Source organism: Uloborus diversus, chromosome 4 (assembly GCF_026930045.1).
Source record: "Uloborus diversus isolate 005 chromosome 4, Udiv.v.3.1, whole genome shotgun sequence".
Taxonomy (NCBI): domain Eukaryota; kingdom Metazoa; phylum Arthropoda; class Arachnida; order Araneae; family Uloboridae; genus Uloborus; species Uloborus diversus.
This window is the reverse complement of record NC_072734.1, coordinates 194,702,230-194,774,318: the sequence shown is the minus strand read 5'-3', so window position 1 is coordinate 194,774,318 and position 72,089 is coordinate 194,702,230. Positions and strand designations below refer to the sequence as shown.

The 72,089-nt window shown below is 34.1% G+C and overlaps 2 protein-coding genes across 2 annotated transcripts; both read left to right on the top strand.

Moving 5' to 3' along the window:
• Positions 1-18,372: 18,372 nt before the first annotated feature.
• LOC129220478 (zinc finger protein 723-like) lies at positions 18,373-19,161 on the top strand (the record flags this gene model as incomplete). The annotated part of the gene is made up of 1 exon (XM_054854899.1): positions 18,373-19,161. A coding segment is annotated over one exon (789 nt), but the record flags the coding sequence as incomplete, so codon positions are not given.
• A 36,384-nt stretch (positions 19,162-55,545) lies between these two features.
• On the top strand, positions 55,546-60,169 carry LOC129221087 (zinc finger protein 709-like; the record flags this gene model as incomplete). Its single annotated transcript, XM_054855527.1, has 3 exons — positions 55,546-55,584; positions 58,631-59,290; positions 59,420-60,169. Coding segments are annotated over exons 1-3 (1,449 nt in total), but the record flags the coding sequence as incomplete, so codon positions are not given.
• Positions 60,170-72,089: the final 11,920 nt, after the last annotated feature.

The following is a 72,089-nucleotide window of genomic DNA, read 5'->3' as shown; positions in this document are numbered from 1 at the left end:
TCATTCAGTTTAAAGAACTGATTAAATGTGATAATAATGGCTGGTTTTAAATTTTTTGTTTAGTTTTAAGTGTCTTTTGAAAAAATATCTTAAATTTCTTCCTTGATACTTTAAAAAGCATCTTATCTAGTTACAGTAAAACCTGTAAAGTTGACCACCTGTCTATATTGACCGCTTTTGTAAGGAACGGAATTAGTCCTATCTTCTATAATGAAGGAAAACCTTTGTAACTTGACCACCTCTCTATCTTGCCCACCTGTCTATCTTGACCACTAATGAACACCAAATTTGGATTGGAGTATTGTAAAAAACCCTTTGTAAGTTGACCACTTGGTTTATTTTTTAAAATTTTATTTAGCAAATTATTTTATTACTATTATTATTATTATTTTAAGCTTTCCAAGAATATTTCTGATGCCAGACCAGCATTTTACCAACTAAATGAAACAGCAGCATAACTAAATCTCCTTTTCAGTTTAACCACATGGGAAAACTACTAAGAACCCTTTTATTCTCCAAACTTGTTTTTCTTTTGTTGTTAAGCAAAGAATTTGTAATTTTTGATTAGCTATAAATTTTTAGGAACTATTAATATAAAATGAGTAACTTTTCATAAACAATAAGACTTTTTTTTTTTTGATCAATTTACTGAAATTTTAAATTTGCATGACACATTATACGTCATTCTGGAAAAATAATCTCTAAAAATATTTGAATAATATCTTGAATTACTGTTTCAAAGTAATGCTAAACAATGAAAGTGTGTTGAACAGAAAGAGTAGGTGTCAATTAGTCAAGAAATGAATACATGGTGCAAGAATTACAAAAAAAAAAATCATTACCCCCTTTATGAGTTGACCACCTGTCTAAGTTGACCACCAAAGTACTGCACCGCAAGTGGTCAACTTACACAGGTTTCACGTACGTAGTTTTAAGCCAATTATATAGAAATGACAGTTTAGTAACAAAAAAAAAAAGTATTTTACATTTTAGTCATTTCAAGTTCGTTCTGTCTCATGGAGAGAGAAAGGAGGATAAAACCCCCTAACATTTACTGAATGTCATAGATTTTTTGATACAAAAGGTTCGAATTTGAAAAGTGCATGTCCAAAATAATTTCGAACCCTTAAGGCATATTTGAGGACTTTTGCATCATGCACTTATAGTGCCTAAATAGCAAACTACGAGTGATTCCTCATTCAAAATCAAACAATAGGGAATTGAAACCGTTAAAAATGCAAGAATTTTTTCAAATCAAATCAAAACATCATTGCTCTTGTTCACTAGCGCAGCCAGAAATAACTTCTGGAGGGTTTTTTTTTTTTTACCAAAAATTTCTTCTGAATGTTTTTTTATAAATCAAAATAGCTCTTTCATATGCATAAACTACTATATTAGAATGCATTCCCCAGGGTTGGCAAAAACCTGTTTTTTTTTTAACAAGCCCGTGGATACAAGGTTTTTTGGGTTTTTTTAAATAAAACCAAAAAAAAAAAAAAAAAAACTCAACTAAAATTGGGTTTTTTAACAGAAATGTGGTTTTTTTTTTGTCTTTTTTTTAGGGAAAATGTGGGGGGTACTTGTAGCATATTGTAGCGTAAGTATATGGACAAAGCGCGAAAATTGTCTTTGGGTTAAAAACAGCAGAAAACTAGTTAAAATTCAGTATTTTCTGAAAAAAAGTATAAAAGACGATAAAACCCAAGAATGGTGAAGTTTCAGATTTTTTAGTTTTCATTATTACCAACAGTTAAGGCAAAGTTACTTCTCAAGTGATAAAATTTTATTTGATAATATGAATATAATACTTGATAAAATGAAATACTTGATTGCATTTCTTTTTGTTTTGAAAAACTACTGTAGAACCTAAAGTAGTTTAAATCTCCTTTTACTGAATTCCAGCTTAATTAAGACATTTCTTTGAATTTTATGTTGCCTGTTTTTCTATTTCTGTGTACACAAAGTAAGGAATATTAAACTTTTTCGTAAGATAATGAAAATGCTGTACACCCTGTTCTGTTTTCTGTCAACAGTTTGAAAAACCTGCTAATTTCTAAAAAACATACCTTGTTTATTCCAGATTTGTGATGGTTTGCAGAAAATAATTCACATGAAAGCCTTTTAGCTAGAGTAGTTTCCTCTGTACAATCTACAAATATCGAGAAAATCAGACGTGACAGGACTTAGTCAAGATAATTTAAATAATTTATTGACCAGTTAAGGAAAAAAGTTAAATACATTTATTTAAAATCTTTGAAGTTTTTTTTAATGAGAGTTTAGAAATACTATTAAAGTTCAAAAATCATTTTTTTATGTCCATTGTCTGTGGTAAAGAACAAGTAAAAAATAAGTTTAAATTGTGAAAGTTTTTAAATCAATTAATTTTTTAAAAAATTTCTCTGAAAATTTAAAAAACCCAAAAATGGGCTAAATGATGGTTTTTTTTAAATGGTTTTTTTCGAAAAAACCCATTGGGTCCAACCCAATTGGGGGTTCAATTCGGCCAACCCTGGCATCCCCCCCCCCCCCATTGCTGCGCCACTGCTCTTATAAATGCCGTTTCCATGGACACTTTCGACCCCAGAAAAAACCTGCTTCCCACCACATTCCGGTTATTTGCAGGGTATATGTGGAATCTTTCTCGTCCTGCTCGCTTCTGGTGTGAAAGCGGTGTTTTTATGCAGAATGCATTAGGCGAAAGAAATTCGCCTACTAGCCACTAAGGATGCTGGGTAAAAACCGCTTTCTCTGGTACAATGGGAAACCTCTTTTTACATGGAAACGGGGAATTTTTCAATCGTTTTTTTTTGAGGAGCCAGAGCGGGGATTTGCCGGATCGAAAAGTGAGTTATGAACGCGGCTGTTATTAGATTAGTTTTTCAACTCTGCTCATCTACAATCCCTTTACAGGCTAAATTACTTTCTCCAATTTACTGATTCATATTTGATTTTTGTGAGCTCTTAAAAAGCATTGTGTTGTTTATTTTGTATTTGATGCAAAATAACTCATTTGTTCAATATTTTATCAATAAAGAACATAACTCAATGAAAAACTCGAAGGATTTTAGAAACGTTCAACTTTAAATAATCTGAATTTTGTGGTTGTATGTGGTAAACGATCCTGCAAGCTCATAAATATCATGTAAATATAGACCAGTGAGGAACTCAGACTGGAATATTTCATCTGTTAAATGTACTTAATGTTTGATTTTATTCAAAGTTTATTACACATGAAATTAATGGTATTTCTCTTTTCTTTTCGCAGATGTTTCTTAGAACAAGAGTCCATTACAAAGCTATACGCATTTCCACCTCATAGCTGAAGCTACTTCACCATAATTTCTCGGGGAATGTGCAAGTTCATTTCATTCACCTGTATATACATGTAGAAAGGTAAGGTGTGCGTAGTACAAAAAAAAAAAAAAAAAAAAAAAAACAGGATTTTTAGCAACAGCAAAAAAAAATGAAATAACAAAATTTTTTGCTAAAGCTGGGTTTGAGATCACATGAGTGGTAATTGATGCAAATATAACAGCTTAACTGACATTTTTCTTAAGTATGTGATGAATTTTGTACACAATAACTTTCCCCCAAGAAACACTTCTGATTTAAATTAGACTTACTTTATTTATCCCTAAGTATTTTGAGATGTCAAAAAAAAAAAAAAAACACTTGGTAATCATTTCATTAGCAAGTATGGCTTGCTTAAGTAAAACAGTTGATTTACTAACATCTGAACAATGAATACATGAACTAAATGTTACTGCCAGTGCTAAATAATGTTTCGTAAACAGATAAACAAAGTAAAGCAAATAATTATGTTCTAAAAAATGTGACACTTCTGCTTTTTTTTTTAAATTAATTTTCTGTTTTGGTTCCTAAATTGGAAAATAATAGCTAAATGAACTATATAAAGTGTGTGGGGCTCGAAATGCTCTCTTTCACTTTTGTAAATACACTTTTTGTAATCTAAAAACCTTGTCATAGAAATGCAATAAATTAGCTTGATACAGAAATGAATATATTAATAAATAAATAAAAAATATCTGTTTATCCCATAGTAGCAATTAGGTGATCTTATAACTGAATTTTTATGCATTGAATTCTTATTGTTTTTTTTTTATACTAGTGTGATACACAATTTAAAAATGTGGGTTTATTATTCAGTTTACACGATTTAGTGTTGAATGTAAGTTAACAATCTGGAAAATTCAATAAAGGGCTATTCCATTGCGACGGGTGTGACAAGGAGACACTTTTTTTACCGGTTAAACAAAAATTTTGAGCACTAAATCAGTTAACAAATACTAACAAAGAAATTTAATCATGTTTATGCATTTGCTTGAATAATTAAATTGAAGCAAAACTGTGGGACTTTTAAATTTTTTTAAAGAAATTTTTAAAATCTTGTGACGTTTGCAAGACATGAGTTTTCACCTGCACTCATATTTCTAAAAATTCCTGTGAATATTTTAATGTTTCATGACTAAAGCTTTTTTTTCTATTAAAAGACATTCAAATAAAACTTAATACATGATATTTATATTGAATTTAAATTTTTTTACTTAACAGGAAATTTTTTTTGAACAATCACGATTGCTTATTGCTTTCATTTGTCTGTTTTTGGCGTCCTATCATTTTATTTTCCCACCAGCACCCTCTGCAGCATCACCGTCGACTGGCTCCTCACGATGCTGCTCCTCTAGCAAAAGCCGTCTCCAGGTTGCATCCATGTCCTACACACACGCATATACATACACAACTACACACACATACATACGTACAGACACCTACACACACGCACACACACACACACACACACACATATATATATATATATATATATATATATATATAGCAAACAGAATTTCAAATATTAAACAAATTATAAATAATTAATGATGATAAAAAGGAAAAATGCAAACAGCTATTTAAGTAGGAAAAGATAAAGAGTGAATCCAAAGCTCATCAGCCGTGGAGGATTCATTAATTATGGTCAAAAGACCAAAATTTTAACTATGAACTTAAAGAGAATGTTTAATCTCCAGTACAATACAGCAATATAGAGTAACAATGGGCAAAAGCACCACTTGCTAAACTAAAAACAATAAACTAGAGCTCAAACCTAAAACTAAAAGCAGGGGGTTTCGCCTCGACTAATCAGGAAAACAAGTTCCGATAATTAGCCATCCACGTGACAGTACCTGCCTATAACAAAATTGTCTTACCTTGAAATCCATGTAAACAAAGCTGATTCCATTGTTCAACTTGATAAAATTCCATTCCAGTTGTCAACATAACAATAAAATAAAGATAAAAACATATCCAGAGGACCAATCCATAGCTCTGGATTCACTCTTTATCTTTTCCTACTTAATAGCTGTTTGCATTTTTCCTTTTTATCATCATTAATTATTTATAATTTGTTTAATATTTGAAATTCTGTTTGCTTAATTTTTTATATTTACTTCGCTTTTTAGTTTTGCTGCGTTGCGCATCTATGGGCTTTTGGTGTGGTCTTTTCAATATTTTTCCCTTTTATTATATATATATATATATATATTTACAATATATATATATATTTTTTACAAAAAAAGTGCCATTGCATTATTTGCTATAACTGCTGATCCCATTATGTCCCCACTCTGAAATTTTTAGGATGTATTTATTAAAACATATTTAAAAACATATATTTTTTTCAAAATTTTTAAAGGACACTAACTTTAAAAAAATTTAAATTTAAAATTTAAAAAAATAATAAAAATTCAAAAGAAATATGCATGTTCCATGTCAAATTAAAGCTCATGCAATTCTCTTTAAAATGAGCCATTAACCAACTGTATTGACCCCATAGACCTAAAATTGTAGCATTTTTAAGCACAACAGATGAGTAAAAAAACGTGTTTTTTTACAGATTAAAAAATTTAATAACTCATTAACCAAAAGAGATAGATTTTTTTAACAAGTAGATCTGAATTTAGAATGTCAAACAGTAATCCCTGAAAGTTTCATGAAAATCTGAGATGGTCATTTTGAGTGATTGGTTGATATGACATGAAATGACCCTCATATGCTGGGACTGTTTCTGATTCAGTCCTAGCTACGAACCCCTTACTCAGTAGCATTTTGTAATTAAGGTCTGTTTCATCTCAATTAAATGTTTGATCTCACATTAAGCTCCCTCTGCTTAAATTGCTTCATTTCTTCTTGGTCTGGTGTTTTCACCACAAATGTTCAACTGACGTATTTCATATTGCCTTTTCCATTTGCCTTGTTAGCTTATGCTAGCTGTAACTTCTGAAGAGCATTCTTAAAAATTTTAAGAACTGTAATTGGAAACTTACATAAACAATTATAAAAAATTCAAATGTCTTCAAATATTGTAAATCAACAGAAAAAAAAAAAGCAATATTTAAGCAGTAATAGCGAGCTCCCTACCAGCATGGAGTGATATCTGAGTGGTCTCATTCTGCGCTAGATGTCACTCCAGATAGTTTTCTGATTCCGTGGGAGAGAGTTAGTTTTTCGCTAAACTCATAAACCTTGTTTAAACAGAGCCAGCATTAACAATTTAATTTTTACATCTCTACATAGTATAAAATGAAGTCCCCAAAAAGCGTCTTTGTGTTTGAACTCACAAAACTCGAGAACTACCCGGCCGGTTGCGCTGAAATTTTCACACTTTGTTCCTTTAAGCCCTGAGAAGGTTTGCAGACCAGTTCGAATAAAATTCGATGAATAGTTCTTTTTTTATTCTAATTTACGTCCAATTTTCACATACATTCTCAAATATGGGGGTGAAAAATTACTTGCACATATTAATATTACATATCGTTAGAAAGGGTAGAATTTTCCGCGTTCTACGCAATTTGTTTCAATGCTCTAACTTTATTACGGCAGGAGTTATTTGCGTTTTTAGCTCGAATTTTTTTAGGCTTAACTGAAATTTAGGCACTAATTCCATCATTAATTAAATCAATAAAAAGTGAAGGAATTGTCCCACGGCTTTCTTTTTGACGCCATTGGAAAAAGCGACCTTTTTTACTCCCAGATCTACCTCGACCTATGGTCGAAAAAATAAGCTTTTATCTCGAAAGGAAAAAAAGTTACAAGCCTTTTTAAATCAAGTTTAAGAGATCTCGATTCCATTCAAATTGTAAACTATTTTCTTTTGCATTTTAGTTCCTTAAACTTATTTTCTTTTGTGTTTCCATGGTTATGCATTTTAAATCCATCTTTCTGGATTTAATTTCTTAAAAGTATTTTAATATATGTCGTCATCGGTTGGAAGAGAAATCATGATGTTTATTTTTTATTTAGTTTTTACGCCTGATTGTTGAATATACGTCACTTGACACAATTTTTATTTTCAAAGTAGACCGGGCAAAGCCGGGCAACGCAGCTAGTTAACAATAAAATTAAAAAATATTTAGCAAAGTTTTGTATTCCAAAACAAATGAAAACATTCATTATGAAAAAAAAATCTTGTATTTTTTGGCGGGCCCCTAAGCTAGGGGTCCCCAAAAGAAGCCCTTGCTTCTCAGACTTACACTTAAATTATGCTCTGCCAAAAGCTATATCAGCAGAGTAGTTTTCAAGGCTTTTTGGTGCATAAATTGATTTAATACAATGTAAATGCCGCTGGTATGGCAAATAATAAGGAATGGTAGACCACCATTACTTTACTGTGTCAAGATCAAAAGAGTTATTTAAAGGTAAAATTAAGGATAACAACAACGTTTTATTGCACAAAACTTGCAGATTACTGGACACATGTGTTTCAATTTTGCAAAGAACACTTTTTTCCAGTGCAAACGAAGTGTAGGAATGAAAAGACATCGGACAAAAGCTGAAAGTAACTTGAAAGGTTTTTTTCTTGATGTGACTGTATCTTAACTGACTGAATTCAAGTTAATTATTCTCGTATTTTTCAAAGCAGCATTTAAAACAATTGAAAGTGATCTATAGGACAGGGACAAATACAAACTGCCATACTCAATGTGGACAGAGAATTGTCGACTGTTTAGGGGAGTAGACTCCCCTTGTATCTGTCCCCCCCCCCCTTCGGACACATCAACCTATGCTACATTTGCAAGTTTAATCCTCATTTGTGATGTTGTAGAAAAAAATCTTCACCTCTCAATGTGTTTTTTTCTTTCCTTTCAAGTTATTTATATGTAAAAACAGCATCTTCATTTACATTTGAAGTAGCGTAACTTCGGGTAGATAAGCCGCGGCTTATACGTGTTTTAAAGTTGAAATTTAACATCTGCGGCGTATCTGCCAGGGCGGCGTATCTGAAGAAATTTTCCCCTCACCCTTCTTTTTTAGTGCTTTTCATGTTCGCCCTATCGAACGGCAATGTTAAAATTCATTAAAAAACCCTAGTAGAGCTCTCAAATTGCACCATGAAACAGGTTTTCATTAAATTTAATATCTCACACCCTTAAACCTGAGTTCGTTTGCGCCGATTTTACCGCTGTTCGATGTTATAGTGCCTAGAAAGAGTAGTGTGCCGATCGACGGGGAAAAAGTGAGGTCAGATCTGAGGAAAAACCAGATGGCGCTGCGCTCGAGGTGTACGTTATGCTCCTCAATCAGACTCGTTTTAAATCAGCGATTGCATGCTCATTTCGCAGTTTAAAAGCCCCGTTTTTCGGATTGAACTTATTTCTGCGCAAAAGACAAATTCTGTAATAAGTGCTATTTGTTACATGGGTGTTCATTTATTTTTTGAAGAATATAAAATTACCTTATGCTAATTTATCTTCAATGAAAATAGTAGACTATAAGGGGCCATTCATTAAATATGTAAGGGTACCGAGGGGGAGGGGGGTTGGAAAAGCCTCTAGGTACCTTTGGGGGGGGGGGTCAAACTCATTCTTACGTAATATTTTCCAAGTCGGTATTTCACATTAGAAATTGCGCGATCAACAAGTGATTTGGCAGAGATTATGTTCCATTTGCGTATGGAAGTTAAAAAACGTGTTAGGATAAGATGTTTTTTTATTTGTTTTACAAAGAATGAATAGTGTAAAATATAATAAAAGAGTCGCATTATGTATGGCATGTTTTATTTTTAATTAATATTACATTTTAAAAAAATCGAAAAAACATTCAATTTAGATTCCAACTTTTCAGTAACTATTTATTTACGCAAAAAGTTAAATTTAATATTGTGAATTTAATAACGATTCCAGTGATGTAACGATTCCAAGATTTGTTATTTTCTCATTTTGAAAAACGAAATGGAATCTTACGTAAGAATGGGGGGGGGGGGGTGAAAACTCTTACGTACCCTTACATGGGGGGAGGGGGATCAAAAATTGCCGAAATCATACTTACGTAATTAAAGAATGGCTCCTAAGTATTCAATAACTGCGCGTCTCTTATTTCTCTACTAATAATAAAGCTGGTATCCCTCGCCAAGTGTTTAAATTTGCCACTTTTCTTATGCCGGCTCTACACTCTCCAACGAGAGCACAAGACAAGACAAGGGGTAGAGTGTGGATGGGGAACTCGGCGCCTCTTGGTATCTCTCGCGAATGTCTCGCGTTGCCTCCAGTAAATGTCGGTAAACTGTTCCCGAGTCAAAGGAACGCGAGAGGCTACTGCAGCGCCATCTGTCCGTCGCGCGGAATTTGCTTTGTTTTGGTTTTCAGAAAGCAAATCGCAGTTCGCCATGTCTAATAATTAGGTTTGGAACAACTCTTTGGAGTTGAAATTTTTGGAAATTTTTCAAACAGAGCCTATAATTTGGAACGCAAAGCACACGGATCATAAAAATAAGCAAAAGGTTTGATGCATGGAATCGCATTTCTTCTGGCTGCTTCTTATGTAAAATGACTCCTTGTTTCCAAATACGACCACCTTTCCCCCATCTCGCCCCCCTTTTAGATTTTCCCCCACCCCTTCTTTAAATCAGAGCCATTTTTTTAAAACTTGGAGTGGGAAAAGAGCATTACAATAACCGTTAACATTACCCTGAATGACTAGAGATGTGCAAAGCTCAAAATTTTGTGCATATGTAGCAACAAATAAAACTTGCCCCCCCCCCCAAATTCAAAAAGGGGGGATTTTCTACAAAAATCTGTACGTGTAGGAGGAAAACGGAGATCATATTTGGATTCAGGGGGTCAATTAGCAGAAGAATCAGGCGGAATAGCCTCAGAATCATTTGAAAAATTTTTTTTGCTGCGCAGTGTGTTTTGGGGGGGGAGGAGTGCCCCTATGTTTTCCTTTTTGCCACATATGCACAAGATTTTGAGCTTTGGACATCTCTTACGGTTAATGTTTATAGTTAATATAATGCTCTTTTCCCCTTCCAAATTAAAAAAAAAATGGCTCTGAATTAGAGGAGGGGTATGGGAAGTTCTAAAAAGGGGGGCGAGATGGGGGGAAAGTGGTCGTATTTGGAAACAAGGGGTCATTTTACCTTAGAATCAGCCAGAAGAATGTCTTTTCGAAAGAAAACCTGCGATTCAATCATATGCAACGTGCCACATGCACAAGACACTTTTTTTTTTAAATTTCTTTTACATCGCGAAAATTTTTTTGGATATAGGAGTCATTCATAGAAGAGTCTTATAACTCTCATTCTGCACCGAAATTTTTTTTACAAACATCTTTTTTAAAAAAGCAGAATAAAAAGATCGTTTTTCGTTATTTTTCTAATATTGGGGGGGGGGGGGGTATACACCCCAAGTCCCCCTTTTTGCGATCGGTGTCCATAATCTTAAACTGTGAACTTCCCTTGCCCATCAAAACTATTATTAGCAGTTAATATAAAGCTCCTTTCACTTCCAAAAAAAAAAAAAAAAATACTTGCTCTAAAACTAAGGAAATTTTTAAAAAACTTGGGGGGGGGGACTTTAATAAAATTGGGACGTATAGGAGGAAAACGGAGGTCATATTCGGATTCAGGGAGTCATTTTACATAAGAATCAGCCGACAAAATGTCAGAAGCATTTCGAAGGTTTTTTTTTTTTTTTTTGCCGCACAGTGTAATTCAATGCTATGAAAATCATGAGTACAGATCTTTATATTTTATTTTTATAACTAAATTGTATAATATTGTGGCCATTTTTGGTTGTAATCTTAATTTTTAAATTCACATTTGTTGTCATAAAACAGTTTCATAAAAATAGCGGATAAACATATTTGTCAACCACCATCTCTTCTTCCTCGACTTCTTTTTTGCCTTCTTGGTGTTGTAAATGTGTAGGTAGTTGTATGTAAAAAGAATACAGGCACATCGCAAAATCTGCATCTACTTCGTGGTTCATTTTGTAAACAAACAAGCGGATTGACAGTAGGGAAGTTGCAACCTATTAAATGTTCATATTTTGGCTATTGCATATTGTTAATTGACCCTCAAAACTAAAAAATTCACCATCGCCGAATTTTAAAACACCGTGGTTGATTTTTAATGAATTTTTAAAAATCCACGCGCAAAAGTGCGCTCTTCTGAAACGTCACGAACCTACGTCACAGGGCGCGAATGGGCAGCCTTCCGCGGAAGATCCCTTGTTTTCGCTAGGGACATTTTTAGCGCGCTGATATTTTTATTTTTTAGAAATTCAATAATCCTTTAGAACACACTATGGAGGCCGGATTCGTTAAAGCACAATCTAAATAATCTTCCTCAAATAATATCAATGGTGATATTCGAATATTTCCGAGAGGATGAGAGGTTTAATGTTCCAGAAACGCGAGGAGATAAGCCTTTTACGTTTCATCTTCGAAGTCGAATGCACGTTCTTCGATTTCTCCCATGACATGGGAACCGGTTCGCTAGCGTTTCTCTCCTATCGGACGTCACTTCCTATGCCATCTGACGTCACAGGCGCTTGAACTTTAAAAATTAATTTTAAAAAAAACTACTTATCGTATCGCAAAAATTTTTTCACCTATGATGTTCATACATGTTACTCTATCATATAAAAATAAAATTGAAAAATCGAAAACTTCCCTGTTGAAACGCGCGCGAATGCTCGTGACATCACCGGCTTCTGCGTGCGCAAACACCTCGCCCGAGAGTGTGAACGGCTCTCTCGTTCAACGCTTCCCTCGCCATGACGTCACAGATCTCTCGGCAAAAAAAACCTCTCGTGCTTTTCAGGGAGAGTGTGGAGCAGGCATTAAAATTTCGGGAGACTTAAATACCTTTTATCTCGATAACGGAGGACGATAACAAAAATAATTATCAATTTCGTACAGGACTTTAAAAGGCTAAAATTAAAAAAAAAAATTTTTTTTAATATAATTTACGTGCTTATTGATTCCGTTTGTCCGAAAGTTGAATGGTCGGTCGCTAACAGTTACCAGGCGTAGCGTTGCTGGAGATTTCCAACCTATTCTCCAGATCTATAAACTGTAGAGGTGATGCTACCATATACCGTGCCCAAGTCGGACTCTTTCTCATTTAGGGGCCTCATTGACTTAGGAGTCGCTCCATTCTGCTTTAAACTCATGCTGGCTACATGAATGGGGCTTGAGTCTCCCAAGTGGCATTAAATACAACAACAAACTCCGCCCTAAGCCATCTCGATTGATAATACATTTGTCTTAAAATATAAGTATCAAATTTTCAGTCAATTGTGTAAAATTTTGTTTTGAAAACATCCTTGTCTTTGTGTCTACTTCAATAATGATCTTTTTATCGTCAATATTATTTTCCACATAATTTTCATTACATACAAAAACTACAATATTTGGAGATTTTTTAAATTTCATACAAACCCAATATTCGTTAGGCAAATTAATATGAACAATTTCATTTATAATAGATTTATACGTGGTTATTTCAGTTTCATCTGCGGAAAGATCAAGTTTTATTTTTTTCAAACAGGGAACATTTTTCTTAACTGCATAATTCCTGATGGACCTTTTCTTTGGTAATTTTTTAGTAAAGTATGTTGGCAGACTTGGGAAAATTGTCGGAATTGCCTCATCTTTAAAAAAAGTTTTTCCGCGAGGAATCAAAACTTCCTCACCATTTATAATATGCTTGAAATGCGCTTCAATAAAATGTTTTTCGAAATGCAGAGCACAAATTGAGCAATATTTATCAAAAACTTTATCTAACCTGGGAATTAACGAGTTCCACTTTAGTTTTTCTTCATCTGCTGGAGCTTTAAAAAGCGCAACTTTTTCCTTGCATGTTTTGTACCCACTTTTGCACCCTGGTACGAAACAAGATAAAGCTTTATTTCTTCCAATGTTCAACTTTGATGTCTCCATTAAAAGCCTTAAATGCTGTTTCATGAAATATTCACGAAATAAAGGTAAAAAAGAGAAACGCGGAACTAAATTGTAACAAAATCCTGCGTCTACTAATGTAAACATCGCGAAATTGAACGTACATCTCGACCGCACTGCCATCTAGCGGTTTTCATACAATTTGTCTTCAAGAATCGTGGGGAAAAAAGCGCCGGTCGGCACACTACTCTTTCTAGGCACTATATCGATGTTGTTGCTGTTCTTTCCAGTGTTGCCAGATTCGTGATGGTAACATACGTTTCAATGGAGGAATAGCTAGCTTGTCCGAATTAGAGTCCCTATAGTTTGAGTAATGTTTTAAAATGTCTCAATGATGATAAATTAAAAAAAAAAAAAGAATCAATTGATAAAGAGTAGACAATTTTTTGATGAATTGCTAAGTATAACATAATGATTTGAAAACTTCTCATCCAACCAAATGTAGATGTCATCTGGCAACACTAGTTTTTTGTGTAACCGTAGCATTTTCTGACCTTTTTTTACACGAAGTTTATTCCATTTCTATCTGTCAACAAGTGCAATTGCTTGTTATAGTTTTGTTCTAACTATAATAAATGATCGCATCCGTACATATCTTAATATATAAAAATCTTCTGTGCGGACGTTTGTCACCATAAGGCTTTTAAACGGCTGGACCGATTTTGATCAAATTTTTTGTGTGTAACTAAGCTGTGGCAAGCATGGTTTCGAAGCACGATGGGTCGAATCAGAAACGTTTTTGTTAATGAATTAATTAATTAAAACATTGGATGGCTATATCTCCCAAATGATTAATATTTATTTTAATCTATTGTTGAGCGAGAACTGAAATAAATATTTAACTCGTTGCCAAAGGACAATAAGAAAGCCAGTTCTGCTTTTTGTAATGAAATTTCCTACTGTGATATGTCAATTGAGAATAGATAAAACGTGGAGAGAGAGAGAGTGAAGCCTTCATTTCTTGATTTAGGTCCTGAGATATATTTTAAAGTAAAGTACTGGAAGGTTCACGCAAAACGTGTGTTCTGTCGTCGTAGCTGAACCATGTGACCGGATCGGTGCTTTAGGTTTTCCTAACCAAGTGATCAGAAAGTACCGTACCTAGCAACATTTGTTTCTCGGTTCAAATCCATCTGCGTTTTGGCACCAATGGCAAGAATACTTTAAGGATTATCAAACTAATCAGAACATTATTAAAGGAAAAGATGATGGAATTTAAAGACAAAACAAATTTTGTATTCGTCTAGATAAATTACAACAAGGTAGTTCTGTACACAAAAGACCAGTGCAGTGGAAGATCTTAATCTTTGGTGGAAAGAACTAATTAGGCAATATATGAAGTTTTAAAAGTTTTCGTTCAAACGATCGGGCCGCGAATCGGTCGAAGTTAGCTTCGCTCACTGTTCGACCGGATTACAGTAACGTAGTGGCTTGGCGACTTTGGCTATAAACAATAGAGTCGCGTGATAATTTGTTTACATTTTAAAGCTACTGTTAATGTAATTTATTGTGTTTTTTGTTTATTTGGCGTTTTTTGTTTTTAACGAGTGTTTAGTTGAAGAATGTTTATTTACATCGGGAGGAGGGGGGATGAGTGATTTTCGCTTATTCAGAAAACTGTTTTTACCTTTATCATTTTTTTAAACGATATCCTTTCGATTGTTTTATTCTTTTTCAAATGGGGGTTGTTGCAGCGGGATTTCCTGATTGTTCTAGTTTTTTACACTTAATATCTGAGGACGCTTTTTATCCTTTGAGTATAGCTGAAGGAATAAACCATCAAGTACGGGAGAAAAAAAAAGTTAATAAAACAACTGCTCAGTGGGCATAAGATAAATATAAGTTGTTATAAATATATGCATTTTGGCACCAAGCAGCTTAAAACATTTTTGTTTTACTTATTTTTTTTCAACAAAGCGGTTGAAACACTTGATAGTTTATTGAATTTTTTTAACTTTTCAATTTACAAAGTTGAAACAGAACAACGTCTGTCGGGCCCTCTAGTGTATATATATATAGAGAGAGAGATATAGAGCGGGTGGGGCACTGTGTTTTGATACGCTCTTCTGAGGCGTATACGATGGGGCGGCTTATCCGATGAACTTTTGTTTTTAGTTAGTAAATTATTGCATGTGCGGCGTATACGATAGGGCGGCTTATCTACCCGAAATTACGGTAATAACTCAACAGTTTGAAACTATTGTAACTAAATAGACTACTTTAGAAGAGAAAAACTGCGCACTAGGACAAAGAACGCAGTTGACAGCAGTGAACAACATAAAGAAAGGGCAAGCTAGGGGCGGCAGAGCATGTGTGATGTGCACGCTGCATAAACATTTGAAGGCCATTTTGCAATTGCCTAGGTCATTCAACTAACTGTACATTACGTATTTATTTCTCTAGAGTCTCATTGCAACCATTCGTAGTTTCAAATGAGAGACAATTATAAATTGTCATTCCGTTTTCGTCAGTTGAGTGAAAAATCTGGCTGAATATTTAGAATTTAAAGTCAAATGGGCAGCTTAAGATATTATTCGAATTTTGCTGAAATTTTCCAGATATAGGCTTTATATATTTATCAATTTCATTATTTTTTACTCCTGATGTCCAGTGTGATAAGCAGGGGTCGTACAAGTCATGGAAATCCTGGAAAGTCATGGAAAAAAAAATAAACAAATTTCAGACCTGGAAAAGTCATGGAAAATAAATATTTTCATGAAAAGTCATGGAAATTTATTTAAAATCATGGAAAAATGTCTTGGCCAGTAAGAAAGTAACAATAACTAAAAGAGTGCTAGAAATATTGAGTGATTTAGTAGTTTTGGGGCTTATAAATTGAACGATCTCAAAAAAAAATCCGAGTTTTAGAATTCAATTTCATCTGCTTCTGTAACAGCTGCTCGCCTTTTTTTTGTGATTTTACTACTGGGGCATAATTAATTTTAAATTAACCATTATTTTCAGCACTTCTTATATTTTATATTCTGTTGTAGTGGACATGTACGTTATTGATTTTGCTATGCCCCCTCAAAAAGTGTAATTCAATTGCATCCGAGTTTGTTTCAACTCCCTGTAAAAAATTCATTACTAATTTATCAGAGTTTATTTCAATATTTTGAAGGCTTTAGAAAATGAAGACTTTAGTCAGGCAGTAGAACATAGAAATAGGGGAATTCTAATGCTCTGAAACTGAGGTGCCCAACATACAGCTCGCAAAACTGATCTTTGTGGCCAGCTGAAATGTAGCTGATTTTGAAAAATGAATTTACTGAAAAAACGTGGCTTTACTTTAATGAACAAATATACTGTCAAGTTACATGGGTGATTAGATGCACTATTGACACCAAAAGACTGATTTTATGGAGTGAATTTATCATTGGAAACTTAGTAATGACTCATTAAATTTTTGTCCCATTCATTTCTTTTCTGCCCTATTTATTAAATAAGAGATCATTAGACATTTAAACATCAGTGTATTGCATTCATTATACTTTTTTCTCTGCTTGAATTTATATGATAAAGACAAATAAGAATAATTTGTTAGTTTCTGCAGTGTCCACTGATATTTTTTCCGTCACAAGTAAGTGCTCCAATGAGGTAGTGACATTCACGTAAAAGTTTTTCTAAAGCCCATTTCCGAAAATTGGCAAGTTTGACATTAAATAGTACTACATTCTTCATGTAACAAGGTCATGAAAATTTTATGAAGTCATGAAAAAGTCTTGGAAAAGTTATGGAAATTTTTTATCCAAATTGAGTATGAACCCTGGATAAGTAATCGACCGATTAATGTGAGAAAAAGCGTAGTGCGCTTCATATCAGTTGTTTTAAATAGCTTCCATTTTTTGTCCTTGCAAAAATGTAAATGGTAGGCACCCCATGGTTTTTTTTACATTAAAGTTGATTGTTTGATCAATTTGTCGTACTGAATGTACAATGTAACATATTTTTTCCGTTTTAGTTTAGATAATTTTGCATTGAATTTAAATTCAAGGTTGATAGCCAAATTACCTCTTCAGATGGAGTAAGTTTTAACTTTATACTTCAACTTTAGTATAAGGCTTCAAAAGCGAACTGTTCCAAAAAGAGGTACTACTTATCCCAACACACTATTTAAAGATTTTATTGTAGTGATACTAGCTCTTTCTTCTCTTTTGTTTTACAGACATGCAGCTTGTTGAATGCAAGTTATGTTTGTAAGTGTTTTATGTATATCATTTAAAAAAATATAACCCAAGTAAAAAGGTTTTCTTACTGTATAAACTCAGAATTTATAAAACTTGTGTAATTTTGTTGCCTGTATTAATTTTAAACAGGTCTTGGACAGAAGTTTGGTTTTTTGACAGTTACATAAAAACCCATGTCAAAGGTGGAATTTTGACTTGACAATAAAACCCATTCATTAGAACCAGACACTGTCAAAGACTTTCCAAGCTTGGTTCCAATTGTATTGGATAATCATTAAGCATTTTGTCTTCAACAATGATGACACTAGTAATGTTGCTTTCAGGAGTTCTGGTTTTAACACGCTGCAGAAAAGCCATTCTTGTGTTTGCCTTGGACCTGCAACTGATTTGGAGTGAAAGTTTAAAAAAAAAAAAGTCTATTTCACCACAGTTTGGAAACAGTATTTTTTTGTCTATTGCAACTTCTCCTTTGCTATGTTTAAAAAAATGAGTATGTGCATCAAAATGAAATCGTATTTGTGATAAAAAACAAAAGAAAAAAAGAAGGTTTAGCAACTCTTCAGAACTAAATAGACATTTAAGGTTTCATGCTAAAGAGGAATCCTATTCTTGTGAATATAGTCTAAAGGCGTTTTCTCAAAGTTAATATTTGAAGAAAGATTTGAGGATATACACTATGGAAAAACTATATTCTTGTGACTATTGTAAAAAGACATTTTCTGATTGTTCAAATTTGAAAACACATTTGAGGATACACACAAATGAAAAACCATATTTTTGTGAGTATTGTGACAGAACATTTTGTGATATTTCAGGTTTGAAAACACATTTGAGGATACACACAAATGAAAAACCATATTCTTGTGAGTATTGTGAAAAGACATTTTCTGTTATTTCAAATTTGAAAAGACATTTGAGGATACACACAAATGAAAAACCATATTCTTGTGAGTATTGTAAAAAGGCATTTTCTGTTAGTTCAAGTTTGAAAACACATTTGAGGATACACACAAAGGAAAAACCATATTTTTGTGAGTATTGTGACAGAACATTTTGTGATATTTCAGGTTTGAAAACACATTTGAGGATACACACAAATGAAAAACCATATTCTTGTGAGTATTGTAAAAAGGCATTTTCTGTTAGTTCAAGTTTGAAAACACATTTGAGGATACACACAAAGGAAAAACCATATTCTTGTGAGTTTTGTAAAAAGACATTTTCTCAAAGTTCAAATTTGAAAACACATTTGAGGATACACATGAATGAAAAACCATATTCTTGTGAGTATTGTAAAAAGACATTTTCTCAAAGTTCAAGTTTTAAAACACATTTGAGGATACACACAAATGAAAAACCATATTCTTGTGAGTATTGTAAAAAGACATTTTCTGATAGTTCAAATTTGAAAACACATTTGAGGATACACATGATTGAAAAACCATATTCTTGTGAGCATTGTAAAAAGACATTTTCTCAGAGTTCACATTTTAAAACACATTTGAGAATACACACAAATGAAAAACCATATTCTTGTGAGTTTTGTAAAAAGACATTTTCTGCAAGTTCAAATTTGAAAACACATTTGAGGATACACACGAATGAAAAACCATATTCTTGTGAGTATTGTAAAAAGAAATTTTCTCAAAGTTCAAGTTTGAAAAAACATTTGAGGATACACACAAATGAAAAACCATATTCTTGTGAATATTGTAAAAAGACATTTTCTGTTAGTTCAAGTTTGAAAAAACATTTGAGGATACACACAAATGAAAAACCATATTCTTGTGAGTATTGTGAAAAGACATTTTCTGATAGTTCAGGTTTGAGGACACATTTGAGGAAACACACCAATGAAAAAACCTAATATTGTGAGTAGAAAAGATTTTTCTATGACCTCACATTTCAGGCAGTGAGAAGCAAAGGGATGTAAGTAGACTATTTAATGTTTTCGAATAGATCACGTTTAAATTTCAGATCCTAGGTAGGCATTCTTAAAAAAAATAATAATAATAATCAAGAGAATGCTGTATAGCAGAACCTACTAGAGCTCTTGCCCCAAAACAGAAGAGAAGTCCCCCTACTATTTGTGCTGGTTTGTTTAATTTTGTCATTTACATCCTTTTGCTTCTTATTGCCTCATTTGAGGATACACACTAATGATAAACCATATTCATATGAATATTGTAAAAAGATATTTTCTGTTATTTTAAGTTTGGAATGGCACTAATGAAGAACCATGTTCGTGCTAGTGCTGTAAAAAGATATTTTCTGTTACTTTAAGTTTGAAACGGCACTAATGAAGAACCATGTTTGTGCGAGTGTTGTAAAAAGACATTTCCTCATTGTTCAAATTATGAAATTCATTTAAGGATCCACATTAACGAAAAAACTTATTATTGTAAATATTGTAAAATGTTATTTTCTCATCGGCCGAGTAAGAAAAGTTATTTTATGATATGTACTGAAGAAAAACATAGTCTTGTGAAATTTGTAAAAAAGAACTTTTTTGCAGCTTAATTTTAGAAAGACATTTAGGGGCGAAGCAAGTATCAAGGAGTGCTATATTCTTATAAGTTTTTTAAGATCATTTCTTTTAACTCAAGTTTCTATAAAACTTTGTGAATGCATACTTTGGGATAACCATATTGTTAATTTAGATTGTGGATCGTTGTCTATAAATAAATGAATATCCACGCGTAAAAACCTGGAACATGTCTGAAGTTTTCAAAAAAAAGTTTTAGTGCTTGTTTGTTCTCTAATATTCGGCAACCGAATAATAAACAATGTTTAATGCGCTACTATTGGTAATGTAACTCGTATTTTTATACAATGAGTGGAAGGTATTATATAGCATTAATAGGAAGTTATTCGATTTTGTTACTCAATTTGAAAAAAATTTTCACGTAAGAGAATGAAATACAAACTCAGATTATCACGGCTTATATTTTTTGGTCATTTTAACTTTTCTTAAATATGACAAATTACATTTACCTTACTATTATTCACTCATTTCAATATAGAAACACTAGAACAGCCAGAAATAACTTCTAGAGGTGGGTGTTTTGATCAAAACTACCTTCTGGAGGGATTTTTTGATCAAAAATACCTTCTGGGGGATTTTTTTTTATCAAGAATACCTTCTTGATGTTTTTTTTTTTTTGATCAAGAGTACCTTTTGGGGGGGGGAGATGATCAAAAATACCTTCGTGAAGGTTTTGTTTTTGATCAAGAATACCTTCTGAAGGGTTTTTTTGATCAAAAATACCTTCGGAAAGGTTTTGTTTTTGATCAAGAATTCCTTCTGAAGGGGTTTTTTTGATCAAAAATACCTTTGGAAGGGTTTTTTTAAATCAAGAATACCTTCTGAAAGGGTTTTTTTGATCAAAAAATGCCTTTGGGAGGGTTTTTCTTTTGATCAAGAATACCTTCTGAAGGGGTTTTTTAATCAAAAATTTCTTCTGAATGGGTTTTTTTTTATCAAAAATACCTTCTGGATGGGGTTTTTTTTTAAATCAAAAATACCTTCTGAAGGGGATATTTTGATCAGAAAAAAAAAACCTTCTGAAAGGGGTTTTTGATCGAAAGAGTCCTTTCATTTGCATAAACTACTGTATTAGAATTTGCATCTATGTTAAAACCAATGTCTTTGAGGTGTGCTTAACCCCCCCCCTCCCCCATAACGCTGCGCCACTGCCAGGGAAAACAAGCGTAAATTTGTTTAGTCAACCATTTGCTAATTTTTCAATGTGCAGCTAAGAATTCCTTCCAATTTTTCAAAAATATTGAACCTAGTGTAGATTAATTAAGATGTTACATGGTTGTGCATTTACACAGGGGTTGCTATACACCTGGAAAAGAGGGAAAGCATGGAATTGTCAATAATAGTCTCAAATCACCCAAATTTCTGGATAGGTGAGGGAATTTCTTTTCTTTCCTTTCATATGAGGGATGCAGCTGCTGTGTACCAGTTGTGCTGTGAAGCGAGTTTCCTCAAACTTGTCTGAAAATTTTCGATTCGTTCTAATGTTAAGAATAATGTTCACGAAAATTGGAAATTGTGCTGCATAGCATTTTTATTGTATTTTTGAAATTTAACTCAGATTTAAGTAAATTTTCTACCATATTGGAAACATGCCAACGTTAAACCCGTTTAGGAAACTTCTTTTGCTTTGCTTCAGATTTCAACCCTTCTACTTACTGCAAATATTTAAATCATTTTGATGTTTGTAATTTATTTTTATAATATTCTATTCTGGAATGGCTTTTTTTTATTTAATACTTTATTTATTGATTAATTAATATTAGTTACAACAGAAGCAGGACAACACTGCAACGGTCATCAGATTCCTGAAAAATTCTGTACACTATTTCTTAACTGGGAAATTTTTTTTGTAAGAAGCGTAAAGTTTTTGAGAATTAAAAAAGCATTACAATGGCAAAAGCAGATTTGTACTGTATTTTTCCAAGTAATAATCCATCATAGCATCCTTTGCAATTGAAAAAAATCAACTTTTAAAACACTGTGGCATATGTATATAGTCCCAGGGTAGCCTCTCAAATGGGTAAGTTAAATGTATCACCTTTATATTTTAAATTACAGTAAAACCTTGTTACGTCGGCCCTCAAGCGACCTAAACTTCTTGACCACTTACGCGGAGTGACTACTCATGTGGAGTGGGAAATTAAGGAAGAAAAAGAATAGCCTTAGAAGTATTTTCATAAACAGCAGTAGAAATCTGTGAGAAAAACTGTAGCTTATGTAATCAATGTCTATAAAGATATATAAGATACTAGTGGTACCCGCACGGCTTTGCCCGTAATAGAAAGATTAAAAGTTCTTTTGGTTCGCCTGTATATTTACAAATAATGTATGGTGAATTTTTTCGCCAATTTGCTTGTACCCATGTTACGGTTCCACGTTATTAGAATTTCGTATCTCGCCAATTGGCTTGTGCCCATGTTACGGTTCCACACTATGATAATTTCGTAATTTACTCGTCCATCTTATGATAGTTTTGTTCTAAAATTGGAATAGAAAAAGAACCACATCGAATTTTCGAAAAATCGCTTCGAGGTGCACACCCCCATGCTACAAACTAACTTTGTGCCAAATTTCATGAAAATCGGTCAAACGGTCTAGGCGCTATGTGCGTCACAGAGATCCAGACATCCTCCGGGCAGAGAGACTTTCAGCTTTATTATTAGTAAAGATGTAAGAATGTATATAATTAGTGGAAATTGTAAAAAAGGGGAAATATACTAATCATAGTTACTTTGTTTTATTTTCTCTAACTTAAACATTACTTAATAATAATAATTTATTTTATTGTGCTTATGGTACATTAAAAGAATCTGTCAATGTTGACTGATGAAGTTGTTGCTTACAGGAAATAACTCTCTTCTAACATACATCAAGCTTTAAATTCTGTTTGTTCTACCTCTTGTGGACGGATGTTAAATAATAACTTTCTCCAGGTGTTAGGTTTGGTCTGTCTTGATGGATGAAATTTGATTCATATTCTCGGCACTCGGCACAATCACAGCAAGAAGTATGCTTTGAATGACCAGAACCGAGGATCGAGATTTCAAGTCAAAGTTTCTATCAAACAGCCTTTCAACTAAGTCTGACTCTGTTTTCTAAGATCCGATGAGGAAAAGGAGTTTTAGAAAACAATTTTTGGGTGACTAGTTAACCGGTGTAGAATTAAATTTGTTGACCAGTAAAGGAGGATCATGTTACATTACTGTGAACAAAGGCGCCCATATAGGGGGCAAGGGGGTTCGAGCCCGCCCCCCCCCCTTGAAAATTAGAACTTCCTAGCTTTTAGTACTTTTTTCTCTGCAAAAATATAAAAATATTTCTTCTCCAGCCATTAATGAATTAATAATTAAAAATTTGAAATTTTAATGACTCTGATCTGTCCTGAAATCTGCCCCCATGGGGAAAATATCCTGCTAAATCATGGTTAAAATTTCTGAGCACCCCCCCCCCCCTTACAATTTTGCATATGGGCGCCCATGATTGTGAATAAGACCTTGTCGGGACTGAAGACAAAGGACGACTTAAACGGAGTGGCCACTTAACCAGTGAACTCTTTATTTAGGTTTTACTGTATATTCATATTCTTACTCAATTTGCTTCGCATTATGTACATACAATACTTTTAAAATACAGCTAAAAATTATTTCAGTATGTGGAAAAAGATATGGTAAAAGCTGATAAAGGATCCTCATTTTAGCATCCAATCACATACACGTCATTTGATCGGAAAATCAGATACAAATGTGGCGACCAGCAACAGGCTCCGGGTCCAGCTATGCTGATCCTAGGCAGTTTATCAGTCCCCCATGAAGATCAATGAACCTCTTAAAGCTATCCTTACTCATTACCACCTCTTCCGGTAAGCAGTTCCAATATCCCACTATCCTACTAAAGTAGTAATTTTAACTCATTTTCAGGTTAGCCTAAAATTTGAATAGCTTAAAACAATGACCCCTCGTCCAGCTTTCTGCCCAAAAATTCAATCCATTTTCGTCTTTCATTTTGATAAATTAAAACAACTGAATCATGTCCCCTCTGACTCTCCTTTGCACCAGGCTATACATATTAAGCCTTTTAGTCTGGTATCGTAATCTAAATATGTAAGTCCCCTTTTACTAGTCTAGTCACCCTTCTTTAAACCCTTTCCAATACAGAAATATCTTTTCTCAGATAAGGCCACCAAAACTGAACAGCAAAATCCAAAATTGTAGTAAACCTCGAGCCAAAGCTGTGACCCTTTTTAAGCTCTCTACAGGCCATGATAATGATTGCCTGGCTGAGCACTTCCACGAGACAGGTATCTTAACATCTAGTAATTGTCTAATTTGTGGTTCTGGCAACACGAATGCTGCTCATCTCCTCTCCTGCTCAAAACTTGACCCAACCGATCAAAAACTAAAATGACTCGGAAAGCTTTATTGGTCTGCGCGATCTGTCATGGACTCCCTGAAATGACTTTCTCTTTATTTCTGCTGCAACTGTGAAATCCTCTAATTTACAGATTTATTTTTGTTGCTACTTTTGTTGCATGTTCAATTGTTTATTGTAATTACTTTTCCTTTTCTTGGCTGCCTTTTAAATGGATTAATATCTTTCTGAATAAAGCCAGATGTAACAACAACCCCGAAAATGCGGTCTTACTAAACTCCTATATGAACACAGAAGAACCTTCTTAGATTTGTTTGAAATAGATCTGTCGATAAACCCATGCATTCTGTTGGCTTTGTTACTTGCAATGCTGCACTGTTGACTAAATTTGAAATCCTGATGTATTAAGACAACCCGATCATTAACATACAAATTTTCCTCTAATTAGCAAAATTCCGTTTGCAGAATTCTGCAAAACAACTGTCTGCATTTTTTTCTTTTTGCTTCTGAGCAGGCGTATAAATGAGTAAATCAAATTTTGTTTTCTTGTGATAAAATTCTATTGGTTTTTATCGTTCTGCTTCAAATCGTGAGTCTGTGGGGAAATCATTCGGAATTGTAATGCTTATAATGAAGAATTTTGTATTTATTTTTATAAGATTTTTGCCATTGAAAAAAAATTGTGCCTACCATATTCACTAATTTTAACGATTCTGTAACAGTCGGCGGTTTTGGTTTCTGAACTAAGAGTTTATTCCAGACTTTACTTCTGTACTTATTGATTAATAAATATGTCTCTCAAAATGCTGATTGTGTATTTATTAGTTCTGATGTGTGCATGTCATATATAGAGGAAGCGGTCTAAACATGGCCTACCGGCTGAAAATGGGTTAAAGGGGTTGTGCACGTAGGGTGCGTCTTATTTTTAAAGGTGTTATTTTTTTCATGAGGCACCCTCTCATTTTGTTCCTTTGGATGAAAAAAAAATCACATATCTTAAAAATAAAAATTGAATAATATTTAGAGGTTGCTACCATTGCTGTAAAATTTGTGAAATCTTACTTTTTTTTGCATTGATTATTATAATATTTATTTATGTAACCTTTTTGTCATTCATTTTAATTAGCGATAAATTAGATTGTTATTGACTTTGTAATTATTTTATACTTTATTAAATCATGTTAATTAATAGCTACAATCAACTCTCAACCTCTTAACTAACTGTTAGTTAACAATTCAAAGAAACACAAGTTGTTAGCTAACAACTCAGAAAGTAAAGTAAAAGCATCCTATTTCGTCAATCAAAAACAAAATTATTGGAATGTATCATTAGATTATTTGCTTGACATTGCTCTTACTGATGATACTTTACGCAAGATTTCACTTCCAGGCGAGAAATTATTTCTGACTGAATGAAAACTAAGATGACAAGGCAAAATTGGTAACTAATAAATATCTATTTAAAAAGGCAAGAGAACTTGTGCAAAATGGAGAAACTTTGTAAGAAAGAAAATCATGAAGAATCTATATAAACTTTCGTGAAAGTAGTTGTTTTAGCCTCTGTTGCAATTGAATGTACTTCGACTGATCCTGAAGAACAAGAATTTGCATTAAAGTTATAAAGATTTAGTCTTATGTTGTTGACAAGCATTTTCACTATCAAGAAGGAAAATGCCAAAATTTCAATTGTTGTTTCAAGTAATTTTATTTGACATCTACTTGTCAGAAGAGTATGTTGCTTTTATTTGCTTTGAAGACTACATTTCTGAAGAGACACACTCCAAATTGGCCTCTTTCTTAACAAAATCTCAAAAAATAACTCTTCCAATGAAACACTGTACAGCATATGTTGTAGAACTAAAACCAAAGGAAAAAATTAGAGGATTTTATTGCTATCATTCAGATATTTCTCCATAAGGATCTTTTCATCAAGTTTTAGAAAAAATATCATCAAATAGTTTGGATGATGAGTAGCAATCAGAAAAAGGTTTGTATGTCTCACATACGAAGTCACTAAGGGAGAAAAATTACAATATTGGTGGATGTAAAGACTGAAATTGTAAACATATGAATGGCGTAATCGAACTTTTGCTTGCTTTTTCTTTGACATTATTATAACATAGCAGCCATGAAATGCTTATTATTTTTTTGTATATATAGGAAATAAGTATTTGGGTTACCCTAACAAATCCAATTTCTTGCTGATTTCAAATATTGCAATATAAAATTTGGAGCTTATTTTCACTCTTTTTTTTTTTTTTTCACAATGAACGCAATTTTAATCGCTGGTAGCAACCTCTAAATTTTGTTCAAATTCTATGAAACTTTTATGTGTGTGTTTTTTCATCAAAAAGAAGCAATTAAAGGGGTGCCCCATAAGAAATTCGAAATTAGTTTAAAAAGTGCATTATAAGACGCACCCTAAGTACAGCCATAAAAATGGTACTGCGAAGGGAAGAACAAAACTAGGCAAAATATAGGTGAGCAAATGGTCTTGGTTGTTGACCCATATGTTTAGGTGGGAACTGTTTTATTAGAAACTAGCAGTACCTGCACGGCTTTACCCGTAGTAGATAATAAAAAAGTCATTTGATTCGCCTGTATATTTACAAATAATGGATGATGAATTTCTTGGTAATTTGCTCGCCCAAGTTATGGTCATTTGCAAAGGCGGATTTAGGACTGAGTTCCTGGGGGGGGGGGGGGGCAGGATTTTTTTTTTAGCAAAATTTTTATTGCCCCCCACTCCCATGTTTTTGTCTGTTTCCTGTGATGCATAAGTTCATGCTTTACTTTTTTGGGTGTCGTTTTCATTAATGTGGGTTTTCATGCTGTCCTTTTTGAATTGACCTTAAGAGAGGGAGCTAGTATCAAGAGAGTGACGCAGGGCTCCCTTTTACGTAGGAAATAGAATATCAACAATTTTAGGGGAGGGTTCTCCCCCGGAGAAAATTTTGTAAAATGGATATGAAATTCTGCATTTTGAAGCCTTATAAAGGTTAATTGGATAGACATAGAAATTGATAATTAGATTATACAGTTGTACAGTATTGTTCAAACTTTGTAAGAAACAGCCTGGCTAAACAGATTAACAATATGCAGTAGAAGTAATTGGAGCCCACTTTGCTTAGGATTTTCAAAGACTTACCTAATTATTTTCAAGGACTCTAGAATAAATTAAATTATTTACTGCATTTCATTTGTACTTCCCAGTCTGTGATATTTTAATACTTGATTGTAAATTTTTACAGTCCAGTTCTAACTTAATGAGAAATAGCTATTTCAAATTTAAAAGAAAAAAGAAACCATAGATTTCTCATGGCAACAACTTTTCTTCAGTTGCAAGTGGGGCAGAAAATGAATAGAAATAGAAGTATTGTGTATTTTTTTCCGTGCTAAACAGATAGACAATATTCAGAAGAAGTAAGATAAAAGCAATCAATACAAAAGAATTTCCAAAATACTGCATTCGGGATTGAATAAATAACATGATACAAAATATGTGAGTCACAAAAGTTTATTTCAAATAATATGTTACCAACGAGAGAACCATGATTTTTACATTTTTAATAGAAGATGTGGCAAGAAGCTGAATTTGACATATTCTGGCATTCCTCTCCCTCTACCATTTGTTAGAAATTTTAAAATTTAAGGTTTGTAGCCACACGTTTCCAAATATTCAAGATTTTCAAGCACTTAAAAATGGAATTTGTTTTTTCGAACAAGTTCCATTTTTTAAGGAACGAATCACGAATTTTTTTGGGAGTTAGGGACCCACTTCAAAAAAGAGGCCCTAAGCAATAGCTTGTTTATCTTATAGGCAAATTCGGCCCCGTTTGTAATTCACTCTTGCCTGCAGATTTTTGCTCGATTTTTTCGTAATTTTCACGAAAATTCGTCAGTTTTTATGGTAAAAGATTTTTACGATTTTACCAATCTTTGTTAGGTTTTTATAGACTTTTATAAAATTTCAGCAAATTTTTCCAAAACTTTTGATGACTCAATTATTTAGATTTCAATACTGACAAGGACTGACTCATTTAAACTTCGATGATTATGACTTACCTTACTTTTTAAACAGTATTTATAAAGTAAAATTGTACTCTTCCTCTAAGTAAAAAGACTCATTTAATCAAAACACTCAGGTAACTGAAATTTATTCAGTTTGCGACAGCATTTATTTTCTTTCTTTCTCTCTCTTAAAAAGAGAGAGAGAGAGAGAAGGGGAAAAAACTATGTTTTTTAGAATTTCTCAAAAGGTCAATTAATCTACTACGAACATAAATATTATGCACAAATATATTCTAAATGTGGACACAAAACATAACGAGTAGATTGTTCTGTTAGCGCGAATGAGGGGGGGGGGAGTTTTTTCCCCTTTGTTTTTGGTTCTAATTTGTTAAAATAATCGTCAATTATTATAAGTGTTGCAGCTTAATGTATAGCTCGTTTAGCTTATATTTTCATTCATATACTTGCCCAAATGGTTTTCAGTCCAAAATAGTGAATTTAGACACATTTTCTGCACCCCAGTGACAGCTGTACTATTTGTATTTAATGTTCGTTTTTTTTTCCTTTTCTTTTCTCCCATCAGAAAAGGACATTTGCTTTTCTCTTCATTTTTATTAAACTATTCAAAAAAGAAAAAGTCATGATTTTTTTTTGTTTTAAGATTTTGGAAAATGTGTTGTTACTGTATAAAGTCCTCCCAAAACTGGGGGGCATTGCCCCTATGCCCCCCCTCCTATAAATCCACCCATGCCCTTCTAAACTATTCAAAAAGAAGAAATATTTTTTTTTAATTTTTGGAAGATGTGTTGTTACTACATAAAGTCCTCCCAAACCTGGGGGGGGGGGCATTGCCCCCCTCTGTCCCGCCCCATAAATCCGCCCATGGTCATTTGCAAGTCCACGAAATGGTAATTTGCTCGGTAAAATGTTCTTAAAATTGGAATAGAAAAAGAACAAAATAGAATTTTTGAAAAATCTCTTCAAGGTACACACCCCCATGCTACAAACTAATTTTGTACCAAATTTCATGACAAGCGCCTAAACGGTTCATGCGCTATGCACATCACAGAGATCTGGACAGAGATCCAGACAAACTTTGAGCTTTATTATTAGTAAAGAAAAGAAACCTTTTTTTTTTTCCAGAAACTGAACACTTTTCAAGGCATGTGAAGCAGAATTTCTTCCTCTTAAAACTGGGCAAAGTTAGTGGGGCCTACCTCACTGTCTCATAACAAAGTAGATGAAATGCACAAGGCACTTGTTTGGAACTATTTGTTCAATAATGGATACCGACACCATCAACTTGAAGTGTACGAAATGGTCTGAAGTCTTCAGAAACAAGCTAGCCCGCGCTTTTTTTTAAAACCAACAATGCTATCTTGCATGCTTCATTTAATCATTGTTAATTATGTCACTAATAATGCAGTTAATAACATGCTGGTAGTCAATTAAAGAAATATTCCTTAGTCCTCTCACATGCTGATTGCTTTTTCACAATGAAGCTTTTTTTTTAGTTATGAAGCTCTTCCCAACAACATATTAAACATTCAGGTTGTATTTAAAAAAATTGCAATTTAATGTCTCAAAAATACATTTTCATATTTCTCTTAAGAAGGTGGCCAATGTGAATGCAATGTATTCCGGTAATTTTCAACTGCTATCTTATTATCAATTAACAGAATCTAGGAGTTGAGTCACAAGGAAACATGAGTATAAGATTGAGAATAACTTTATTCTTTGAGTTTACTGAAAGCTCACCCCCCTCCCCTTGAAATTTTGAGTAATCTTCTGTTCTACTTGCACCAAACAAAACGTATTTTCAACCCACTTTGCTTTGAAACTGCTCCAAAGTGCTCGACAAAATCGCCAATTTTGGACTATTTTTCTTTTGAGAGTCGTAGATAGTGTTTATAACAATTGAGAGGGCTTCATAAACACACCATTTAGTAAATGATTGATTAAAAAAAAGAAATTGAGATATTTTAATGTTGATTTTCTTACCAAAAAACTAATCAATATCTCTAATTTAATAAGATGCGACTATTGTAAAAAGCAAATGGAACGTTTACTTTTGATGTTATGCTTCTTAAATATGTTTCATGCTAAATGTTAATGTAATACTTCATTCAAGTTAATATTTATCCAAAATGTTCAAGCAATGAAAAAAAAAAAAAAAGTTATATTAATTTGAAATTTTGGCATCTTGAATTCAAATTATGTTTTTCGCAATCACGAGCGTGTATGTGTATAAATGCGCGTGTGTGTTTGTGTAGGCGCATGTGTGTGGGTGTGTGCGTGTTGTGTATGCAGTGCTGTGTGTGTAGGCGTTCGTGTATGTACAGATGGGGGACAAAATAATATGAACACCTATGAAAAAGTATGCCGTATTTCACACCTATAGTACAGCTACGCAACCTGCAACAGAAGTCTGCCACCTGGTGACCGCGAAGAGGAACCTATCAGTGTCTCAACAGTAGTAACAAATGATGCGTGCTTGGTTCTAAATTTCTGTAATAAGTTGAGATGTCAGACCTTACAGAGTTCCAAAGAGGAATGATTGTTGGGACGCGTTTAAGTGGAGCATCGGTTACGGAAACAGCAAAGTTTTTGGGGTGTGAAAGAGGTGCGGTGTTAGAGGTTATGACAGCATACACGAAAGGAGGTAAGACGACGTCTTCAAAGCACCACAGTGGCCGAAAGTCAAAGCTTGCTGATAGGGATAGAAGAGCTTTGAAGCGCATAGTAGCCCGAAAGCGCAAGCAATCCTTATACGAAGTAACATCGGAAATGAACAGCCATCTCCAGGACCCCGTTTCAACAAAAACTGTCAAAAGAGAACTTCATGCTGCGAACATTTATGGCAGAGTGGCAATTCGAAAACCTTTGGTGACAGCAACTAATGCTTTCAAGCGACGCCAATGGTGCTGAATCCACAAAGTTTGGTCCCCACAGATGTGGCAACAGGTAATATGGTCAGATGAATCATCATTTACCCTATTTCAGACTACCGGGCGCGTTTATGTCTGGCGAACGCCCTCAGAAGCCTTTAATCCTGAATGCCTCTTGCTGACTGGGGAGGAAGGGGGTGGCTCAATTATGGTATGGGGTTCGATATTTTGGCGTGGTCTTGGGCCACTTGTTATTCTGCATGGGCGTGTCAAATCTAATCACTATCTGAGCATTCTAGAGGGTCATGTCCATCCGTTTGTCCAGACTGTGTTCCCTGGAGAGCGACCGCTCTTTCAAGACGACAACGCCCCCATACACACTGCCAGCTGTGTCCAAGAATGGTTCGAAAAGCATGACAGTGAAATTGAACATCTCGCCTGGCCCACTCAGTCTCCGGACTTAAATATTATTGAACATTTATGGGGATATTTAGAATCCAAACTTCGTTCCCGATTTCCACCTCCATCCGGACTTTCGGAATTAGAGATTATTCTGCAGGAGGAATGGCTTAATATTCCTTTAAATGTTGTCCATGACCTTTATGCATCTATCCCCCGTCACATTCAATCTGTTCTTCAATCAAAGGGTGGTCCAACCTCCTATTAATAAAGATTTTTCCTTATTTCACAGGTGTTCATATTATTTTGTCCTCTATCTGTATGTAGGCATATCTGTTTGTGTCTGTGTGCAGGCATGAGTGTGTGTATGTGTCTGTGTTTGTGTCTGTGCGCTGGCATGAGTGTGTGTGTGTGTAGGATATGGACGCAACCTGGAGACTGTTTTCGCAAGAGGAGCATCGTGAGGCCGGTCGACGCGAAGGTGGTGCTGGCAGAGGGAGGTAGTGGGAAAATAAAATCATAGGAATTCAAAACAGTAAAATGAGAACAATAAGCAATCGTGATTGCTCAAAAAACGCTTTCCCCACTTTAATTTTAAAATCTCACTTGAAATTTTGGTCAGAGTAGCAGGAAGTCTCAAGTATTATAATCTTGCTCTTTTGGCTACATTGCCTAATGCTTAGATCCATGACGCTTTGTAACTTGATAGCTAAGCAGTACACTGAAGCTCCTAAAGTGGAATCCCCCCCCCCCGTGAATCAAGAAGTAAATGTCTGGTACATGACCTCTTGATAAACAGCTCAAGAATGTTCCAAGCAACAAGATGAATAATGAATGTAAACAAATATACAATATTTTAGCATGGTTTACGATTATTTGCTTATTTATTTTTCTATATTTTAATGTAAATAATCTTGCTGTTAAAGTTTTACTCAAGTCGGAACCATATGGGGGTGGGGGTGGGCGTACTGTTAGGTTTTGCTCTCGTACATATTTGCTTGGAATCTCAGACACTGCGTTGAGGGAAAATGTAATAGACAGGTTTCTACAATGAAGCGGAAATGAAGTAAACGTCAGAAATGAAAAAATCGTAGATACTGCTGTTCACCTGCCCCGTGCCAATGTATTACGAATTATTTTAACGAAATTTAGTTGTGCATCAGTGCACTAAATCCCTACCTAACTGAAATTCTCGTGTTTACAAATTTCTGCGGGAGATCCACTGAATCATTACCTACCTAACTGGTATTACCAAAAATGACGATCCGGCGCTGAAATGAATCCCATGAATTCCGTTTTAAAATATTAAAATCCTGTATTCGCACCTGATCCAGTTTTTCCTTTTACACAATCACAGATTAAATTTATTGTCCTTGTCTTTACTCTTCTTTTCAAGTACAGCATTCAATCTTTAGTTTCAGAATCTATTATTTCAAACAAAATGAATAAATTATTTTTTAAAAAAAATTAATTTTCGCTGATGTACTTATTCTATTCAGGTATTGAAGATGTCTATATCTAGATGATTGGTATTTTATGGCATTTTAAAAGTTAACTTTACTAATGTAAGACATTGAGCAGTTTGCTATTTTCCATTATAATAAAATAGTTTTCTATTTTTAGATTGGGATCAAGAAAATGCTTATGAGACCATAGTTAAGTAGTCTAATCTTGTGACTGTCAATTTCTTAAATTTGAAGCACAAAATGCATCGGAACGTCAAAGAAAAATCACATTCATGTGAATATTGTGAAAAGACATTTAGTCGAATTTCAAACTTGAAAGTACATTTGGGGACACATACTAAAGAAAAACCTTATTCTTGTGATTATTGTGGAAAGTCATTTTCTCAGAGTGGAAATTTCAAAATCCATTTGAGGACACATACAAAAGAAAAACCATATTCTTGTGAAACTGGTGCAAAGTCATTTTCTGAGAGTGGAAATTTGAAAGTCCATTTGAGGACACATACAGAAGAGAAACCATATTCTTGTAAAATTTGTGCAAAATCATTTTCTGAGTGTGGAAGATTGAAAGTTCATTTAAGGACACATACAGAAGAAAAACCTTATTCTTCTGAAATTTGTAAAATGTCATTTTCTCAGAGTGGGAATTTTAAGAGGCATTTGAGGACACACACAAAAGAAAAACCATATTCTTGTGAAATTTGTGCAAAGTCATTTTCTGAGAGTGGAAGTTTGAAAGTCCATTTGAGGACACATACAGAAGAAAAATCTTATTCTTGTGAAATTTGTGCAAAGTCATTTTCTGAGACTGGGAATTTTAAGAGGTATTTGAGGACACACACAAAAGAGAAACCATATTCTTGCGAAATTTGTAAAAAGGCATTTTCTGAGAGTGGAAATTTGAAAGTCCATTTGAGGACACATACAGAAGAGAAACCATATTCTTGTGAAATTTGTGCAAAGTCATTTTCTGAGAGTTGAAGTTTGAAAGTCCATTTGAGGACACATACAGAAGAAAAACCATATTCTTGTGAAATTTGTAAAATGTCATTTTCTCGAAATGGGAATTTTAAGAGGCATTTGAGTACACACACAAAAGAAAATCCATATTCTTGTGAAATTTGTAAAAAGGCAATTTCTGAGAGTGGAAATTTGAAAGTCCATTTAAGGACACATTCAGAAGTTAAACCATATTCTTGTGAAATTTGTAAAATGTCATTTTCTCAGACTGGGAATTTTAAGAGGCATTTGAGGACACACACAAAAGAAAATCCATATTCTTGTGAAATTTGTAAAATGTCATTTTGTCATAGTGGAAATTTTAAGAGGAATTTGAGGACACATACAGAAGAAAAATCTTATTCTTGTGAAATTTGTGCAAAGTCATTTTCTGAGGCTGGGAATTTTAAGAGGCATTTGAGGACACACACAAAAGAGAAACCATATTCTTGTGAAATTTGTAAAAAGGCATTTTCTGAGAGTGGAAATTTGAAAGTCCATTTGAGGACACATTCAGAAGTTAAACCATATTCTTGTGAAATTTGTAAAATGTCATTTTCTCAGACTGGGAATTTTAAGAGGCATTTGAGTACACACACAAAAAAAAAAAACCATATTCTTGAGTGGAAATTTGAAAGTCCATTTAAGGACACATTCAGAAGTTAAACCATATTCTTGTGAAATTTGTAAAATGTCATTTTCTCAGACTGGGAATTTTAAGAGGCATTTGAGGACACACACAAAAGAAAAACCATATTCTTGTGAAATTTGTAAAATGTCATTTTCTCAGAGTGGGAATTTTAAGAGGCATTTGAGGACACATACAGAAGAGAAACCATATTCTTGTGAAATTTGTAAAATATCATTTTCTCAGAATGGGAATTTTAAGAGGCATTTGAGTACACACACAAAAGAAAAACCGTCTTAGTCTGAAGTTTGTGAAAACTTTCGTTGATATTCCACATTTGAAACACCATTGTAGGACACACACTGCACATAAAACGTGTTCTTGTTCGTAATGTATAAAAACTTTCACCCTTTTCTTGTGATAAAAAATGTCATGACATTTGAGAATGCAAACTAAAGAAGCACATTTGAGGCAGTGAGAAGCACAGGGATTTGTATAAGTGGAGCTTTTCAAGTTTTGATCAAAACACGTTTAGAAAAATAACCTCCTAAGTAGGCTTTCGCTGAATTTGGTCTCTAAATCATGCCGTATAGCAGCACCTACCACGTATATTAGAACAATCTCCTGCCCCAAGACAGAGGAGAGGTTCACCTACCATTTGTGCTATACTTGCTTGCAATTTAAGTAACAATGACGTCACGATGCGCGGAAGAAAGAACCGAGTAAACGGATAAAACTTCAAGCTACTTCCCCTAAGTGTTTGAGTGGTTGTCTTTTCTGGCGAGTTATCGCGTTTGGTGATTGTTCACTGCGATCAATTATTAGCAGCACGTGAATTGTATATTAAGTAAAATATTACTTTCGGCAAATTTGGCGAAACCTGAAATTTTGCTGTGGTAACTCTAGCAGCGCAACAATGGAAATTCCGGTTCGAAAAGGCTAAACTTAAGCTGAAGCGATGACCTATTTATATTGCGGCTCTAACCTCTCCTACTTACTTCGCGAATAAGAGGAGATTGCCAACTGTCCATGAGCTGCTATTGGTTGGTGCGTTTGATTCAAATAAACGAAATGCTCCTCGCTGCTTCACTGGGAAAATTAAAAGTATTTAACGATTAACAGAAATTATGACAAAAAAAAAAAAAAAAGTTACGTACGCATGGGTTTAACTAACTAATCCGATTTCTAAAGTGAAGAGCGTAATTTCACTGGAATATTGGACAAAGCGCTAGGAACTATTTTCTTCGCTTGACTTCGCCAATTCATTTATGTCCTAAATTTCATTGCAGTGATGATGACACACAGGAACCTTTTGATATTCGCAACAACCGTGACACTGCTAACCGTCACGAATCTTATTATGTGCTTTTCCCTCTAGAATCAATGCAGTCAATGGAACAAACTATGCGGGAAATTCGCACCCTATTGAACAATTCTCAATCAAGAATGAACGCAAGAACCAATCCAAATACAGATTTGTAATTCGGAATTGTGTTAAAGTTCAAATGGATGATGAAACCAAATTTGAGTACGGTTTTTTTGAAAAGTTTTTTTTCTTTTATGAACATGGTACTGCAATCTGTTCAATTCCTACCTCAAGCAAATTTAAATGGATTAAAATGACTTTTTGAGAAATGAATACATCTTCCTTAACAGGAGCGGTTCTCCTCCTGTAGCGTCTGATTTGTCGTCTGCAAAGACTCTTTTTCCTTCGACTACTTCTTTATCGACTGCGACCCTCGGGACATAGAAAGAGATATCTACTAAGCGAAGGTCCGCATCTCCCTTTGGCTGTCTCGCCTCCCTCTCCAGCCAGGAAGGAGTCAGCGTTTCATTACTTTTTCCAAGAACATCTTCAGTCTGGATCGTCTGTAACCCCCAGATCACTTACAGATTTCATATTGCCTTCAACGATGGGTTCTGAATGAAGATCCGCATCTCTTTTTGGCTGTCTCGCCTCCCTCTCCAGCCAGGAAGGAGTCAGCGCTTCATTACTTTTTTCAAGAACATCTTCAGTCTGGATCGCCTGCAACCCCCAAATCACTTACTGGTTCCATATTGCCTTCAACGATGGGTTCTGAGTGAAGATCGGCATCTCCTTCTGGCTGTCTCGCCTCCCTCTCCAGCCAGGAAGGAGTCAGCGCTTCATTACTTTTTCGAAGAACATCTTCAGTCTGAATCGTCTGTAACCCCCACATCACTTACTGGTTCCATATTGCCTTCAACGATGGGTTCTGAGTGAAGATCGGCATCTTCTTTTGGCTGTCTCGCCTCCCTCTCCAGCCAGGAAGGAGTCAGCGCTTCATTACTTTTTCGAAGAACATTTTTAGTCTGGATCGTCTGTAACCCACAGATCACTTACAAATGTCATATTGCCTTCAACGATGGGTCCTGAATGAAGATCGGCATCTCCTTTTGGCTGTTTCGCCTCCCTCTCCAGCCAGGAAGGAGTTAGCGCTTTATTACTTTTTCGAAGAACATTTTTAGTCTGGATCGTCTGTAACCCACAGATCACTTACAAATTTCATATTGCCTTCAACGATGGGTTCTGAATGAAGATCGGCATCTCCTTTTGGCTGTCTCGCCTCCCTCTCCAGCCAGGAAGGAGTCAGCACTTCATTACTTTTTCGAAGAACATTTTTAGTCTGGATCGTCTGTAACCCACAGATCACTTACAAATTTCATATTGCCTTCAACGATGGGTTCTGAATCATGATCGGCATCTCCTTTTGGCTGTCACGCCTCCCTCTCCAGCCAGGAAGGAGTCAGCGCTTCATTACTTTTTGCAAGAACATCTTCAGTCTGCATCGCCTGCAACCCCCAAATCACTTACTGGTTCCATATTGCCTTCAACGATGGGTTCTGAGTGAAGATCGGCATCTCCTTTTGGCTGTCTCGCCTCCCTCTCCAGCCAGGAAGGAGTCAGCGCTTCATTACTTTTTCGTAGAACATCTTCAGTCTGGATCGTCTGTAACCCCCAGATCACTTACTGGTTCCATATTGCCTTCAACGATGGGTTCTGAGTGAAGATCGGCATCTTTTTTTTGGCTGTCTCGCCTCCCTCTCCAGCCAGGAAGGAGTCAGCGCTTCATTACTTTTTCGAAGAACATTTTTAGTCTGGATCGTCTGTAACCCACAGATCACTTACAAATGTCATATTGCCTTCAACGATGGGTTCTGAATGAAGATCGGCATCTCCTTTTGGCTGTTTCGCCTCCCTCTCCAGCCAGGAAGGAGTTAGCGCTTTATTACTTTTTCCAAGAACATCTTCAGTCTGGATCGTCTGCAACCCTAGTTTATGAGCGGGTTCCATATTGCCTTCAACGATGGTTCTGAATGAAGATCGGCATCTCCTTTTGGCTGTCTCGCCTCCCTCTCCAGCCAGGAAGGAGTCAGCGTTTCATTACTTTTTCCAAGAACATCTTCAGCTGTATCATGTTCATTTCGAAGTTACCATTAGTGCGAATGTACAGCCTGAATCTTCATCACAAGACGTCCGTTGCTTTTCGGGGAACTTGCCTGTTAGTTTCCGTTAATTAAGGGCTGACAAGAGAGCGTATGTCTAAACACTGTCTGGAAAGCGCATTTTTCTTCATATTAGACAGAAATATTTATAGAAATTGTAATAGTATTGATAGCGTTTTTTAAATTTTTCAATAAAAAAAGTTTTTTTACATTTTCTGCAGTTTTAATTTCTTTCAAATCTTAATACATCAAGAGCACTTATTAATTTTCATACACTAAAAGTCGTTGTCTTCAAAAGACAAACGAATCACTCGAGTTAGGACCCCAGACAGATAGCCCTAACCAGAGGTTGAATCCTGCTGATTGGTTAAAGAAGGCTTCAATCGACGAATGGGGCGTCTGGTATTTTCCTCGACATTTCAAAATAGCCGTTGAAAAATTAATTATAAAAAATAATTTTAAATTTAAAGTAAAAAACGCCAGGTGCAAACCTCCGGGGCTGGAAGTAATTTTGTACCAACTTTCAAGCTGTAGTTGCTATGGTGTCTCCTGGACGCAGGCCTGCCACAGACTTCCTTTCAGAATTCTTTGACGTTACCTTTTTTTTAATACATAGAGATATTCTAGTTCAAATCCGTGAAAAAAACACCTTTTTTTTTAATTAAACTCCTCAAAAACGGGTAAACGTAATAGTGATGGTCATAGACAAGAGGGCATGTCAGCCTAGTCGTCAGAAGCTAGGAGCCCGTCCCTCGAGGGGGCTTGACTCGGACTAGTCTTAAGTTTCAACCCAACCGAAAGGCGCCCGTCTTGACTCTCGGTGACCCTGGTCATAGCACAACGAACCAAAGCTGCAATAACCATTCCAACTACGTTTAGTTTTCAAATCACGACATTATAAAATCTACTTGATGGCAGAGTATTGCAGTTATATGATCACTCTTTGGACATACGAAAATGACGCAAATAACATAAAATAAAATAAAAAGAAAAAAATTAATTTGAATTTCGTCATCTTGAATTTAAATTATGTTTTTCGCAATCAAGCGTGTATGTGTATATGTAGGCTTGTGTGTTTGTGTGTGGAGTGTTTGTGTGTAGGGGGTATGTGTATGTGTGCAGGCATGAGTGTATGGGTAGTTGTGTGTATGTGTATAGGTGTGTGTGAGGGGGGTATGTGTATGTGTGTAGGCATATGTGTTTGTGTCTGTGTGCAGGCATGAGTGTATGGGTAGATGTGTGTTTGTGTGTAGGTGTATGTATGTGTGTGTAGGTGTATATATGTATATGTGTGTAGGTGCGTGTATGTATGCGTGTAAATGTAGGATATTGACGTAACCTGGAGACGGTTTTCGCTAGAGGTGCAGCATCGTGAGGAGCCGGTCGACGGTGATGCTGCGGAGGGTGCTGGTGGGAAAATAAAATGATAGGAGCACCAAAAACAGTCAAGTGAGTGCAATAAGCAGACGTGATTGCTCAATAAATGGTTGGTGGTAGGAACTTTCTGGCATTTAATTCGATTTCGGCGCTCTAAAAACATCTTAAGAACATTTAAACTTCGACGCTGCCATTGCATTGCAAGTTTCCGTTATTTATTGCGAAGAATCCCCCCCCCCCCGTTCGTAAAGTTCGATGTATCTCTGGTCCTTAACTAACTGTCATGTACTGTCTTCAGGGAATAAGCAGTTTCGTCAAATAGGGGGAGGTGGTTTTAAGGGGGAAATTGACATGGGGAGAGTTTTGCGATGGTGTAGCATCCACGCATGTAAAACTACCACTCTTTACTTACGCTTGAGCAGATTTGTATCTGCCCAGTGGCTATCGAGTGGAACAGTAAGTAGGCAATGGGCACCACCGGGGTCAGGTTTGTACCTGGGTCCACGGTGTCTAGAGTCGTAAGTGGTTGGATTTCGTTCCCGTATGGGTTTAGGGGGGCCCCGGCCGAAAGGTCAGTACTCTGGAAGCCCAAGATGGCATAGCAGAGCGGGGTTCCCTATTGTGTACCTCCCCCCCCCAATGGCCTTGGGAAATTAATATATTGCTGTACTTTATGTGGGTGGGTTTTTGCTGTTTTTCAATATAATATTCAAGGGCACTGCTCCGTCGACGAAGCAGTGCCCACTCAGTTAATTTTTATTGTAGTTGTGTTCAAATTGTCGGTTTTGCATATCATGTTCAAATTTTTCAAATCGTTTTTATTTTGTTATTTTGCACTTACTGTGCACGCCTGGAGGTGGACTACAAGCATAACACCAAATAATATTCGATAAGTATGTACTAATTGACTCCCTCGCTCCGTAAAAATTTGAAATGAAGCGCCTAGAATAATTATTTTTCCAATGTTTTATCCACAATTTATTCTTCTGGTTATTTATGCTAGTTTATTGATGTTTTCTCACATTTTTAAGAGTCATGAGACTCTAGTGAGACCATTGAAAAAATATCGGTTTCCGACCTTCTTTATCTTTATCTTTTCTTTACTATAATAAAGCTGAAAGTCTCTCTGTCTGGATGTCTAGATGTCTGGATGTCTGTGACGCGCATAGCGCCTAGACCGTTCGGCCGATTTTCATGAAATTTGGCACAAAGTTAGTTTGTAACATGGGGGTGTGCACCTCGAAGCGATTTTTCAAAAATTCGATGTGGTTCTTTTTTATTCCAATTTTAAGAAAAAAACTATCATAAATTACAAAATTATCATAACGTGGAACCGTAACATGAGCACAAGCCAATTGGCGAGATACGAAATTATCATAACGTGGAACTGTAACGTCGGTACAAGCCAATTGACGAGAAAATTCACCATACATTATTTGTAAATATACAGGCAAATCAAAAGACCTTTAATTTTTCTATTACGGGCGAAGCCGTGCGGGTGCCACTAGTAGTCAAATAAAATTGGAATAAAAAGGAACCACGACTTTTGTTGTAGACCGTCCAGGTCCCTTGGGCCGAAAAATCGAGGTGGATTTAAATGTATTCCGATTTAATTTTTCATTCGTAACCCATTACACTCACGATTTTTGCTCTTCTTGAGTGAAACACGCATATGATTCAGTTTTTCAATTTCCATTGCAATCTCCCCCCCTTTTTTTATCCTTTTAAATTCAGCGGCAACTTACTCCCGTTAGTGGTTTGAAATTGAACTGAAAATTATCTTTAAAACGAGCTGATGTGTTCATCACACAACTTCCTTTCGCACCAATTTAAAGTTATTTCCCCATTATTGGCAATTTTAATGTGATTCAATAGTTTACTCTCTAAATATCACCAACAATGGCAAAATGGAAACAAGATTTAATAAAACAAAAAAATCGCCAGGTTTGTCGCCAAGTTGGAGACAAAACTTGGCGACCCAAAGCTTGGCGATACATCGCCAAGTGTTTGCATAAATTATAACACCACTTGAGTTTGAATTGAAATGAACATTGATTTTCCCCCAAAAAGGTGTAAAAGACCCTCTTTGGAACATTCGAATGCAACCAAAAAGGGAGGTGCACAACTAGACCCCGCTAGGAGTCTACGTACCAAATTTCAACTTTCTAGGACATACCGTGCTTGAGTTATGCGACATACATACGCACATACATACATACGTACATACGGACGTCACGAGAAAAGTCGTTGTAATTAACTCGGGGATCGTCAAAATGGATATTTCGGGTGCCTATACATTCTTAGGCACTTATCCGCGTGTGGTCGGGTTGAAAAAAAAACTCAACATTTATTCAGGGGTGAGCAAAATGGAAATTAAGGCCGAATTTTGAGTGACATTTTTTTCGCGAATACAATACTTCCTTTTTTGTAAACGGAAGTAACAATTTGCAGCAGGAACGCAATCAGTCCCGGATTTATATATTTTGGTCCTTCCTGCAACAAAATCTGTAGGCTAGCAGTGTAAATTTGTTACATTAATAAGTCGTCTAAGTGCTAGTTATTTTCAACTTCTTCAATTTGTTGGGCAGGACCGTTGGGCCCCTCTGGGCCTTGCCCCCCCCCCTCCCCGCGCAATTTGGGGTCTGCGGGTGCGCAGATCCGGGCCTGGATGCAGTGTAAAATGATGGGGACTATTAAACTGAGTGCCAATATCTAGGGAAAAGAAAAACCAGAGGCTTTGCCGTGGGTGGCATTTTCAAACATACTCCAGCTTGAAACTCGACTGAAAAACTTGAAAGAAGATGGATAAGGGCGGCAGTTTTATGATTTTTCCCGGCTCTAAAAAATTCATAAAAAATTCAAAATCCCGACATTGATTAAACTTTGAATGAAAGTGGTAATGCAAAATCAACGCGAAATTATTTTACTAAAAGATAATGCACAATGTTCTTTGGGAAAGGGAATTTTATGAAATTAAAAGCAAATTCTGCTTAGAAAACGGAATGCTTGAAAATCTGAAAGAAAATAAAACCGAGACTGTAAATAGGTATATTTGCAAACAGCATACTTAAAGGAGGGTTTGAAAGTGTATTTTAAAAGTATACAACTAAACTAAGCCAAACAATTTTCCGATAAAAAGGATACGTTGTTTCGGAATAAGTGAATGCACGAATTGCAAAAGTTAGTCTGCGAAATGCGAAGATATATGACTATCCATTAATATCAAACGTTTTTTCAACTAATTTGACCTACGTGAAATACACCGCCAGCTCAGTCAATTCCAGCCGAGGACTGCAGTTTCGTGCTTATTAGCACTCATCAGCCCGGCATAGGACTAACTGAGCTGGAGGTGGAAAACCTCTTAAGGAAGCCAAGAGTGCCAAACAAACTGGTAGCTAACATAGAATTGGCACTGACTGTATTTCACATATATCTGCCTTAGCCCTGGCTATAGGGCGGTAACTTACTGAATAATTTGACCTGTCTTACTAAATGTCATACTCCACTTTCCCCTCCTCTTTTTCATAGGTGTATTGTTATAAAAAACGCGTGAAATCACACTTGTTACTTCCTACCTTCCTCCCCCTTCTCGTAGAGTCTCACAATTTCATGAACCCCTCCCCCCTCAAAGGTAATTTATAGACAGCCGCATAGATTTAGAATTGTCAAAAAAAAAAACTTGAATTTTGTCATTTTGAATTCAAATTATGTTTTTCGCAATCACGAGTGTGTATGTGTATGTAGGCGTGTGTGTTTGCGTGTGGAGGGTATGTGTGTTTGTGTGTAGAGGGTATGCGTAAGTGTGTAGGCATGTGTGTTTGTGTCTGTTTAATATTTAAAAAAAAAATTACTTAAATCGGTGCTCTTTCATCGTTTAACGCTTCTGCCGATGACATCACAAATCATGAAATGCCTTTCAGTGTTGCCATTCCCGGTGCAAAATATTTAATTCGCATCTTCACTTACGTGTATTGGCAACGATAGGGTTGATAGCAAGCGCAGAGCGCAATTTGTAATTCGCTTCTTGATTATCATAACGTGGAAATGCGGTAGAAAGATGCGCCAAAGAGCATCATTTGTGACGTCATCAAGATCACGCCTTGTTTGAAAAATCGGACATTTAAAAAAATAATTAAAAAGTAACTGTTGGGAAAATGAAAGTATTTTCTGGGTCCATGTTATTTATTTATTTATTTATTTGCTTATTCTATCGCTTTCATTGACAAAAAGTACTACTTTTGACTGAAGGAAACAACCCCATTGTGGCCCCTAAATAAAGTGCTCTTTTGTGTAAGAACTTACTTCCCTTCTGCACTAGTCGATTTCTCTACACAAAAATATGGTAAAACACAGTTAACACAACTCTGCAGAAAATGACTTACACTTTCTGCACTTTCTGAGATAATAGTGTCACTCTTCCGAAATTTAAAAAAAAAAAAATTCTGAAAGAACATGCTTGAAAACATAGGATTGCCAAATGAACTCCACTAAAATTGATAAAAATGTAAAATGAAATTAGGTATGAATAATGAAAACACATTAATTTGAAGTCTACATATTGTAATTATAATGTAAGAAAATAAAGACTGATTTGCAGATGCATTTACTATTTTGAAGCTTTCAGTTTGTGCTAATTGAAAATATCGGATGTATATCAAAATATCCAATATTTATCAAAATATCAGATATTTTTGAAAATATTACGATATTTTCCTCACGCCGTTAAGTCTGAGCCTGTCTACTGCCATGTAAACGGACTTCGTTCATTTTTTGCGAGGGTTTTTTGGCGCCATTTCTCCACTTATTCTGTCGCCTTTGTGCAGTGGTGCGGGTTTTTCCAACATCAAGCTTCCCTTGGGAAAATGACACGCCTCCTTGTTATAGCAACAGACAGGCCGAGACATTTCGGCGGGGGCTTTTCTCGGGACGGTCGGGCAGTATTATTAAATATTTCAGTGTTTTGTTCAGACCCCGAAGAGTTCCTATTTTTCCTACTTTTTCCTATTTTTTAGAGCACTCTCCTTATTTTCCTACTTTTTCTTTCTTTAGTATAGCACTTCTAATTGTGCATTGATTATGATTTTTACAATGCCCTGCATGTTTCAAATTTGAAAAACAAAAGAAACAAGCGGATCCTGAACTTTTCATTGACTGACTACAGTAATTTCTTTAAGGAGCGCCGCGGCGTCTGCGTGTTTAAAAGTTAAATTTTCCTAAGTGACTTTTTTACCGTTGCTCCGCTTATGATCGACTTTTCTTTTTATCGCTCCGACTTCAGTCCTACTGGTTTAACGAAACAATAAAGAAGTGGATACCGGCACATTCTGATGCAATTATATATTACTTACCCGTTAATTAGAAGCTTTAATTAAAGTAAACGGCCGAGTGTTAAAAAAGTGCGGGAAAAGCCGAATTTCCTATTCACCAATTTTTCGTATAGATGATTACAAGGGAAATGGAGCTCTATTTAAACAGGAAGACAATGTAAAACCTTAAAAGGAACGTAAGGAAGCAAAAATTGAAAAACCTGTACACAGTACATATTTTCTTGATATTAGTACAAAATAAAAGCGACATATAACAGAAATTCGCAAAAACGGAACATTTCAAAAATAATCCCAGAAACTAACTTTTTTCATACATAAATATGATTATTGTTCATTTTAAATAGGAAACATGATTATAAAATTTATAAAATTTCCGCTTCTTTCCTTGCAAAGAGTGCATTTGGAAATAAAAAAACTCTGCAAAACCTAAATGGGCAATTCCTGATTTTTGGAGAAAAATCGGGAATCAATTTAAATACAAGATACCGTTTTTATTTCTTCACATTTTTAAAAGTTGGGGGGGGGGATAGAGCCACAAGCAAATATGTACTGTATTTCTTTTTCTTTTTAATAGATATTTTTTAATCTGATATATCATCAATATCGAGGAGTTGCTCCCCCTCCCCCCATCACTCTCAATTACGTGAACAATTTCCGGATGAATATTTTTATTGTATGTTGAGGATTGAATTGTTTACCATGCATGATTTTCCCTTTTTTTTCCGTGACAAAAATTTTGGACGAAGGAGGTAAAAAAATCATCAAACCAATAAAACAATATTCGTTTTTATTGCTTGATTAAAATTAAAACTGGCCCGTCATTTTGATTCCCCCCCCCCCCCGGGGATGGCTAGCGAAGTATGTATACTGAATGCAAATTTTGTCTAAAAACAATAAAAACCACACAAACTTGTATAGTTAAGCATTAATTTTCTAAAGCCAGGGAGGAGAGAAATTTTTCTCACTGACCCCCCTAAATGACGTTCCTGAAAGAAAAAATTTCTTGTATGCTAAAAATATATAACATAATACAAACCCTTTAGTTTACTTATTTCGTTATTTATTTAGTTTAATTATTTTTTTATGAATTTTATGTCCTATATTTAAGAACAAATTTATTTTAGTTCTGCACTTATAGTCCTATTTCCTTTTTTTTTTTTTTCAAACTCAAACATCTGCCCCTGCTTATGCAAGAATGCATGTCAACTGCTGATTATTTTCAACTAAAACTAATTTAATATTTGGTCTGCTTTTTGTATCATAGGCATTTTGTATCATAACATTTATAGGCCACCTAATTCAAACCAGGGACAAGATGAACAGATGTACCGTATTATTAGTGACATGTCTAGTAAGGGATCCGTTATCATAATGGGGGATTTCAATTTTCCGGGTATTGATTGGAATAATTTTTATCCTGGTAATGGCAAAGAAGAGGAATTTTTAAAAGTAATTGGTGACTGTTTCTTAGATCAAGTTGTAACTCAGGGAACTCGAGAGGAGGCCATTTTGGATCTAGTTTTTTGTGACATAGGTAGTTTTGTTCAGGGGTTGAGTGTAGGGGAGCATATTGGAGATAGTGATCATAACAGCATTAGGTTCCGGGTTAAATTTGAAGTGTGCAAAGATGATAATTTTAGGTTTGTGCCCAATTTCAGAAATACCAATTTTGTTGCACTTAGGCAGAGCTTGAAAGAGGTTTTTTCGTCAGGGTTGGAAAATAACGACGTAGATCAGCAGTGGACGGAATTTAAGGATAAACTTGCTAAAACCGTTGGGGACTATGTTCCATTTAGGAGAAAAGGTGTTAGTACCAAAATTTGGCCCATGTGGTTCTCCAGGGAGACTAAAGTAGCTCTTAATTATAAGCAAGCCACTTTTCGTAAGTTTAAAGAAACTGGTCAGAGTGCGGAGAGGCTCCAGTATGGTAAGGCAAGGCGAAATTTTAAGTATTTGGTACGGATTCAGAAAAGGGAATTGGAGCAAAGGCTGGCAGATGACATTGATGGGAACCCTAAGAGGTTTTTTGCTTACGCTAATTCTGGGAAAGCTCGAAACAGTCAAATTGGGCCTTTGGTTGATGAGCATGGAAATTTAATCCAAAACGATAGGGATATTGCAAATGTTCTAAATAACTTTTTTTCCAGTGTGTTTAACGATAACTGTAATTCAACAGTTGACACTAACAAGACACAAGCTATTATACAGCTTGAGGATTTTGTATTTTCCAGGGAGGAGGTTTTATTTCATTTGAAAAAGATTAAAGCAACTAAAGCTCCGGGACCAGATAATATTTATCCAAAAATTTTAGTTGAATGTGCAGAGGAATTAGTGGATGTTATTTTGAATATTTTCAATGCTTCTTATAACTCGGGGACGGTGCCAGAGGACTGGAAGCTGGCTAACATAACGCCACTCTTCAAGAAGGGGTCTAAAGGTATTGCTGGGAATTATAGACCTGTAAGTTTGACTTCGGTGATTTGTAAGATTTTCGAAACTTTGATCAAAATTAAGATCATGATGTTCTTAGAGACTAATAGTCTGTTGACTAGTTTGCAGTATGGTTTCAGGAAAGGTAAATCCTGTACTACTAATTTATTGCATTTCTACGACAAGGTTACCTCAGCTTTAGATAACAAAAAATGTGTGGATGTTGTTTATATTGATTTTCAAAAAGCTTTTGACAAGGTACCGCATGTTGCTCTTCTCAGCAAGTTAGCTGACATTGGAATAGGAGGAAAAACTTTACTTTGGGTTAGAAATTGGCTTACTGGTAGGAAGCAAAGAGTAGTTGTGAGAGGAAATCATTCTAATTGGAGTGATGTTTTAAGTGGGGTTCCTCAGGGATCAGTTTTAGGGCCTCTTTTGTTTATTATATTTATGAATGACATCAATGAAAATATTTCTGGAAGCATGAATTGTTTTGCTGACGATGTAAAAGTTATGGGGATTGTCGAAAATGAAGAACAAGTAAAACAGCTGCAAGAGGATTTAGATCATATTACTAAGTGGGCAGATAAATGGGGTATGGCAGTTAATGTAGGGAAATGTCAAGTGCTACACTTAGGTCATGGAAATAAGCGTATGAGATATCGTTTACAGGGTTCAGTCATAAATCAGGCAGAAAATGTTATGGATCTGGGGTGTCTTTATAAATCAGGACTTCAAGTTTAGTCAACAGTGCAGTATTGCTAGTAACAAAGCCAACAAAATGCTTGGGTTCATCAATAGATCTATTTCAAACAAATCTAAGAAAGTTCTTCTGCCTTTATATAGGAGTTTAGTAAGACCTCATTTGGAGTATGCTGTTCAGTTTTGGTCGCCTTATCTGAAGAAAGATATTTTTGTATTGGAAAGGGTTCAAAGAAGGGTAACTAAATTAGTAAGGGGACTCTCAGATTTAGATTATGATACCAGACTTAATAGGCTTAACATGTATAGCCTGGAGCAAAGGAGAGTCAGAGGGGACATGATTCAGTTATTTAAATTTATCAAAATGAAAGATGTAAATGGATTAAATTTTTGCGGGGGAAAGCAGGACAAGGGGTCATTGTTTTAAGCTATTTAAATCTCAGGCTAACTTGGAAATCAGGAAAAACTACTACTTTAGTAGGGTTGTGGGCACTTGGAATAGCTTACCGGAAGAGGCGGTAATGAGCAAGGGAGTGGATAGCTTTAAGAGGGCCATTGATCTTCATTGGGGACTAATTAATTGACTAGGACCAGCCTAGCTGGGCCCAGTGCCTGTTGCTGGTCGTCACATTTGTATTTGTATTTGTATTTGTATAGTTTATGACAACAGGAACTGAAAGTGTTAGTAGTTTCAAATGATAAATGGATGTTCTCGAAGGAATGTTTTCGTTTTTGACAAAACAAATCTTTAACAAAAATGGTTTTATTGCACCAAAATATGAGTTTTATTATTATTGTTATTATTTTATTATTATTATTGCGATCGCTATATTGCATTTTATTCTTTCACACTTAAAATTTTTGTTACTGTATTGTTGAAAAGTGTTTCTTTGTTTGGATTTTATTTTCATATTTTTTGTATTTAGTATACCTTTGTTTCCACTAGTTTATTTTTCATATTGAAAATTGTCAGTTTGTTTCTTTCGTTTTGTTATTTGACTCGGTCTTTCATTAAATCCCTTTAATAATTCAAAAGTACTGTTAGTTTATTTTACATTAGAAATAAAGTTTACGCTAAATTTGTTTCCTCTTGACGTCTGTTTAGTCTTATCTCTTTCTATTTTTTCCTACTTTTTTAATTTTTGATTCCTTATTTCCTACTTCCCCCCCCCCAAAAAAAAAAACACTTCCGGGTCTGTTTGTTTATTTTGTGTAAAAAAAGATTCATTTGTTCAATATTTTATCAATAAGGAGGTAAGTCCATAAAGAACTCAAAAATTCTCAACTTTGAAGTAACTTAAACTTGTGGTCGTATATTACTATACAACACTGCATTACTACATAATGATAAATATTGATAATGATAAATATTAACTAGAAATGTAGACTGCTTATTTGAATATTTCATCTTTTAAACTTACTTGTCCTTTGAATTTATTCAAAGTTTCTAACGTGAAATTATTTGTGCTTTCCTTTTTTCTTTCACAGATGTTTGTTTGACATAGAATTAGTTACAATATAAAGCTACAAACTGCTGCTTCATTTGCCGGAGCTACTTCATCTTAATTTCTTGAGGAATGTACAAGTTCATTTTATTCGTCACAATATATAAAGGTAAGAAATACCATTTCTTTCCATTCATAAATTTTACTATGAAGAGTTGCAGGACGAAGGAAAAACATCGAAGGAGGAGATGGCTAATTTTTGCCCTTTCTGAGGTCAAAAAAAGAAAATTTTTGAGATTCAGAAACATATTCATTCCCAAATCCACTCTTGGATAGACCATTGCCCCCCTCCCCCCTAATTAAGAATTATCGAATATATTCCAGCTCAAGAAAGATATTGAATTGAAGGGTGTTAGTTTATAACTAGTGGTTATTGGTACTTAATTTATGACCAAGAATTTCTGTTTCACAAAGCAAGATTTTTGTTTCTCTGTGTGACACATTTCTTCTGATCTTTTGATTAGAGGGAAAAAAGAAGCAATTCACAGAAAACAAATATTTTATGATAAAGCGATTAAAGGAATTACTGCTGATTTTTATTTAAAGACGAAAATAAACTCGTACACCTTCTTTATTCAGAAAGGCAATCTGTAATAAAGACAAAAATAAAGAATATGCTTAGTTAGGTTTTGTTTAAGCGTAATATTTCTTTTTCTAAAAAGGTCCTAAAATCTTTTTGAAATTGTGTCCTAATATTTTAATGCATCCAAGCACTATAAGTACCTAAGGGATTTTAAACATGCCACATAATCATACAAATACCGTATTTTCCTGCGTATAATCCGCGGATTATCTGCTAAAAAAGGCAAAGTTGATGAGGTACGGATTATACGCAGCCACAGGTTATCTGTGATTTTTTTTACCCTTAACATCAACGCATTGAATCTCAATATTTTTACAGTAGGATTCACCGATCGACCTTACACCATCGAGACCTTACGCCGACTGAATGTTGTTTATTTTACGAAGCATACTTGTTCTTCGCTGCCTGCCTGTATGTTGGTTATTTTACGTTGCTCGAATGTTCCTCTTGGCGATTCAGGTCATGTAAAATAAGCAAGATTACAGTGAAATAGGTAGCCATTTGCACAAGATTAGACCGTTTGCTCCTTTGTCTTGACTCTTTGTTTTTCAAGTAATTAGCGAACTATAATCAAGATTTCAAGAAGAAATTATTATATTTTAGATTATAGTTCAGATTAGTTTTGATTATGCCTTCAAAGTAATTACTTTTTCACGTTTTTTGTTTATTTGCTCAAATGGTATGATAATTCAAACTTTATTTTTTTTACATCGTATCATCCGCGGATTATGCAAAGCTTTTTTTTTCTTCAGGCCGATTTTAGGACTTGCGAATTATAGGCCGCCGGCGGATCATACGCAGGAAAGTACGGTAGGCACTTGCCTTTTCTTCATCTTAAAAATTTACTGACTGGGGTCAGCTTAACCAGGGTTTTTCCCGTTTTCTCTACCCCAGAAAAAAAAAGGGGGGAAAAACCTTCCAGGACAGAATATCCTTTCGTCCACTGTTTTTGGTTAGTAAAAAGTTTTACGGTTCAAGTTCTCAAAGGACTGGGCTAAAGAAACGTAAAATACCGGGAAAACTGTAGCAGGAAAAGGGTAGACTTTTGAGGGATGTAAATTCGTGTTTTCACTGTAACCTTTCCACAACAAGTATTGCGAAATGTCATGGATCCAAACATTTTACTTTTAGTTTAAGTTTAATTTCAACTAAGTTGTGTGCGCCGAAGAAGGCCCTGTAGACCAGATAGACCAACCACCCAGTTTTCCATGTAGGATAGCAAAAGTTCACCAGACAATGATCTTATCTTTATCAGAAAGCATAACTGACAATAATGTTTTATCAACGAGAAGTTTTTCTTGTGATATTATAACCATTGAAAAGTAGAATAGCAGTCAAATTCGACAAAACATGCCTCCTCTAAAATAAGAGCAAGACCCATCGAAAATTATCCCTCCCTCTGAAGTTTCAATGTCACAACCTGCGAACCTGCATCCCCCCCCCCCCCCGATAGGCACCCTAATATCTGATATGGTTTAACGCTGGCTCAGATGTTATATATCATTAGCCTATCACTTTCAAAAGTCACTTTTGCCTATAGTACTTTGTTGTAATGCAGTACAAATTTGTAAGCTGTCCTCTATCTTACATACCCTCTGTTACACTTTATTTTTCACATTTTAATGAAAATTGAAATAACATCCTAGGGATGAAAAATCAATTATTCCTCAGTACAGAATTTGTTGTAATTTTATTTCTTCAAGAATTGTCATAATTCTTCTGTGTGTTTATTTAAGTTTTCTACTTTTGAACACTTTTTCTACGAAACAAGTTTTATTTTTGTTAATTCTTGCGGAAGTCTGTATTCAATCCTTTTATTTACTTCAAAACTAAATTTAAGACCTAACCCTCTTTGTCTTACACATTTCTGTCTAGAGAATTTTTGTATTTTTTGCCCCTGTCAGGTATAGTCTACATAGTTTTTCCTTCTTGTGCAAAAAGAGAAAGTAGCTGTAAATTGTTAGTATTTGCATTAGGGTGGGTTGGGGAAAAAATGTTTAAAACTAATATTGCTGGATTTATTTAGAGATTTTAAACTGTCCTAAGGAAGTTTTCTCTATATCTTAGTAAAATGTATTGATACTTTGATGCTTGTCAACTAGAAAGGCTTTTGTCTCAATTTTTTATGAATGTTGTTATTCATGAACAGAATAAAAATCTGAAATTACAGGATTTTTTATCTTATGCTTTTTGAGTTACTAGCTTTTGTAGAGCAAAAGCTGGGTTTTATGGTTTGTGCCCTAAAATGATGCAATCAAGAAAGGACATTGTAACTGTTTGAAGAGTATTCGCAAGGTTTCACTCGATGCGCCTCTTATCAGGCTCAGTCATTTCAATAAAAGTTGTAGAATGAAATCAATCAAACAAAAAACCCGGTCAGACTCCAGTGACATCCAAAACTCAGATGGATTTGAGCCGAGAAACAAATGTTGCTAGGTGTGGTACTTTCTGATCATTTGGTTAGGAAAACCTAAAGCACCGATCCGGTCACATGGTTCAACTACGACCACAGAACACACGTTTTGTGTGAACCCTCCAGTACTTAAGTTTAAAATATATCATGGGACAAAAAATCGTTGCTTTCAAGAAACGGATATTTTTGTTAGTTGATAAATATATTTATGGAAACATTCAAAAAGCTTTTAGTATTTTTTTTCTTACTTTAAAGTTTAATACAAAATTAGTTATTTTTTAAGACATTTTCTGGAAATGGTGAATAGCTCAATTTGATATCTTTATTTTTTTCACTATAAGAACTAATAAAATGTATAGAGATACAATAATTTATTATGTAGAAAATAATGTAGAAAACTTTCCAAATAAAAATTTTGCCATGAAACTGATCGCTAGTATCGATCATTATGCATTACAATTTATATCATTAAAGAGTATGTTGCATGTTAAAGAGCAAAATATTTAAATCATTTAAAAGTACATTGAAACAATAATGAATTCACCACAAAAAACATGCCAATAAAAATTCCAAAAAAGGAAAATATTGCAGTTTTTCATTTAAAAATTTTTATAAACCTACATTCCAGCTTTTAAAATAATAATAATAAAAATTACTTTTTTTTTAGAACAAAGCTTTTGCTTGTTGAAAAAATAAATAAATAAAAATAATAATAACAGTTAAGAAAATAAAAGCATCTGTGTTAAAAAGGTAAACGGTATTCAAATGTTTACACATTGTGAGAAAATTTAAGGGGGTGCAATTTTGCCATATAAATAAATTATACCGCAAAGAAACGTGAAAAATTCCCCAAACTTTAAAATTATTTGTTAAAGTTAAAATTTAAGAAAAAAAGCCATTAAGTAGCATAAAAAGTGACATTAAAATTAACAAAAAAAAAATTTGAAAATTAAATTTAGTATTTAGTAATCCACCAAATCAAAACTAAAACGTATTAGGAAGCAACCACGTTACTGTAATCCAGCCAAAAATCAATTAAAGTGTAAAATAAATCTCCAAATAAATGTATCGATTAATTAAAAAACAATAAAAGTTTCATCAAGGTATCAGAAGAACAAACATTGGCGGCAGCAATTTTAGGAATAGAAAAAGTTTTCGCCAATTTTACATGTTCTGCGAGGAGAGAATTCCCCCAGGATTTTAACGTAAATATTAAATGGCGAGAAATATAATGCTGTCAAATTTTGTGACACCAAATGATTACATTTATGTGAGTGACGAGGCGTTTCAAATCTTGGCGATTATATTTCATTTTATTTGTTGCTCCATAAATGGGTTTTTTGGTTTCAATAAAATGAAGCTTTTATTGTTGTCAAATATAGTTTGTTCAGCGGATATTTTTATATTTTAATGAAACCTTTAATGTCGCTTTGTGGGAGTATTATTGAAATTTTAATAAATATATAGGTAATAAAACTATATGTAATAAAACATTAAATGCTTTCGATGATCTAATTTATTTATTTGTTGAAACAGTATGTTATTTTGTCTTTTTCGTGGATTTTTAACCAAAACAAAGTAAAATAATTCGCCAAATTCAAAACGAGCTATTAAAATAATATGAGAAATCTGGTTAAAATATTTCACTAAATCAATTTCAATTCTCTATTATTATGTGACATAATCAGCTTAATAAATTAACTTTGTCATTAATAAAAATTGCAAGTGCGCAAATTTTGTAAAATTAGAAAAAGAAGCAAACAATACGATGATGTAAGATTTATTTTTCAATTTACGGCGACGATGATGTACGTGCAACTTTTCTGTTTTCGCCAAGGTAAAGAGAAAGCTCACCAAGCCAGGCGATGTACCTATAATGAAATAATATCAAAAGAGAAAATATGTATTGCAGTCGTACCGATATTGTGAGAATAAAAAAATTATTGTCGAAATTTTGACGATTGTACCATTAAATACCTCCTTTAAATATGCTGTAAAATACTGTATACTTTTTAAACAGTCAGGTTTCCTTACTTAGACATTTTTTTTTTAATTTAGAGGAAGAGTAATGTTTGAACCCTTCTCAATATCAACTCACATTAAATGTCTCAAAAAAATTATTCTAGGTCCGACTTACTAAAAGTGAGGCCCAAAATGCCTTGGAGTCCCTTGTGCTTCAGGGATGCATTTTGCCAGAAGTGAACGCCTATGAGAAATAGTTGAATCCAGAGTTGGAACCAACTTTACCTGAAAAAGGAATTTATTTTCCCTGAAAAATAGACCTGGTACGCCGTTTCAGCATCAATTCACCCTGTACTAACCATATCATCGCTTAACCATACAGTAGAAGACCATTATAACGCACACCTTGGAACCAGAGCTTTTGGGTTATACAGGTTTTTGAGTTATATAAGTCATTTCACAAATTTTGAAACTACTATTCAGAATATATCTATACATTAGCACTTCAGAATGAGTTTTATCTGCAATGAGTATCAAAGCACCAATATTACAATTAGTTATTCACAAATAAATATGTTTCACAATCAAAAGAAAGTGCATTATCCTGCACTTCTGCTAGCTTCATGGTTTGCATAACATCTGCATTTTCAAGAGCCATCTGGTATTTTCTGTTTACTTTAAGTACTAATTTTCAATTTGAAAACGTCAAATAAGGATGGAAACATGAAAAAAAATTAAAATTTAATTTGCCTAACAATTTTTATGCTTGCAAAGCAAAACAGAACGTTTTTTTAAACTTCAAAACCTATTGTTTACTTCTGAAAAGTTGTGCGTTTTATAGAGAATTGCGTTATATAGGTCGGCGTTATAATGGTCTTCTACTGTATCAATGAAATTTTACATTAAAGATTGAAAATGCATCACTTTTTACAGCAGAAATAATACGTTAACCCATATAAACAAGTGATTTTCCCCGGTTATGCTACAGCGCTCTCTTACGGGCAAGTTAATGCCTTTGATCTTTTGAGTAATGACTGAGCCTGATAAGACACGTATCAAGTACGCCTTGGTACTGGGTATTTTTTAATTCGTCAAAAAATAACGCGCGTTCTGGATGACTTTTTAAAGAACTTTTAAAGGAAAATGTCCTGGAGTTTATTCTTTGGTTATTAATGGCAGTAAAATCCTTTTTAGCTGCGATATTGCAGAAGCTGTTAATATGCTAGGTTCAGATCTTTTCCGATCCTTCTGAACAAAAGTAGTTTTCAAACATTTTTCCCCCTGTTCTTTCTTATTCCTTTTTCTTTCTTTTTTTTATGAAAACACTAATGTATTTCTAAAAAAATTAATTCAACATTCTGTTCATAGTAACAGTTGATTGAATTCAAAATGCTCTTTAGTAGTTGAATAAAAATATAAAAGTACATTCCTAGCATAATGATCTAACACAGTGGTTTTACTTATATAACACTACAAAAAAATTGAATTTTGATTGAATTTGAATTTTGAATTTCAATCGAAACACGTTACCCACCATGAAAGCAGGGTTGGGTTTTGGACTGTCCAGAACTGGTTTCGGACAGGACAGGTGTTTTTTACCGTCCAAAACTATGCTAAAGCTAAAGAGGTGTAATATAATCAATCGGCACTTACTGCAATATTCATGATGCATTAATATAGATATTACTGGGGTTTAATTAATGAGTATTTGAAAATATTTTTCTCAAATGTGCATTTAAAAAATATTTTACTTAAAAAAAATTAAAATTAATTACATAAAAACCCTTCCTTATGTGTAACAAGTGGTAGAGTTATAAAAGGAAACTCACAACACTACTTAGACAACTAATTTCGTTCCATTTACAACTTGAAGGAATGTCTTTAAATAAGCAATATTTAGAAGCAAAAAAAAAAAGCTCAGTTTTTTAAATGTTTTTTGCAAATTAGTTTTGCATGATTTTTTAACAAAAAATAATTTTTAAATTATAGATTAAAGAACAAGGAAATGGTGATTAAACACTTATGTTATAAAACTTGTGCTATTCTTTTTTAGTTCATATTTTCAATATAATACATTCTGTAATTACTAAATATTGTAATTATTGTCTTTAAGTCATTATTGCACTATATTTTGAACACTTTTCACACAAGCAAAAATGTCAAAAAATTTAGTTAATGGCAAAAAAAAAAAAAACTCCTGCATACAAATTTAAATTTTTGATGAAGAATTGAATTTCTACGTAACTAGTTAAAAATCCGCTGCATAAATAAGTTACATATATATTTATACTTGAATGTTCACATTGAATAAATATATTAAGTAGTCAAAAAAATAATTTTTACACATTTTCTTCTATTTCTGACATTTTCTCACAAAATATAGTTTCTCAAACAGTACCTAGTTTTGAACACTCTTGGACACATGGGTTTTGATCAGGATGGTAAAAACCTTGCCAACCCTGCTTTCGTTTGAACACATGCATAAATATAATTAAATTTGGTTACTAATATTTTTTTAAAAAAAGTAAATACTCGTGCATACAAATTGAAATTTTAATCAAGAATTCAACTTCTATGTGACTAGATTGAAATCAGCCGCATAAATAATTTGAATGTTCTCATTGAATAAATGCTCAATATAAAACTTTACTTTCATACATTTTATTCTGTTTTTGATGTTTTCTCACCGAATACAATTTTTCTAAAAATATAGTTTTGGACAGTTTTGGACACAACGGTTTTAGACAGGACGGTAAAAACCAGGGTTTTTACTGTAGTGTCCAAAACCTTGCCAACCTTGCATGAAAACTTATCCGTTTATTTTTAAATTGACAACAGACTTGTTAAGACTAAGCCAGTACTGTAATTTACCTCTCACAATTCTTATTGGTATTAAAAATAATTAATAACAGTTATCAAGATTTTTATTGTGCTTCATCTAGATCTTGTAGTCATTAAAAAAAAAGGTGATTACATTCTTGCACAGAATTTTTTCAAAGCAAACCAAATTCTTGTTGATAATTAGATTTTGTAGAATGTTTAAATAGAGATTGAGATTGAAATGATTCTTTGAAAAACCAAAAAATGCCCAAGTTTCTTATCCCTCCCCCCTTACCCGAGGAGGGCTGGGCTTTTTCAAAAAAAAAAAAAAAAAAAAACCTTGTGTATTTTAAACTTTGGCAAAAAGTCTTTCACAGTAACATTACACATACTTAATAGCGCGATAGCCCTTCTGTGATTTCGTTTTAAGTCAAAAAAAAAAAAACTATACAATACAATCAATGAAAAACAAATTTGTATGATCCTAATAACTACAGAAGTAACAGGAAAAGTAAAAAGCACAAACATTCACACATACAATTTACATTTTAGTGTGACAAAATGCTAAGTTGTGAAAGAAACTTAAAAGCAAAAGCTATGACAAACTGATAGGAAAAAATATTTTCGGTTGACTCACCTTGGGGTTCGAGGGACTTAACGGAACAAAAAATGGTTTGAAACTTATTGACATTGCATTTGTAATATTTTTAGAATAAAAAATAAAATACCTTAGGGGTTGCACCCCCCCCCCCTCCAACTCAGCCCTTACTATGTAAACAGGACAGTTGACTGTTGAATAGAAAAACCTTTTCAATGCGGGAACAATAAGCAGGACTCTCTCTTCATACAGATTCATTCAGTAACCCCCCTATCATATTTAACACCATTTTTGTCAGTACTCGAGACTATAAACAAATTCTAGGGCATGAAAGGGGGCAATTCCACAAGAATCACCACAACTCCTTATAAGAATATGTTTTTTCTCATCATATTGTGAAGAATAAAAGTTTGATTTGATTTGAAAACTGAAAGCTTTTTGCTTTTTTCCCCGTTAATTTAAAATGGTTTTCTATTTTTAGGTCGGAGTTCAACCAGGAGATAATATATGTGACCACAGTTCAATCATTAGCTCAATTTTGAAGCTTAAAATGGGAATGAACGTAGCGGACAACTCATATTCCTGTGAATATTGTAAAAAGACATTTAGTTACGTTTCATCTTGGAAATTACATTTGAGGGCACATACAAAAGAAAAACCATATTCTTATGAAGTTTGTAAAAAGGCATTTTCTGAGAGTGGAAACTTAAAGAGCCATTCGAGGACTCATACAAAAGAAAAACCATATTCATGTGAAATTTGTAAAATGACATTTTCTCAAAGTGGACATTTCAAAATCCATTTGAAGACACACACAAAAGAAAAACCATATTCTTGTGAAATTTGTAAAAAATCTTTTTCTGTGAGTGGAAATTTGAAAGTTCATTTGAGGACACATACAAAAGAAAAACCATATTCTTGTGAAATTTGTAAAAAGTCTTTTTCTGAGAGTGGAAATTTGAAAGTTCATTTGAGGACACATACAAAAGAAAAACCATATTCTTGTGAAATTTGTAAAAAGGCATTTTCTCAGCGTGGACATTTCAAAATCCATTTGAGGACACATACAAAAGAAAAACCATATTCTTGTGAAATTTGTAAAAAGTCTTTTTCTAAGAGTGGAAATTTCAAAGTTCATTTGAGGACACATACAAAAGAAAAACCATATTCTTGTGAAATTTGTAAAAAGTCTTTTTCTAAGAGTGGAAATTTCAAAGTTCATTTGAGGACACATACAAAAGAAAAACCATATTCTTGTGAAATTTGTAAAAAGTCTTTTTCTAAGAGTGGAAATTTCAAAGTTCATTTGAGGACACATACAAAAGAGAAACCATATTCTTGTGAAATTTGTAAAAAGTCTTTTTCTGTTAGTGGAAATTTGAAAATTCATTTGATGACACATGCAAAAGAAAAGCCATACTCTTGTGAAATTTGTAAAAAGGCATTTTCTCAAAGTGGACGTTTCAAAATCCATTTGAGGACACATACAAAAGAAAAACCATATTCTTGTGAAATTTGTAAAATGTCATTTTCTCAGAGTGGAAGTCTGAAGAGACATTTGAGGACACATACAAAAGAAAAACCATATTTTTGTGAAATTTGTAAAAAGTCATTTTCTCAGAGTGGACATTTCAAAATCCATTCGAGGACACATACAAAAGAAAAACCATATTCTTGTGAAATTTGTAAAAAGTCTTTTTCTGTTAGTGGACATTTCAAAATCCATTTGAGGACACATACAAAAGAAAAACCATATTCTTGTGAAATTTGTAAAAAATCTTTTTCTGTGAGTGGAACTTTGAAAGATCATTTGAGGACACATACAAAAGAAAAACCATATTCTTGTGAAATTTGTAAAAAGTCTTTTTCTGTTAGTGGAAATTTGAAAATTCATTTGAGGACACATACAAAAGAAAAACCATATTCTTGTGAAATTTGTAAAAAGTCTTTTTCTGTTAGTGGAAATTTGAAAATTCATTTGAGGACACATACCAAAGAAAAACCATATTCTTGTGAAATTTGTAAAAAGTCATTTTCTGAGAGTGGAAGTTTGAAAGATCATTTGAGGACACATACAAAAGAAAAACCATATTCTTGTGAAATTTGTAAAAAGTCTTTTTCTGTTAGTGGAAATTTGAAAATTCATTTGAGGACACATACAAAAGAAAAACCATATTCTTGTGAAATTTGTAAAAAGGCATTTTCTCAGCGTGGACATTTGAAAATCCATTTGAGGACACATAGAAAAGAAAACCATATTCTTGTGAAATTATTAAGAAGTCATTATCTGAGAGTGGAAGTCTAAGTACTCATTTGAGGGATCATTATGAAGAAAAAGCATATTCTTGTGAAATTGGAAAAAGTCATTTTCTGAGAGAGGAAGTTTGAAAGTTTATTTCAGGACACATACAGAAGAAGAACCTTATTCTTAAGAAATTTAAAAAGGAATTTCCTCAGAATAGAAATTTAAAGAACTTTTTGAGGATGCACACAAAAGAAAAACTGTATTCGTGTGATTTTTGTAAATTTTTACACCACTCGAAGACACTTACTGCAAAAAAATATTTTCTCGTGATCAGAGGCGTAGGAATTCATGGGAAAAGTGGGTGGTAGCGCATGACCTTGCACTTCCATGGCCTCGTTCCCCCTCGTTCCAGTTCTTTCTCAAATCGAAGTTTGTTTCCAAAAAAAAAATTGTATTCAATCATTCCCGAATTTTTTTTTTAATTAGGTTAAATTTCATCACAGAATTTTAGGCCCAAAATATTTCCCCCCACCTTTCATCTTTCTCTCTTTTTGAAGAAACGGGCTTGCCGACCAACTTACAGGACCCTAATATACTATTGATGAGCTAGCCAGTCTGGATCACAAAGACTGACCACCTCTAGAAAGCACAGGAGAAGGGGGAACCGAGGGGCGTTCAACCTTTCAGCAGTACAAGTTCTTGTTGACAGATGAGATAAGGACTGTCGAATTCGGGAAGTGTTGATCGTGTGAAATAGGAAAATAAATGCCTCAAAAATAGGTATGATAAAACATAATGTTGGTTTGTTCAAGACTCAATGATTCTTACAAAGATATATTTGGAAAAACAGGTGACTGTGTATACTGCTTAAATGTTCCCTTTTCCGTAAAAACTGGTAATTGCGAAAATTGAATGCACATGGAAGCACTTCAGATGTTGCTAAGAGATGGCATAATAGTATTTCTTTTCTAATCATCGGACTTTACTTGCATGCAATCAACAGCAAACTATCATTTTTCCTGAGTTAAGAAAAGAAAGAAGAAAGTGCGGAAGGGTATTTTTTCATGAGACAAAGTACTATAAAGATGGAGCGCAAAAGAAATAATTTTGTATGTAATATGTATTTTCAAAGTAAAATTTTAATTTACTTCCCTCCCCCCAATCCTTCTCTTGCTTTTTTTCTTTCTTTGAGTTTTTGTCATATTTCTTTCCCCTCACAAAATGAGAATTTAAAAGAAAAAAATTTTCTTTTTCTTTTGAATGTCATGTCGTAGGAGCAAAATGTTCTTTTAGAAATATATTTAAAAATTTATTCATTCTATGAAAAAAATCATCTTGATTAGTTTGTATTTGAAATCTATCACATGTGTTTGTCCGTGATTCACAACCGCGTTCAAAGTGTTGTCAATCAAAATAATAATTTTTTGCCTGTTAAAAAAAACTGCTCCCTTTCCCTGCAGTTAAGGCTGTAAGAGCCCAGCAAATTACTACTTATTCAAGTTTACCGTATATGTTACGGCCAAAGCCCGAAGTTCGACCAGTTCGCGAATTGGCCAGCCATTTTGAGTATTGGCCAAGAGGTTTGGCCAAAGCCCGAAATACTTGCAGTTAATATTGTATTTTTTGCTTTGGCTGGCCATTTCGCGAAGTGGCCGGCAATCCTTGTCCAAAGCCCGAAATGATAATGGTAGATCGTTTGACTGGTAGACGGTACGTTTGTCGCTTCCTGCATGACAGTGTGCAAGTGAGAGAGAGAGACTCCTCCACTTCTTCCCGAATTTTTGCAAAACCTTCTTGGTTTAGGTTGGAGATGTAAAGTGGCTAACGTTTATTTTAAAATTTTAAAGATCATCGCAAAAAAATCTTGAACATAATTTATTACATATTTCTGAATAATAAGTTGAAGAAAGCATTGATATAAATTTCAGGTAACAACAATTGAAAATACAAATGATAATGTCTACCAAAACTGACAAAAAACTAAGAACTTGCAAAAAGTGCACAATTACAAAATAAAATTAAGGTTCCATAGCAAGATTACCAATAGAATTCAAAAACATACTATAAACAGATTTGATTATGAAGAACAATTAAATTAATAATTAAATAATCTTTATCGGTAATTCGTCAAAATCAGTTGAATTGTCGAAGTCATAATTCACTCATGAATTACATTTAAAATCACGACAAAATAAAAATCATGACAAACAACTGTAAATACCTGCTCAAGATCTCAAGAAATAAGGCCACAAAAATGATTTTCTTTTTTTAGGGAGGGGAAAAAAGCTGTTATAATTTTTAAAATTAAGTGAATCAAATTATTGCCATTCTTGAAAGCAATCTTATCAAAAAAGAAAAAAAAGTTTTCTAGTTTGAAGCAGTAACGGTAGAAGAAAATTTAAGAAGAAAAGCCTGAGTGTGTCTGCAATAAAAAAGAAAATGGTTCCTATGTATCCGCAGGTGCAGATGGGATAATTTAAGAGTTGTCTATTAAAAAAAAAAAAAAAAGAATGAGTTAAACCCTGGTTCGTTAAAAATTGATCAAAATAAGTTAAGTAAAGGCAATTGAAGAAAACTGTAGGAAGGTTATCAAATGTTCATATTGCCTTGTCTGAATTGTTCCATAAATTTTGCAAATCTGCCAATATGGTATTTTTAATAATGTTTAATTTATACATTTTTACGAATTTATTATTATATTATTTTTATGAATTTTCCATTGTGTTCGAGACACTGCTTCCACTGGAATCCGTGGGCACGGAAGAGCACTATGTTTGTGTATTTTTCGAGTGTGCTGTCACAGGGTTCGTACGCTCCTTCAAAGCTCCTCCAGTACTCCTTCATTTAGGAAATATTTTTAAAGGGCCCTTCTAAATCCTTCATTTTGGTTTGAACTCCTTGAAAACTCCTTCTTTTTTAGTTCAAGACTACATAATCTTCCTCTGTGACAGTGACTTAAAATACTTCGATTGACAACTTAACTTCGTCACAAGATGGATTGTATAAGTGCAATGTTAATGTAGTAATTTAATTTCGTATATTTTTTTTTCATAAAGATGTAATTTACAAATTGATAGTAGAAGTCGTAAAAATTGTAGGTGAAACTATTTGACGACTAAAACATTTCATAAGTGAAATAAAACATGCTTAAATGATGCTCGGCTTTTTTTTTTTTTTTTTTTTTTCAAGTTTTCTGATTATTGTTTTTCTTTCACGACACTCTCAGCAGCAAAAGTCAGGTTTTCTAATTATTATTTAAATATTTTAAAATACATAAGTAGATGTGCTATATTAAGTGATTGTGTAAAAAAAAAAACAATTGTTTAGTAAATTTCAGTTAAGATATTGTAAAAAGGGTCATCCACTATGGATGTCATGCCTTGAGGGGGAGACGGGTTCATGAAATTGGGACAAGAGGAATAGAGAGGGTGACAAAAATTGACATCACACAGTTATCGTAACAATATGTTTATAAAAAATATATGTGACAAGAGGAGGAGTCAGGTGAAGTGTGACAAACAGAGAAGGGGGTCAAATATGTTGAAAAAAAGTGCGACATCATTTAATGTCAGCCCATTAGTGCTCCTTCAAAATATCATTTTACTCCTTCAAAACTCCTCCGAAACTCCTTCATTTTATTTCTGAAATTGAGTATGAACCCTGTGTCAGTAGAATTCAAGACGCATGCGTAAAGAAAACTGACCCTTGTGGTCGAGCAATAAAAATTCTTGCTTTGCGACCTGTCTGTGAGACTCGCATTGCGAGCTCGAGCACCACTCGGGTGTCCTGAGTGTTATTCCTCTCATAGTGCAATAAAAACATCTGTTTGTATATTAAAATAAATTAATAATTGGTGTATATTGGTTGTGAAAACAAATGAACTTGAGAAATATTGAATAAACGAATGATTGAAAGCAAAAGCTGTAAAAAAAAATGGATTTCTAATATTATTTTTTTAATACTGTTAAAACGGATTTCAAGTATTGTAACCTACCAATTAATGTTTGTACTTTCAATTTAAAACGTATATAAAAAAAAATTCTTGATCATTTAATATATCTGGATAATTTAAACCATCTAATAGTTAACTTAAAGTATAAGTCTACTTACCATTACAAATAAGTATCCGTCCAAGAAAGTCAAATGAAAGCTTAATGTTTGCTAAAGTGTAACCTTTCAAGCAATTTCTCTGTAAGCATGCAGAAAATTCTGGTCTAAACTTACGCAGAAATGAGCATGGGCGCCCATATGCAAAATTGTAAGGAGGAGGGGGGGGGGGGGGGCTCAGATATTTTAACCATGGTTTAGCATGATATTTTCCCCATGAAAACCAATTTCAGGACAGATTAGAGTCATTAAAATTGGACATTTTAAATTACTCAATCATTAATGGCTGGAGAATTAATATTTTTTTCATTTTTGCAAAGAAAAAAAGTACTAAAAACAAGAAAGTTCTAATTTCTAAGTGGGGGGCCCGAGCCCCCCCCCCCCTTGCCCCCGTATATGGGCGCCCTTAGAAATGAGTGAGACTTTACGCCATAGTTACATTACCATGGTGCTACCTTCCAGAAGCGATGTGTAACTGTTCACCAGTTATATCAGTTAAGTTACTCCTCACCAGTGGAGGCAGCTATGCTTCCACCGGTTTTATGAAGTAAGGTCAGTTGCACAATTTTCTTTTTCGCAGCGTAGAAGTTCAACTTGTAGCAATTAATGGATGGGCTTTACACAATCGTAATTGCTCTCATTATTTGAAATCATTAAAATTCACTATTAAAGTAGAATACTTAAAAATCATTGAAATGTACTCATTCTTGAGTACTTCCTGTTTGTATGTGTTTTCCCAAATCTTCAGAAAAAATATGCAACCTACTAGTCTACTAAACGTAACCTCTACTGACATAATTGAACAGAGAGAGATTAGAGGACACGCCGTTCGATCTGCAGCCCAGTGCGCTACCAACTAGGTTAAGTCGCGCAAAAACAATGAAGAAATGATTTACGGATGATCGTTCTTTTCCTGGCCCATAAACCAAATGCTAAATTTTACAGATTACATTCTGTTCCGAAATGTAGATACATAAAATATGAGTTTTTTTACATAAAGGAAGAAACAATACTAAGAGCAAATTAAAGTTAATATGATGACATTTATGTATTAAATATAAGTAAGGATAAGTTATAGGTGAAATTCAATAGATTGTGCAAACAAAGACACTTCTCTTTTAATTATATTAACAACAAAACTATTTTTCCTTTATGTTTGTTTTAATTGACCATTTTTTATTTGCTTTTCCAAAATATTTCGTATTATTTGAAGCAATATTTCGGGAGACGATGTGATCTGGGATCTTTAACATCAGGTGCATGGAGCAGACTAAGGATCACCTTTAAAGGCAGTTGAAAAATGGAGTACAGTAAAACCTGTAAAGTTGACCACCCTTGTAAGTTGACCACCTTTCTAAGTTGACCGCTATTTTCAGGCACAGAATTAGATCTATATCATGTAATTCAACCTCTATAAGTTGACCACCTGTTTAAGTTGATCACTAAAGTAGGGCACCGCAAGTGGTCAACTTACACACAGGTTTCACTGTACTTAATTTGCCTTTATATTTATGAACTTGACGTGACGCGTTTGTTTTGAAGGGCATAAATGTAATCTTCTTCACTCTATTTCACGCTGTTGCGTTATATACACTCACTGAATAATATCTGTTATGGCTTGAATATATGATCAGACTTTTATGCATTACAAGCTTATTTTTAACACAAAGGTATAACTTTTATTTGTATTCGTTTCTGAAACAAGTGTACTTAAGAGAAAAAAATAATACTCCGAAGTGCTCATTTCAAAATACTTAATTTTTAAAAGTGTGTAAAACAATATGCTCGTGTAGTAAGTTATCGTCCTAGAGCCAGGGCTAACGCAGAAATACTTAAAATACACCGCCAGCTCAGTTATTCCATCCGAGGACTGCAGTTTCGTGCTTTTTAGCACTCATCAGCCCGGAATAGGAATCACATGAGCTGGAGGCGAAAAATATCTTAAGGGAGCCAAGAGAGCGAAACAAACTGGTAGCTAATGCAGAATTAGCAAACCAGATGAGCGACCGCAGCAATGGTGCGGTTCAACTCAAAGATTGATGGCAAAGCGCTGTATTTTAAGTATTTCTGCCTTAGCCCTGGCTTTAGAGCGGTAACTTACTACAAAATACCTTTGCTTTGCCATCAATCTTTGCTCTCTTGGCTCCCTTAAGAGATTTTTCGCCTCCAGCTCATGTGATTCCTATTCTGGGCTGATGAGTGCTAAAAAGCACGAAACTGCAGTCCTCGGATGGAATAACTGAGCTGGTGGTGTATTTTAAATATGCTCTTGATTTCTTTCTTCATACTTTGGCCGATCGTCCCTAGCCCCTTCGCGAATTGGCCGGCCAAAGCCCAAAATCAAGAACATTTCAGGCTTTGGCCGGTAAATTTTCGGCAATGTTGGTCAGTTCGCGAATTGGCTGGTCAATTTCGGGCTTTGGTCGTAACATATACAAAGCTCTCACCAAGAGGGGGAGGAGAGAGGACTGGAGGAGCTAAACACTCACCGATTTTCCTCACATTTTAGTGATGTATAAAAGGAAAAACTTTGCCTTCAAAATAAAAAAGAAAAGAATAAATGAGTTAAACAAGCAAAAAGGTTTTTTGAGCAATCACGATTGCTTATTGTTTTCATTTGACCGTTCTTGACGTTGTGATTTCTTTTCCAAATTGGACCGGGGCAGCTGCAACACCACGTCCACCGGCACCTACTCCTCCACCTCTGTCCCTATCAAAGCACCCGCACTGTCAACACACATTACACATACACATGCTCCTACACACACCCATACACACGTAACCACCCAGGAGAAGGGATAGGCTTGGGGTTACATGAACCGTTGCTAAAAACACTAAGCCAACGTGTATGGTCTTGTCGCAACTTGTGATCGCGAAAAACATAATTCGAATTCTAGGCGTCAGAATTCAAGTTATTATTATTTTTTTTTTTTTTTTTGGGGGGGGGTACACTTAAAGAGAAAGTAAGTAATCTTTAGGAATGTCCAAAAATTTGTATTGTTAAGGTTTCCCCAAACACCGAAATGTACTTTTCAAACATTATTTTAGTCATAAAAATAGTATTCAGAACATATAATACATCTCAGAAATACATCCGTCAAAAACACATCGGATGTCTTTTCATCCATAAGCTCTTTACTTTTTGCATTGAAAAAGGCGTTCCCTAAGACGCCGAAACACTTGTAAGCAGTAATCTGCAAATTTATGCTTTTTTGACGTTGTTTATGTTTACTTTACACCAGTCATTAGCTGTCATGTGATCAACCGGCTGGTGGATACCGCTTGAGGTCAGCGAACGTAGCCAGAAAAAGTTGGAGAGATCTTAACTGTAACCACGTGACATTGTTTACGCGGTCGCCTTTGGGGTCCAAAATTTTTCGTGCTTATCACATGTGTTTTTATTTTTTATATCTTTCGTTTTTTTTTCGAATTACCTTTAACAAATCTGAGAGGTCACTCTCTTAAAATATTTTCTAAAGCAACTGCTCGCCGGCGCTTTGAAGTGTCCCACATTCTTTAAGAAAGTGCAGCACCGAACATCCAACTGAGCTGTTTTATCCGAACAGAGAAGCGATCTTGATTTCTTTAACTTAGTAGGTATGCAACCTTATTTGTCGAATAAAAAATAGATTGAAAAAAAAAAGACTTCTGGAATTAGTAAGACGAATATTTTTTGTAGTTTGGACTCATTGGTTCTTCGTTAGTACTTTGGACTCAACATTAGAACTGCTTTAAAGTTTAATTTATTCTATAATATTATGTACCGAATATTTGGTATGCTTTCTGTTCGGTAGTATTTTATGTATTCACCAAATATCCTAAATAAACAAACAAACCACTGACGTAGACCGGAAGTAGCGAGTCTAATTTCCGGTTAAGCGCCAATCTCCATTGCTAGAGATAGGTGTTCATAGCGAAAGCGATTTTGTTGTGCTTCTTTAAAAAGCAGAATAATGTCTTCTGCGTATTTCAATGCACTAAATAAGAAAGACAAACTTAGTTATTGTTAAAAATTATCTTTCAATGGCTGTGACCTTACCGATCCTTTAGTAGATGGATGGCGAATCTATTTTGCTAACGATTGATGTTTACAGTGTTCAGGCAATTTTGTTTTCTTTCAGTTCTAGGTAGAATCATGTCTTTTGCGTATTTTAATGCATGAAATGAGTATAATAGGCCTTGCTATTCTCAAAAATTGTCGATCAACGGATCTGATTTTCCTGATCCTTTAAATACAGAAAGAAGAAGAAAAAAAAAAAACGTGTCTTCGTTTGTCGATCATTACCGCGATTTTAATGATAAGCATTTATGAATACCTCCTAAACAGAAATAAAGTTGATACAAAGTCTGCTTTCAAGAATCACAAATCTACTGGATTGCAAGTACGTTGTGAATTGTAATTCATATTCTTAAGTTGAAGCTATTTTTTCAAAGATGGAAGCTTTTCTGCACTGTGTTCACACAGAATGGCTATGACAGGGAGTTTTGGTGTCATATTCAATCAATTCTCCTGTTGTAGCTTTTCAGTTCACACACACTTATTACAGTTGCTACCTAATTTTCAGGTTTGATATTTAATATATTTTATTACATATTTGTTCATCACTTTTTTTTTTTTTTTTTGTTTAATCAACTTGCTTCTGTAGCAAGATTGATAGGCATAAAAAAAAATTGAAAGATAACAAAATTTAAATTTAATCTCCGAGTGCTTTCTCCTGCGTTAAAATTGCTTTGAATGTAATACCAATAGCTGTACTATGATACTATACTATAACTTTAATTAATGTGTTTGTTTACCAATTGTCGAATATCTAAATTTGTTTACAATTAGAGCGCCTAATATTAAAGTACCGTTAATAACTCGAAGTCCCAAGAGACTGGCTAAATGGTTCGAGTTATTGATAGTTCGAGCTATGGGAAGTTTTTTTCTCATTAGGTAATGAATAGTGGTTCTTTATTTTAATCACACAAATCATACTGTTTGAAACCCGTCAAAACACTGGAAACTTTCAGCTTTGCAGGAAGCAAATAAAAAATTGTTCAGGTTGAGTTTTTCTAATAATCAATTTAATATAGATCAATATAGATCTTCACACATTACAGTAAAAATACAAAGCTGATGAAATTAAGGTGAATGTTTCCAGCTCGTAAATACCTCGCACAAAGTGTGTTTACTACATAATATTCATTAAGATTCAATCCTTTCGCTTTAAAGCATTGGCTTTGATTCGACGATCAGGACCTTTAGAAATTTGAACATCTTTATTTCTGACATCTTATTTGCTCCTGTCCTCATGACTCGAAAGCAGAACAACATCCCCTCTTTTTACGAAAATTTTGCGCCTTTGAAATTCATGATTAATTTAAAAAATTCAATCAAATTACAGATACGTAAACAGAGCAATTCGTCGTAAGAAGCAATACAAATAAGACTTCCGCCGGAAGTTTTGAGTGATCCCGTGCAGCCCTGCCACCTAGTGTTCAAAAGAGTAAGCATGGCTTGGAATTTGGTGAATTTCCAGAATCTTTTGTTTTTATCATAACGTAAGATTTTCACAAAAAACAAGTGACATGTTTTCTTTAAAGATTTTGATACCTCATTTTTACAGAATGATCCATCGTTTATGCTCAATGCATAGTCTTTTAGAGCAGTGATTCGCTACTAGTAAATCAATTTGTGAATTTCTTGTCCGTTTTACTTATCAGTTTATAAATAAGACCTACACCTTATAAATAAGATTATAGAGGATGAAAAAAAAATTGAGGATGATAAGACAGGCGGTGGGGGAGGTCCAGAACCCCTTGTGTATGCCACTCTACCTCAGTGGTGAGTCATTGGATGATTTCTGAATGATTTTTATTACTTCAGTTAATCAATTTTTTTTATATGAAGTTCGCGATCAAAATAGTGATTGTAAGCTGTGTAACGAATCAATATCTTTGTGCTGAAAATTAAATGAATCAATTATCCAATGTTTTGAAACACAAAAAAATGCAAATGGTTGCAGACACGTGTTTTGATGTTACAAGGAACACCTTTTTCAATGCTAAGAAGGATGAGCTTGTGGATGAAAAGTCATCCGAGAAAAGTAACGCGGTGGAGCGGGAGACAGTTTAAATACCAAAAGTGGATTTAACAAAACAAAAAAGACAAAATAAGACCTGGAGCCGAAATTTATTAAATAACTACATTGCAGGGTTTGAAATAGGGTTCAATTTCCAGCAGGGTTGGCAAAAAACCCGGGTTTTTTTTAAAAAAGCCCATGGACCCAGGGTTTTTTAGGTTTTTTTAAATAAAACCCAAAAAAAATCCAACTAAAGTTGGGTTTTTTTAAAAGAAATGTGGGTTTTTTTTTTGTCTTTTTGTAGGGAAAATGTGGGGGTACTTGTAGCATATTGTAGTGTAAGTATATGGACAAAGTGCAAAAATTGTCTTCAGGGGTAAAAAGCTGGAAAACTAGTTAAAATTCATCATTTTCTGAAGCAAAGTATGAAAGACGAAAAAACTTAAGTATGGTGAAGTTTCAGGTTTTTGAATTTTCATTATTACCAACAGTTAAGGCAAAGTTACTTCTCGAGTGATAAAATCTATTGTTGGTTTTTAATTACTACGTTTTTTTTTTTTTTTTTTTTTGCATTTTACTTCATTGTATTTCATTTTGTTATGCAAAACCACTGTAGAACCTCAAGTAGTTTAAATCCCTTTTTACTGAATTCCAGCTTAATCAAGACATTTCTTTGAATTTTATGCTGCCTGTTTTTCTATTTCTGTGTACAGAGCTAGAAATATTCAACTTTTTCGTAAGATAATGAAAATACTTTACCTGTTCTGTTTTCTGTCGACCGTTTGAAAAATCTGTTTATTTCTAAAAAAAATATACCTTGTGTTTATTCGAGATTTGTGATGTGTTGGTTAGCAGAAAATAATTCACATGAAAGCCTTTTAACTAGATTCATTTCCTCTGTACACATATTGAAAAAATCAGACGTGACAGGACTTGGTCGAGATAATTTGAGTTATTTACTGACCAGTTAATGAAAAAAGTTAAATACATTTATTTAAAATCTTTAAAGTATTTTTTTAATGCCGTTAAGAGTTAAGAAATACTATTCAAGTTCAAAATTCATTTTTTTTGTTCATTGTCTGTGGTGAAGAACAAATAAGAAAGAAGTTTAAATTGTGAAAATATTTAAATTAATTATTTTTTTTTAAAAAATTCTCAGAAAATTAAAAAAACCCAAAAGTGGGCAAAATAATGGGTTTTTTTAAATGGGTTTTTTCAAAAAAAACCATTGGGTCCAACCCAATTTGGCCAACCCTGATTTCCAGGGGGGGAATGTCCCCCTTTACTTCAGATTCCAGGTTTTTTTTTAATTTGGGGGGGGGGGGGGAATTTTCATAGATTCTGAAAATTTGTTTAGAATTTTTTTATAATTCTTTTTCATTTTGTTTTTCTATTTATTCATTTTTAAATTATGATTTTTTTAGTGTAATATCAACCCCACCACACGCACACACACACATTTTCAAATAATTATTCAGTAATTTTGAAATTTTATTTTGTTTCATTTTTAATGAAATATTTTATAACTAAGTAACATACACATACACTCAATTATTTTTTTTAATAGACCATTTTCTGGATCTAATTATCCGAATAGGGTTCGGTCCCCATTGTTTAGAATAATATTTCTATGGCTCAAAGACTTTTTTTCTGGCGATCAAAAAGTTCGTTATCGAGTTTAACAATTTACGTGGGTGGGGGGTGGGGGAATCCCGCACGGACCTTTGGTTTACACTGGA